Source organism: Vigna umbellata, chromosome 9 (genome assembly GCF_029865625.1).
Source record: "Vigna umbellata cultivar VRB3 chromosome 9, Vumbellata_1.0, whole genome shotgun sequence".
NCBI classification, from domain to species: domain Eukaryota; kingdom Viridiplantae; phylum Streptophyta; class Magnoliopsida; order Fabales; family Fabaceae; genus Vigna; species Vigna umbellata.
The window spans coordinates 49301487-49373575 of NC_142173.1; the positions used below are offsets into that span (position 1 = coordinate 49301487).

General features: G+C 35.4%; 2 protein-coding genes, 2 long non-coding RNA genes and 3 pseudogenes across 10 annotated transcripts; 1 reads left to right on the plus strand and 6 right to left on the minus strand.

Moving 5' to 3' along the window:
* Positions 1-760: 760 nt before the first annotated feature.
* On the minus strand, positions 761-2872 carry LOC148193755 (putative protein phosphatase 2C 74). Its single transcript, XM_088099078.1, has 5 exons — positions 2687-2872; positions 2124-2462; positions 1914-2031; positions 1467-1690; positions 761-1337 (listed from the first exon to the last, which is right to left on the minus strand). The coding sequence occupies exons 1-5, from the start codon at positions 2870-2872 to the stop codon at positions 1149-1151; spliced, it is 1056 nt and encodes a 351-aa protein (XP_087955204.1). The 3' UTR covers positions 761-1148.
* A 13250-nt stretch (positions 2873-16122) lies between these two features.
* On the minus strand, positions 16123-17816 carry LOC148193756 (L-type lectin-domain containing receptor kinase VIII.1 pseudogene; annotated as a pseudogene).
* A 7829-nt stretch (positions 17817-25645) lies between these two features.
* LOC124842509 (putative disease resistance RPP13-like protein 1) lies at positions 25646-30610 on the minus strand. 2 transcript variants are annotated; one of them, XM_088099628.1, is made up of 3 exons: positions 30174-30610; positions 26704-30053; positions 25646-26230 (listed from the first exon to the last, which is right to left on the minus strand). In XM_088099628.1, the coding sequence occupies exons 1-2, from the start codon at positions 30462-30464 to the stop codon at positions 26724-26726; spliced, it is 3621 nt and encodes a 1206-aa protein (XP_087955754.1). In that variant the 5' UTR covers positions 30465-30610; the 3' UTR covers positions 25646-26230; positions 26704-26723. The 2 variants fall into 2 exon arrangements, with proteins under 2 accessions (XP_087955754.1, XP_087955753.1); XM_088099627.1 differs by having other exon boundaries at positions 26704-30610.
* A 766-nt stretch (positions 30611-31376) lies between these two features.
* Positions 31377-35570, minus strand: LOC124826996 (uncharacterized). Of its 2 annotated transcripts, none has more exons than XR_015781884.1 (5): positions 35236-35570; positions 34635-35052; positions 33573-33627; positions 32765-32866; positions 31377-31534 (listed from the first exon to the last, which is right to left on the minus strand). It is a non-coding gene; the product is annotated as an uncharacterized LOC124826996 (long non-coding RNA). The 2 variants fall into 2 exon arrangements; XR_015781883.1 differs by having other exon boundaries at positions 34635-34813; positions 35203-35550.
* Positions 35571-43652: 8082 nt separating this feature from the next.
* Positions 43653-44232, minus strand: LOC148193757 (putative WRKY transcription factor 33; annotated as a pseudogene).
* Positions 44233-47564: 3332 nt separating this feature from the next.
* On the minus strand, positions 47565-49673 carry LOC148193758 (putative protein phosphatase 2C 74; annotated as a pseudogene).
* Positions 49674-52041: 2368 nt separating this feature from the next.
* LOC148193759 (uncharacterized) lies at positions 52042-57938 on the plus strand. Of its 5 annotated transcripts, XR_015781859.1 has the most exons (8): positions 52044-52835; positions 52938-53029; positions 54114-54181; positions 55525-55605; positions 55838-55949; positions 56491-56557; positions 56765-56957; positions 57458-57938. It is a non-coding gene; the product is annotated as an uncharacterized LOC148193759 (long non-coding RNA). The 5 variants fall into 5 exon arrangements; XR_015781860.1 differs by lacking the exon at positions 56491-56557 and having other exon boundaries at positions 52042-52835; XR_015781858.1 differs by lacking the exons at positions 56765-56957; positions 57458-57938 and having other exon boundaries at positions 52053-52835; positions 56491-56611.
* Positions 57939-72089: the final 14151 nt, after the last annotated feature.

The following is a 72089-nucleotide window of genomic DNA, read 5'->3' on the forward strand; positions in this document are numbered from 1 at the left end:
AAAATATTTTTTAATTTGAGTTTTTTTCCTTTTATATTTTTTCTAAAAACATTTTTAAATTTTATCAACTTGATTTAATTAATGTTTGTAATTTTAATAAATGTTTGCTTCTCATGAAATTTTATTTGCTATTCTAATTTGAAATATATTCAATTATAATTTCTTTCTAAATATTTCATACTAAAGAGTTGAATTTTTTTTTATATTAAATATTTGATAATATTATGTTTTATTTTCCATATTCTTTTTTATTAATTAATTAATATTAAAATAGTAAGTAAGCACGTATGGATATGAATATATACTCGATATTTGGTAAAAATGAAAATAAGACAAATTTGATACTAGTTGAATGAGGATATAAGGATGGAGATAATTTTTTTCTCTTGAGATGTTAACGAAATTATCCACTCCATTGTCATCCCTATCCAAGCATATGCATAATTTATGAAGATATAACATTTCATGATCATTGTTCAATAATAACTTTTGTCGGTGTTTAACCTTAACCTTCGATTCTGCTCAATAACCCGTTGAATCATTAGAAAACTATTATCAGTATAATTTGATTGGTATGTGTAGAATCCCAAAATTATTTTATTCTCTTGTCAGATATGTGGAAGAGTTAACACATCACACTGAGAAACAATTGAACATGAATAGAAAAGGAGGTATGCATAGTTCTTCATTGAACTTTGTAGTATCCAAGCCAGAAAAAAGTGTTACAATTTATTAAAAGTTCATCGCACTAGGCTGATAAAAGAAAATTCTTGTAGATGAAATCAAACCAGAATAGAAGGCTAAAATAATTGCTTTCTTCTGCTTTTATGTCCAAACAAAACCTTCTGGCTATACTATTTGTACATTGTAAGTTGCTCTAGTCCCCCCACCTCCCAATAACATTATACATTTTGATTTGTACAGTTCTTATTGAGTTAGGATCAGCTTCAACTCCCCTTAAGCTACTGAGATCATTGCTATTATGATTCAAAATTGAATCCAGATAACCTACAAGAGCTTCAAATTCTTCCTTTTGATTCTAAAACTACTCGTGCCATTTACACTTCGTTACATTCAGTATTTACATCTCTAGATTATGACCGATGCAGGTGCTTCAGAGGGATGTTGTTGCTCACACTCACATTGTGTCAGGATTGGGTTAAAACAGTTTGATCCTTCAGGAACAAGCATATGGCTGTACAATCATCAACCATGGAAACATACTTACGTTTCCATGCTTTAACTGCATGGTCCACTAACAATTTAGCTGCCATGGACCTTTTTGGTGCTGAAGCAACAATGTCTATTACTTCACTGTTTGTTAGCACATCCCATACCTGTAAAAGAAAGAAATTTTAGACCTTTTTTGATTGAGATATAATTTGGGGAATGATAATTGGTTGTTGTTTATTGTTTGAAAGCTCTATTTGATCAAATGTTTGAGATCTTGATACGAAAATGCTTACCCCATCAGAAGCCAGAACCACAAACTCATCCTGCTCTGTAAGTTTTCTGTATGATACATCAGGGACTGAGATGAGACCATAATCTTTTAGGCAAAAATTTCCGAAGGCTCTTGCCATAGCCAGTCCAGGGCGACTCCCATTTGGCCTCCATATTCTATTTACTCTTGGTTCTTCATTTACAGAAAATATTTTACCTCCGCAATTAATGATTCTTAAAGCTTCACCTGAGTGACATTGAAGAAGAAAAGCAAGTTAGACACAGGGACATTTCAAAGAGTGTCTTATCTAAATAAGTTCTTTTAGCTTATTTCAATAAGGTTTAGAATCAACTTATCAATAACCTCTCCTTTGATTTGATAAGTTCTTAATGAATAAGGGCTTAACTAATCTATTTAACCAAATTTTAAGATCAGAAAACTTAGATTAACAGTTAATACCAAGACCTACTTGGAATATCTGGGGTCAAGTCAACAGTAAGTTGAACAGGAATAAGATGGTTGTCATCTGCTCTTCTGCAAAGAACTGCACGTGAATCCCCCAAATTTCCAATTATTAATTGGTCACCCTGAAATTTAAAAAGGGGAAAGAATGTGGTTAATTATAACATTCTTGCAACATTGACAATGAGATAATGAAATTGAGAATGTCTAATTGTACCTGTTTGATAACAGTTACAGCAGTGCTACCTCCAGAAAACCCTTTAGAGTCTATGTTCTTAGCAAGGTATTCATCCATTTCAGTGAAGCACTTCATAAAGCTTCCCTCCCATGAAGAAAAGGACATATTTTGGTTATCCTCAAAATGCACTTTACTATGACTACTTCCATCTGTAGCATTAGTATCATTGTGTTTGATGACCTTTTGTTGTGACTGTTTGATTGATGCAGAGAGTTTTGAGGGTAGTTTGTCACGTATAGACTGTGAAAACTTGTGCCCCAGAGGACCATGACCATCAAACACCCCACAAAAGATCATGTCCTTCTTTGCAGTGAAGTCCTGATAACGTATCATATTAACCATTAATCCAAGCCATGAATTTATTCACTACGAGTCATTATGTTTTAAGGATGGAAACCCCTTATAGTTAATTTTATATCTGCAATTTCACCTTCTAAAATGTAATTTTCAACCTTCTTTAAGGAAAACAATTCCAGGCAGATTGATTGAAAGGGAAATATAAAATGAAGCCAAATTGCGAACATATACATCAAGAATCTTACCTTCCACACAGTCAATGCATCTTGATTAACTCCTTTTGAACCCTTTTTGCTGTACATTGATACAAATTCAGAGGACCCTCTTGACATGATACGGTCCCCACCGTGTTCACATGCACCATCATCATGGTTATGGTTGCATGAACATTCCACATCATGTACTGAAACACGACTGCAACACCCTCCCATGATGATATCTCAAATGCAGAAGATCAATTGCCAAAGATTTCCGGAGAAAACAAGTGAAGGAAAATTGCATTCAAGGAGGTTGTTTTTGTTTTCTTTAGAACAAAGGATGATTAGACCTTGAATTCGAATGAGAAAAAAATGTTGGTGTTTTGCCTTTTATCCGCACTGGTTTAGTCTGTTAATTTTTGTATTAAGTTGTCGCAATGAACTTAATTTGGATTATGAGTTGATTACTTGAACTGGTTCAATTCTAATTTAGATCAATATCATCCTAATCTATCCATTGTATTTTCTTTATTTGAGGATAATATGGATTTGAAAGCTAATTTGACAACTATATTTCAGTTGTTTTGTGAGTAAGCTTACAAATATCCGAATTGACAAGTAACCAAAAAGAAAAAAGAAAATGTTTTCTTTTTTACAAGTTAAAACTAGTAAGTTAACCCGTAATACATAATTAGTTTTTTTATAAAATAGAAAATAGTTTTTAAATTTTTTTGTGCTGTATGAAATAATTTTTATGCCCAGTTTAATAATATTTACCATATGAATCATGCTTACCTTTTTTATAAAAATAAATATTTTTTATCATTAATTCAACTCGAACTGTTCTCAAAAGTTTAAAAAATTCTGATATTTTTTAAAATGTATTATTTATAGTAGTTGGTTATAATAACTTTTAAATAATTAAAATTAGAATAACTGAATTTAACTATTTATTTCTGATTACTTTAACCCAAAAATCCTTTTAATTTTTTTTTTCCAAGTTTTACGAAGAGAGTTTACTAAAGTATTTATTCTTTTCTGCCACAAACAGAGTATAGATGATATTGCACTGAAAAGTATATATATTGTATTTTAATAAATAATTAATATTATTTTAATAAATAAGGTCATTTGATTTTGAAATAAAATATTAATAGCATAATAAATGTAAAATATAAACGTATGAGATATTTACTGTTATTTTAAAAGGTTAACGCACAAGTATAAATTTGAATACTAAAATAATAAATTATTAAGTAAATAAATAATATTATTTTGCATTTTTAACTGTACCAATGATGACATTAACGTTTAATATTAAGTTTGAAATTATATTCCTTTGAAAAAAGAGTTTGAAATTACAGTTTAAAAAAATAAACTAATTGTTGTATTTATATAAATATAATAAAAAGTTTAAGTTTCAAAAATAAAACTCATTCGATATTAACCTACATAACAGTTTGCCGATATATTAATTATAGAATAATTAATTTATAATTAACTAAAAAGCTAGATACATAATAATCTGATTTGAGATATTATTGATTATAATTTTTCCTCTAAATTAATTTGTTATTCACATAATTTGAACCATCAATATGCTTAGTTATAACATCCTAACTCGTTGTTAGCTATTACTTTAAATTTATTTGTTTAGAATAACTAATTAATAAAAAATAGAAATAGTAGTTATATTACAATATGAATAGCATTTATAACAAGAAAGAACAACAACAATCTCATTAAGTATTCAGAGGAAACAACATTTCCATCACGTACGCTGGTTAAAAGAAGCTCCATAAGATATATTAACATCACTGGATATTATGGAAAACTGTGATTTAGTTAAATTTTTGTTTCTACATTGAGTCGTCGTAACCATTTCCTGATAAAAGACTATGAGGGTGAATTTAATGCACACATACACAACTAAATAAACTAATGAATCAATTTACACAACATTTTATATTTAAATACGATTATTTTCAAGTAATAACAAAAAACAATTATTAACTTCAATATATTTCACATATTTAGCTTACAATTATCACAAACAGAACTTCGAACTCAATCCAAAATCTCATAATTCTCATCAATCTGATCATAAAGTATATGTTATATAATAAAGAATATGTTATATAATTATTGTATGGTATATGGTCTAGACCGAGCTATTGTAGTAACCCAAATATATACCGAATCATTTTAACGCCCACCGTGGGTCCGAGAGAATTGAAGTAACCTAATGGTGACCACGGGAAATATGGAGGAGCAACATAGCATCAGAGAGCTGATCATAGATATACAAGCCCATATGCAGGCACAAGCGCAGACCATACAGACATAGGTGCAAGCACAACAGGAGATGCAACAGAAGCACACATAAGAGATTGCAACAAAAGGGCGGAACGAGTTCCTCCCGAACTGTTCGCCTCAAACCGGGAAGGTGCAAACAATGGCTGTCGTAATAGACAACCATCTGTTCATACCAACCCAAACGGTCAGGGAAGAAGGGAACCAACGCCCTTGCAAACTATTCGACCTACCAGCTTACTTCCGTTCACGACGACCATCATGCAAACTCCTATGCCGGAAAAAACTCCTCCTGCATTAGAGAAGTACGATGGATCGACAGACCCTGATAATCATCTCAGGATCTTCACCAATGCAATGACATTCTACACGGACAATGATCTGTCATATGCAGAGCCTTCTCCTTGTCACTAAGGGACAAGGTGTTGGAATGGTACAACACTCTTCTCCTAAACACAGTAGATTGCTTCGCCACCATGGAAACTCTCTTTAGAAGAGAGTACGCCTCCAATCGAAAACAGGAGATGACACCGGTGGAATTAGTAAACACCAAACAAGAGAAGGATGCAACCTTGAAGGCATTCATACAAAGGTACAATGAAGCCGCCCGACGAGTTAAAGATGTGAATCACACTTTTATCATCAATAATTTGCCTTCGTCATTACGACCGAGATATTTTGCTGAAAAGTTGTATGCTAGACCACCAAAGACTATGAATGAGCTTCAGAAAAGGATCACTGAGTTTATTCGTATTGAGGATATGTGAAACTCAAGAAAAAAACAACAAGGAGGAGGATAACATTCAAGATGGGCAACCACATTCCCAAAATCTGCACAATACAGGCTACGTGTTACGCGAGGAACTCTTTTGTCAAGACAAACGCTTCAAACAAAGTACGAAGTGCACACTCAGGCATCAACAATCACATGACAATCAAACCACCTACTGAATAGTTCCAAGGTAATCAATACTAAATCAAAAAACGAAATCCTTTAAGATTTGCAGGTATCAAGGATAAAAATGAAGGCGTTTCATTACAAGAGATAAAGCAGAAAGCATCACAACACAAATGGTAAAAGCGTTCAAAGTGTTCAAAGTGTTCAAAGTGATAATACATAAAAATCTACACTATGTAATAATTACAGGGGTAGCGTCATCCTTCGATGTGACTGCTGGATCTTCCTTTTCAAGACTCTCAACATTGACTGCTTCTGCAATGAGCTCCCCTTCAACCCTTGCTCCAACCACTAAGGGTGGCGTAGCTTCCAAGTCTCCTCCTCAGGAATGTCTCTTAGGGGCACAAGTTCCCCTTGATAAACATCTTTCTTCACATCAAAACCAACACCTTCAATAGACACGTTCAAGAGGTAGGGAACTTGCCTCAACGCCTTCTCAAAGCCTTGGGTGTGATTGTAAACAATCGCCTTTCCCATCTCCTCCATTAACTCCTTATCCTCTTCAACCTTTTTGCGAAGGATTTTTTTTCATCCTTAGCTTCTCGTTCAATTATGCCAAAGTTTTTCTTGAGCTTCATGAGAGTGTTGTTGTCAACCATTAACGACACATTAGTCGCTTTATGTTCCTGGTTCTCTTTCCTCGGCGATTCTGTTTCGACAACAAGGTCGTCGTATTTTCTCTTCAGTGCAACACTGGATTTTTGAACATTCTCTATTATGCGTCGAGCTTCTGTCAGTAGTTCCTCAAAATCCTTTTGTTTTTGTTCACACTGAGAATGAGCAGCGATGGATTCTTTCAGTTGCGCCTGAGTGTTTTGTAGCTCAGTTTTCAGGGTACCTCTATCTGAGGCGTAAACCAGGTGCCAAACTGCTAGTGTCGTTCGACAAGCTAATTCTATAGTACTATCGGCCAATTGTTGCTCTAACATGTTCTCAATCACACCCCTCTCGACGTCATCCATGTTGAAGTCTATTTGGTGACCTAGACAAAAGGTCGAGCTCCAAAGATCGTTTGGGAGTAAGCGGGAGGGGGGGTTCATCAGTACTCTTGCTCTTTTTCACGACATCCCCTTTCTCAACGTGTAGTCCATTACAGTCACAAAACATAAAAGTAAGTCTGAAAAAAGTAGCATACTGAACACCCAGAGATGAAGTCATCATGCTCAAGGCAGTTTATTATCTTATGGGAAGAAAAGGGGCGAGGCAACTCGTTTAGAACATTCGATGCTTCCAATTCTTCAGGCGTCATGTCGGTTTGAGGCCAGAAGGTTAACCTAGTCAGATCTTGGGTCTAGTAGAGGGGAAATTTGGGTTTGTCATCCTCGTCAAAGAAATACGAACGACCTACGTCGGTTATTTTCACTTTAAAGAATTTATCCTTAAATCCTTTAAAGGATTGAGAAAACAGTTCAAGTAGAGCATTCCCCGGCTCAGAAATCAAAGAAACCCACCCCTTCCTAACGTTCGGTCGAGTACGGAAATAGTATAGAAATATAGCTGGGTTGGTTTAATGGCTAGCGCTTGGCACATTAGGGCAAAGGCCTGAATGTATCCCCAATTGTTAGGATGCAGTTGTGAGGAGGCAACATTTAACACCTTCAATACACCTATCTGGAACTCAGTAAAGGGAAGCCTTATATACATATCCTAAAACATGCAGGAATAAGCAAAAAAGAAATCAACGGAAGAATTACCCTTGTTGTGGAAAACCCTCTCATTTCCTCTACAGGTACACAACCTAATGAAGGAGCTACATTTTAGGGTTCTAAGTATGCAGTTGTTTTCTACTCAATCTCGCAGTGTTAATTTATTACAAAATAGGCTACGAAAATCACTTACATCGTGAGAGACCCACTCGTATCCGCTGACGCTGGGCAAAGATGAAGATAAATCTTCTTCTTCCTCAAGGCCTTCAGCCACGACATTGTCGTAAACAAAGGAACTCTCATCACTAAGAATGATGGTGGTGTCGCAATGAACTCCGACTGATGCTACTTCAACGGTGCCTGGTGCCTCAATGACGTCACCCTGCCCCTTTCCTCCCATAGATTCAGACAAACAGTTTAAAATTACAGAAGGATTCATTATTACCTAAAGAGTGCAAATGAAGTGAGAGTTGAATGGAGAGAAAATGGCCGACGATTTGAGAAAGAAGGAAGTTTTCCAAAGAAGTGACGGTTGAGTAACCAAATGATTTCAAATATCTTTTCGCATTTATGAGGGGTAACTGACATGCCTAAAAGCAATATGCGTCGTAGGTAGGATTAAGTTTGATCTTGCGGTCTTGCTTACGAGACTCTACAATTGCCTCGAAGGCGGGAATTCCAAATGATTATCTGAAAAAGTGTCACATCCTCATCCAACAGTGCACAGTAAGAGGTCCTAACACCAGATGCTTATCATAAGTCCTATAGTTAACCCTTCCATACAACCAAACGGTTAACTCGAACTTGGGGGGCATATGTATGGTACATGGTCTAGACCGAGCGGTTGGAGTATTGAGCCGATCGGTCTAGTTAAACGTTATGTCTACATTGGGCCGTAATTGGGCCAAAGGTTGAGTGGCTCGTATTAGGCCGTAACAGAACTAGGGCAGGAATGGGCTAATAAGTTTAATTGGGCTAAATCCAGTAAGATAGGGCCAATGAGCCAATGATATGATTCGGCAGGTAATAAAATAATACTTTAATGATGTTAACACTATCTAGTTAAAGATATTGATAAGCTGTTTATGAACAACTGACTGAACAAAAGATAAGTTTGTTTTTATTTGATCTATGAAACACTTATAAATACAGTGACAAGGCCAAAAGCTAGGTACGTTGAACTAGATCATCCAAAACAATCCATTGTGATAAACAAATCACTAAGCCCACGCCTAACTTGAGCGTCGGAGTACATTTTTTAGGTACCTCCCCCGATCAAGAGTCGAAGAGTGCGTGGTAGGAGATTTAGAGGTTGGAAGAAGGAAGCACACGTATGGAAGGTTAGTCTCTCAGCCATACACAAATATATACCGAAACAATTATCAAATTGATGTAGCTTAACCTTTTCAAAATATGTATATATAATAATTTTATAGCAAATCTATACAGCGTTTTTATTCCAAAAAAAGAAATTTTGTTAGATTTATATCTTAACAAACTATTACAAGTTTTGGTACCCAAATTCACTTTTGGATTCTAAATTTCAAATAGCCATCACAATATTAAAAAAATTAGGGTAGATTCAAAATTTACAAAATAAAATCACAAAGATGAAGTTTACAATATGATGTCAAGCGTCCTTATTTTTAGAAGAATTTGGTAGTAATATACTAAAAAAATAATTCTAAAATTATTTTTCTCCTAATAAGAACACATAAAATCTTGAGATTTAAAAATAAATAGTGGAAAGAAAATTACCTTAAATTAGAAGAAGAGGTAGTATGAAACAAAAATACGAGGAAGAAGAAAGAAAAACTTGGTTTACTTTCTATGTGTTGAGAATGAAAAATGAGAGAGGTCGAGAATGACTTGTTGTTTTCAAAGCACTTTCCTTAAAACTTAAGCTTTTAGCAAAATGAAAAAAAAAAGTAATTTTCCTCCTTTTGTTTCAAGTGGTCGTAGAGTTGTATTGTATATAGTTGATTATTTTTCGGCCACATCAATATTGATCTCGTCCTAGGATGATATGACACATAACAAAACCAAATATGTCTTAAGTACCTGCACCTAAACATGTTCAATTTGTATAGTGACTATCATTAAGCGGTCTAATCAATTACTTGTTGGTCCACCAGAGCTAATAGGTACTTATTACTATATAACTTAGTAAAATATAATCAAACACTGACTTAAACAAGATGAATGAATGTAAGACCTGAGAAAATGTAGTAATTAGAGAATTAAGTGATTGGAGTTTTGAATGTTATTGTTTGGTAATTAGTGTGAAGTTTAGGTGTATTTTAGAATTGCAATTACTATGTTAATTATTTTATTATTTTATTATTAAAGTACAACACATGATTGATACATGATAATTGGGTGATCTGTGTGTGAGATATTATCAATGTGATATGTTGGCTTTTTAATGGAAGGGTGGTTTAGAAGTGAATGAGTGTGGGTTCAATCTTAGGGATTTACAAGGTTAAGGGAAACCTTTGTTTTATTTTTTTAGAAGGGCAAAATAGTCTTTTTATCTTGATTTAATTGGTGTAGAAATTAAATAAGGGGGTGTAGAAAGTAAAAGAGCTGGAAATAAATAAATAAAATAAAAGGTTAGATAGATCTGTTTTTTAAAAAAAGTATATATATATATATATAATAATAATAATAATAATAATAATAATAATAATAAGAGATAAAATATTAAAGATAGAGTGATTTTATTTATAAATATTACGATATAGAAAAAATGGTTGATTATGTTTAGAAACCCTAGAAATTTAAGATCAAATAGAAAGAGAAACAGAAAACTTTTAGTGTAAAGAGAGATTAAAGCCTTAGGATTGACCAAGGTATTGGGAAACTCCTTTTTTTTAATGTTTTATTATATGATGAATGTGGATATATATTTGATTTTCTTTATAGGTATGATGTATGTTTTATTACATTTACTTATTTGTTATAGTAGATTTTATAAATTATATTTTGTTTAGACCAATAAACATTGGCGTATTATTATGCTGATACAAATATGGTTTTCGCCTAATTGAACTAGAATAGATTGAAATTAGGATTTTTATTTATTTATTAATATGAATGATATATTAAAAATTAGGATTTTGATTTAATTATAATTAGAATTAAATTAAGGATTTAGGTTTCTCATGAATTATAATAAGAAAGTGTTATGCGTTAAGGTTGTTTTTATTAAATGTTATTTTCTAAACCCTAATTAAAATCCTAATCAGTTTTTTCATTGATTAATTTTCCCTAAATTTGAAATTTCAATCATAGAATCCTAATTAAACTTTCAATTCGTGTTGTTTGAATGGGGTTTTTGTTTCTTACTTGCAAGTTTTGATCTCGTGATGGGGGCTAGGGGTTGAAATGGGGATTTGGGGTTTTTCGGTTGGAAGATTTTGTGCTCTTGATCATTCAGCGTTTGCGATTGAAGTTGATGGCTATGTTTTGGGATTGTATCTAGGATTGAGAGTTCTGTTCTGTTTTTGGTTTTTTTCTGGTTGCGTGAGTGATGGCAAGGGAGGTGCAGATGGAGGTGGTTGTGGGTGTCACAATGGCCAGCGTTGGCAGCTCCGTTTTTGGCAAATTTAGAGTGGACCTTTTCGGTCTAGTAGGCCCAATGTTGTGTTTCTGGTGAGAGAGCTTCTCCCTACACCACCACACCCTTCTCCCTCCACCTCTCCATTCCCTATTTACCCTTGGCAAATATTTTAACTAAACGGTGGTGGTTAAAAAAACTGTTATTCACCAAAACTCAACCACCTCATTTAAACTCATTTAAAGCGGTCCCTACTATATATATGAACCCCCACATCCACATAAATCACATTTCCTCTTATTTCTCCTTCTTTGTTGTTAAAAAAGAATGACTCAATTTCTCACACCAAGAGGGATGGGTGAATTGGTGAAATATAAAATTTAAAACTTTCAAAATCTTTTTCACCAAAAGTGTTGCCTTTATAACTTTCTTGAAATGCAAGGTAAAAGACTTGTTTATGCAGTGAAAATTAAATCGATTGAGTAAAGTAAGAAGTCGACTGAATAAAAGAGTGTAGGGATAGAAAGATCAAACACTGGATTTTTATACTAGTTCGGCCAAGCCTACATCCAGTGTCCTTTCAACCACAGGAAGCCAATGCACTATAATAATCAAGGTTTTTACAACAAGGCTTTTATAGCGACCTCACGTCAAAAATATAAAACACATTTCTAACCCTCTAATCAAAATATAGGTAGTATACAAACAGACTAGCATCAAGAATCCCCTCTCCTGTAGTTCAAACCCTTTGAGCCACCCTCAAAGTCAAGAACGCAACACGCTCTTCTTCCTGTAATCACAACAGGGAACCTTAATCCAATCTTCACAAGATTATAGCCTCTGATCTCTTAATTACACCCAATGTGCAGATATGATCAACCTTTGTACGTGCAGTTAATTTGCTCTTCAAGAATCCACAAGTAGATGATCACCACGGTCACTTCTTGTTTTTTGGAGCTCTTTCTCTCTTTCTGTAAGAATGCACTTTCTGCAAAAAAGATCACAAACCGTTAGATTCACAAAATTTCTTACAGAAATCAAATTCGCCTCAATTTATAGTTAAACACAACTCTGACGCATTTTAATCGACTAAGCTACTAATGCAGTCGAATATAGCAATTCTGTTATTGCAGTTAGCAGCAATCAATACAGTTAATTGAATGTACAATTAATGCAGTCGAATTTCATTTAATGCTTGGTCAACATATTTAAAAATATAGTCGTTGTGACAGTTATATCAAGCATTAACAATTATTCAAAACATAACAAACTTAGTCGAATGTAACATGCATGTAATCGACTTAATAATAGAGTAAAACAGTTTTGAAAACTTTTCTCTTTGAAAAACTCTCACAGCATACTGAAAAAGTTTGTGCATGATAATGCTAATTCTTACCATTATCTAAGCATCATTTTAGTAGCAAAATCAACTCCTTTCTAACTTGTAACTTGTTTAATCCTCTTCTTTTGTCTTGTTTTCTAAATAAATGTGTTTTAGGCTACATTGATGTATTATCATCACTAATCCCCGTATTTTGTAGCTAATATTATGCTTAGAAGAACCTCCACCAATATATAGAGCTTAACCAGTCACAAAAGCAAGTAAAACAAAAAGAGAGAATTTTGGAATGTTGTGGCTGAGCGGCACCGTTTCTGTGCAGCTGAGCGCCACCCGACCAGACTTGCTGTAGCGGAGCGGTACAGTTTTTGTGCAGCTGAGCGCTAGCTCTCTGGAATGCTGTCGCTGGGGTGCAGCTAGCGTGCAGCTGAGCGCCAGCTCTCTGGAATGCTGCCGCTGGGGTGCAGCTGGGGTGCAGCTGAGCGGTGACACTGCTGATGTGTCAAAATGCCTATTTATTCAAGTTGTCTCGAAGCATTTGGGGTCTTTGGTTCTTTGGAGGTGCATCTCACTCAGAGGAGATCTTGGAGGGCTGCTAGGGCTCGTGGGAACACTCCCTTCTTCCTCTTGGGTTCTTCATCTTCTTCCATGGCCATTTTGTAAGCTTAAAGGCTCTCCATGGAAATGGAGAGCCAAACCCATCTTGTTGGGGATAGATGTAGCCTTTGAATTCTTGTGTATTTGTTGAATGATTTGATTATATATATGCCTTTTCTTTCAATTCCTAGTATTCTTGTTTCCGATCTTAAAGCTTGTGTGTAATGGGGACGTTCATGACTTGATTTTGGGGTTTTATGGATTATCGGGACGTAAGATGAAACCTTTAACTGAAACAAGAGTCCTTGTGGTCATTGATTCTAGGGATGGAAGATGATTCACATGTTGTCTTAAGATCCTAGCTCTTTAATGCGGGTTTGCTTGTTAGATTGTCCAAGGGATTGGAGTTTGATAAGGAAAACCTAGGCTCTTTCACCTAAGGGATTAGGGCTAGAGTGTTTTAGTGGATTGACTTTAGTAAATTGATAGAGAGGAGATGAAATTGATTTTACACAAGAGTGCATTGGTGAAAACTAACCTTAACAATGTCATTTCATACCATTTCTAATCTTTTCCATTTCGAAGTGTCTTTAATACCAAAGTCCAACCTTGTAATTACTTGTCAATTTATCTTTTTGCACATATTCTTAAATGTTGAGTTGTTCTTGAGTCTAGATGAGTTGTTAATCGCACAATTTTCTAGTATTACGAGTCTCTTGAAAAAACGATACCTGGTCTTACCACGGTTTATTACTTGAACGATTCGGTACGCTTGCCGAAATCGCCTAACAGTACAAAGACACGAGTTTTAATCGACTCACCCATAATGAAAACGACTTAAAAATGTTGTTTTGCCACACAATTTAAGTTCTACAAAAGTGCTTGTGGTTTTTCTTTTCTAAAAACATGTGTCATGCTTTCATGTATAAAATCACATATATAACATAGTGAAATGCAATGAACAACATAAACAACACAATCATGTTCTCAAAAACGCATATAACATGTAACACCAAATACATGTGTGTTATTAATTATGTGTTGTCATCATCAAAAACTCATATATCACTAAGATTGTGGATTCAACTAAACCAGTGCTCTCCCTATCAACAGTCTCAACATTTTTGTAATTGTGCTTCTTTTGGTGGTGGACTTCTTTGTGGTGATGTGTTACTATGTTGTGGTTGTTTGGAGGTGACAGAGCTTCCTAGAAGAGTTGTGAGTGCAACAAGGTGGCCCAGAGGTGGTGTTGCTGGTGCAAGAAGGTGGTCCGGTAGCCGTGGTGGTGGTAGGAGGAGGAGTAGGTCGTCTCAGGTGCGAAAGCAATAAAAAACGAACGTGGAACCCTTCAACGGATATGAACATTCGTCAACGGATATCAACGTCCGTTGAATCAGTTTCGAAAACATAATGTAATGTTTTCTGAGCATTAGTTTATAATATTAATATATTAGTTTAATGTTATTAATTTTAGATTATTTATTATGTTAGTTTAATAATTTAATTATTATGTAGATATATATTTTTGTTTTTCTATTTTTTATTTGTTTAATAATTTTATAATTATATAAGAAAATATGAATTAGTTTAATTATACCCTTTAACGGATATGCAAATCTATCCACAGATATTAGTGTCCGTTGAAGGGAAAACGAATGGGAAAACATATATGAACATTCGTTTTCCCTTCAACGGATGTTGATATCTGTTGACGGATTTACATATCCTTTGAAGGGTTCCACATCAGTTTCGAACACTATTAAATTATTAATGTGTTGTTAATTATTTATTATATATGAATAATTTATTAATTTAATGTTTTTTGGTTGTTAGTTTATAATGTTAGTATATTAGTTTAATGTTATTAATTTTAGATTATCTATCATGTTAGTTTAATAATTTAATTATTATGTAGATATATATTTTTGTTTTTTATTTTTTATGTTTAATAATTTTATAATTACACAAAAATATACTAATTAGTTTAATTATATGAATTATATAGTTTAATTATATTAATATTTTTATATTTGTTTAATTAATTATGACTTATGTTAGTGAGAGTGATTATAATTTTATAGGTGATTATTGTTTAAAATAGATGAATATCGTCATATGGATTCTCAAATTCATTCTAGTTTTATTTAGGACTTCTCTTCTTTCATCAATGAGGTTGTAGAGGGAGATTTGACAAATAATTTTACCACAAATGAAATCTTTCGTTCTCGTGAGCACTTAATTGAATGGGTAAGAGGGATCACTTCTGATATAGGATTTGTCGTGATTATAATAAGATATGACATATCTACTAGTGTACGTGAAGAAAAACATTTATCTTACTTGGATGTGAAAGAGGTGAAAATATCGGAAATCATGCCTTGACATGAAAAATGGGTAAAATTTTCTTCCTTTTTGAATATGGGTCTGACTAATCTACTAGGCCTAAGCTCAAGCCCAATTAAAGTTTTTTAAAAGAATTTTTGTCATTTAATCTTTTCAAGTAATATGATTGTTAAGTTTTTTTAGTTATCTTGTTTACTTGTTTCCACATGTTAAAAAATATAAGATTTTGTGATTAATATAAATAATATTGCATTTTAATATAAGAATGAAAAAAAAATTGTACTAACCGATGTGAACATATAAAATTTACAAAAGATACTAAATGGATATTCTGAATGGATATATGCAAGTAATATATATTTACAAGTAATGAATACTATATTTAATTATTCGCTTGCTGATGAGACAAGGACAAGTATCATGATATCCGACATGTAGATCAACAATAATTATTAGTGAATCTTATATGAGTATTTGTTTTAAAAGAAATATTAATCATGAAAGAATTATTTAAAATTTGACTTTATATAAAAGGGTTAAATATGTTTTTAGTCCCTCAACTATCAAGCGATTTTGTTTTTCGTCCATATTTCAAATTTTGTATGATTTAATCCCTCTCCTTAAGGAAACCATAATTTTTTGTCCTCTAAAACAAACGGAGTTAAAAATCGGGTGAGGTGGCTAACGTCTAGCCACGTGTCGTTTGCCACGTTGGTATTTTTTTGTTTCCTAAGAGGTCGTCCGCTGTTTCTTCTGGATCTCCACCGCTGTTCTCTCATCCACAATCGACGAGGATGACACCTCGAACAAAGCCTTGTCCAAACTCCCATTGGGCATCAAGTCATACACCAGCAGAATCTCCCCTTTTCATGGCACCACCCTTGAAGCCGAACCAGATTCCGATGCCTCAGGCTCCCAATGATAGACAACTCAGACAAAAATTCATTCTTCCCCTGACTACTATGGCTGCATCTCTTCACCGCAACAGTGTCCCCATTTTCAGGCAAAACCCTCTTATACACAGTCCCAAACGTGCCATGACCAATGATCCTATTAGCATTGAAACACTTGGTAGAAGACTTCAGCTCCTTGTAGGTAAATCGCCGCTCCTAAATTCTGCTTACACAACCCATTGTGGCAAGACGATTTGCTTTTGCTATCTTTCTCTTTACTGTTAGAAGGAGCCGGAGAAGGAGGCGCCGACTTCACCACATTCGCCGTCGGGTTCATCAGACTCGTCGGCGGCGGAGGCGATGGGGCCGCCCCTGCCGCAACATCAAAAGAAGAGCCAAAACTCCACCAATCTATTCTGTGAATCTCTGTGCTTAATCTCTTTCGGTTTCAAATTGGAATATGAAACCCACATGCTTAATCCTTTACTCGATCCATCGAACTCACTCCACGCGTTAATTAGGTCATCGCTCTTTAGATCGATCCCAACGCTCTCCAAATCACCAACCTCGCTCGAAACAACGCTATTTAAGTCCACCCCAACGTGGTTCCCATTAATGTCCTTAAACTCTACGTCCATAAGAGTATCAAACTCCACGGCAATAAACCCGCCGCCGCCACCATCCGCGGCGGCGGCGGCTGCGCTAAGTCCAAGAAATCCACCGGCATCGCCGATCGTTTCATGGTCCGGCGCAAGAACGAAGGCGAGGCCGCCGTCGATGGAGGATGGGTTGAGGTTGGCGATGGAGAAGGAAAAGAAGGTGGTGAAGCTGGCCGGATCTTCAATGGGGTACCTGCCACTCGTGGATCTCCAAGTGGTTTTCTTCCCCGGCTCTACCTTTCCTCTGTCCTGGTAAATCTGCCTTCTCAAAAACAGATTTTGCTCCTGCGCCAGAAAGAGCAATACACCGTGAAAGAGAGAGAAAAGGTGAGAAAGATTCAGTGAGTGTCAGAAAAAAAAATACTTTGGCATACACCGTTAGCCACCTCACTTAATTTTTAATGCCGTTTGTTTTGGAGGACCAAAAATTATGATTTCTTTAAGGAGAGAGATCAAATCGTACAAAGTTTGAAATAGGGACAAAAAACAAAATCGCTTGATAGTTGAGGGACTAAAAACATATTTAACCCTATATAAAACGACAAACAGTTTTTTATTGCTTTAATTGAAAATATGTTGAATAACAAAATTACCATGTTTCTCAATGACTTCTATATAATGGCTTTTGCTATCCACACTAGTACAATTTTTGCTTTTAAACTCGCATAATATACCTCATTTTACATTAAACCGCTGTCTATCATAAGGCGGTGGCAGTTTCGTAATAAACTGGATCTTATAGGCCTCGGTTGGATGTAAAACCGGTGCAAAACAGATGAAAATATGATACTACCTCGGTTTCCAACATAACCGAGGCATAAAGCCCGAGCTGCCACCTCGGTGAACTTAGACCCGGTGCCAAAACATTCATGGGCTTCGATTCCTTTTTGACCGAAGCATATAGGCTTCATATTTTTCATTTTAAGCATCGTTTCGTCATAACCGGTGCCGTAGAGCTTCAAAATTTTCAGAGTTTGTTCATTTCTTCGCTCTGCTGCTTCTTCATTGCTTCTTCTTCGCGAATCCACTGTTCCACTTCTCCCTCTCACGGTTAAACATCCTCTCTTCTCACCTTCACTGCCTCCAGCGTCGTCGTCCAACGCCGCGGTCGTCTCCGCCGTTTATCGACATCGCTGCCACCGACTATTCTCACTGCCACCGTCTCCCTCTTCATCAATCATAAACGAAAGCCCTAATCCCCAATTTTCTTTCACTCTTTTTCTCTCTCAGCGATTCAAAGGATTCAAAGTGTGTTTTAACTTATTTTTGCTTTTCAGCTCTGTCGAAGCTGAAGACGAAGCACTTGGAATGGTACTTCTTCAGCGTGATGGACCGCACCGCAAGTATGGACCGCACTGCGAGAAGGGCGCGTTGTCGAAGGGAGGGGAAGCTAGAAGGAGTCGATGGAGGGAGGTGGCGGAGGCCAGATCTGGGCGCATGGAGGGACGAAGGCCAGATCTGGGTGCATGGAGGGGGAAGTGGAGAAGAGGAGGCCGTGGATGGCGGAGGCCAGATCTGGGTGCGCGTGGCCGAAGAGGAGGCCATGGATGGCGGAGGGGAAAGTGGAGAAGCGCTGGATGAGGGAGGCAAGTGTGTCGCCGGAAGCGCTGGATGACGACGGGTGGGCTTTAAAGGAGGCGGTGGGTTGATTTCAAGAAGGGGTCGAGGAGGGTGAGGCGTTCATCCCGCAACATGTCCGCCATTATCGTGTTCGTGTGAGGGGCAGGTCTCCATCCTTTAATGCTCTGGCAGCTACTTTCAAGAATCCTACTGCTAGAAAGCTCTATCCAAAATCTGGCACCAATTTATCGTGTTTGTGACACCAGACTCTACAATTCTGGCACCAAAATCTGCAACCATTAGTTCTTCTTTTGAGATAATTGAAAGTCCCTCTCCCTCTCCTGCTTTGAGTAATGCTTTTAGTGCTATAATTTACTTAATAATATGCTTTCTGTTTATTTGGTTGTTGCAATGTGAAGTGAGTCCAGTAATGCCTAAATTGAAACAAAACAAACTCAGAATGGTTGTTCAGATACTCTGATTCTTGAAAGTCCGAAAGCAGCAAGACCCAACCACAAACGCTTCTGATTCTGTTGGTGTAAAATTAAAAAAAATAAAATAAAACCCTTCTATTGCCTCGGTTAAACTCCAAACCGAGGCATAAGACCCAATCACAAACGCTTCGGTTCTGAACCGAGGCGTAAAGCAGTAGACTTTTTACCTTGTCTGTATATGCCTCGGGTGCGGAACCGGTGCCTATAAGCAAAAATGACCAGTTTCGTTTCTCTTGATTGTACTAGTGCCAACATGTTTTCAATTTGTTTGTCGCTTAGCATTAAAACCTCATATTTCTTAATACATGAAGATGAAAAGTAAATATAAAAATCACATAAATTAATAGAAAAAATTAATCGATAGTGACACAATTAAAAAATATAAATTTTTTTAGTAATACAACAAACAAATTTAGGGTTAAATAAGTTTTTAGTCCATAAATTTTGAAATTAAAATTTATTAATTATTATCCTAAAATTTGATATAATTTGGTTCTCAAACTTTAAAAGTAAATAGATATAGTCTGTTTATCCAACTACATTAATTTCTTTTTATGTATCAAATATGTTTTAAGACGACGTTTAAGTTGTTTATGCTGTTTTGACATGTTCCTACTCAAATGTGAGTTTGGAATACTGTTTAACAAGTCTCAAAAAATAAACGTTGTTAAGTTAAAATAACTATATTCATTCATTTCAAGTTTGGAGGTCAAAATATATATACCAAAATTTGGAAGAAGAACTTATTTCAATTTCACATTTTTTAGGAATTAAAAATATATTCAATCCAAAAATTTAATAAGTACTTGAAAATATTCAAATTTGTGAGAAAATCAAGCTTATATTTCATTTAGTTAACAATATTTTTTGTTGCTATCAAATCAATAAGAAAACAGTAACTTGTATATTTCTAAATATATAACAAAATTTGTTATTTTATTTAAAAGTGTTTCTGTTTCGAAGGGTAGAAATTATATTTAAGTGCTCTTTAATTTTTCTATCTTATGCATATAAACGTTTTGATTGAAATACCATATTTGCTGTACTAATATATAGTTTATTGGCAATAAAAATGAAAATGTTGTTAGCATATAACAAATCTCAATGAAAATCTTCTGTTTATATTAGTTACATAAAGGGCTAGCTAAAGATATAATAACATTCAATTTAAAATTAATTCTTTAGATTTATCAAATTAAATGATCTAATTTATTCATCAAATATTAATAATTTAACAAGTATTAGATCTTGTTTGTGTATGACATTGTCCAGTTTAGCCTAATGGACATTATTTGTGTGGTTGATCAAAAGCATTTGATATGTACTTCATCTCATAGACGTAAGCATTATTTGTTGTGTGTTTCAAGTGATAGACGCAAACGCTATTTGTTATGTGACTTATCTGATGGATGCAAGCGCTTTACTTATGCTCTTCGTTTGATAAACTTTTGTTTGAACAAACACAAATGTGCATACTTCATATGATAAGATTTTTGTTTGAACAAACAATAAATGTACTTTGTTGGACAAATACATGTCTTGAGGATTTTATGGTATACACTCAAAACTTATAAATGTAGGACATTTCAACATTTTGTCTTCATCAAAGATCCTTTAAAGAACATCCACAAAAACAACTTTTGTGGAAAAGGCAGAATATCAATGTCGAACTTTGCATTTTCACATATAACATCGAATTCAGTTTCAATAAGAACATAAAATCTGCAAATAATTCTTCGGGACAGAAAATGGGTAAGAGGTGAATAAAAGAATGTGAGAAGGATTAGTCCACCTATGTAGCAAGTCATTCAAATTACAATGACTTCCTTTAATAGAACCTATATGATATAAGGATTCTTAGTGAAGTTTAATTTTTGCTTGTCAATGAACTTCATGAACTCTGATGAAACCACCCCTCCACTTTGATGTTAAGCGTCAAAAGCTGTGCGTCTAATGTAAAGGAAAATAAGAAACAATGAAGCAGATCGAAGGACGATAAGAAATAACCATACAGAAGAATAAAGACAAATTCCCAAAATCAGGATAGGAAATAAACTGCATTCTTAGTAAAGATTGAAATCAGGACTTTCCATATATGTTACAAAATTGATGTTAGGCATATGAGGAAAAATAAAATATAAAAGTAATATAAGACTGTCCAATTTTTTGTCTTTTCTTTATTTCCCTGTTAATTCTTTGTTTGAAAATTCTCCTAAAGCTATAATATACAGAAACTGTAATTTATTTATCCTTTCAAATCACCTGAGGTGCAATCGATGAGTTGGTTCACGGGTCTTTGGCCAGGAAGATAAAAGCGCAATTGACAAGTTGGTTCACGGACCTTTAGCTTGGAAGATAAAAGCTTATCAAACTTATCCGAAATGTTTTTGATTTTTAATTAGGTAGAATATTCTTGATTTTTTTTTATTTTAAATATTTTACAATATTCTAGAATTAGAATTTATATTATATTTTCTATCTTTACCACTTTCTATATTCTTCTAAAATTTACATTACTTTAATATTCCATAAATATGTCATCTGAATTGGCGTTAAAAATAAAATTTACTTGTCAGCATTCGATAGGTATTGAAGCTTCTCTTATGCATATTTGATCATTGAGGATCCAGTGGAACCATTTACCACTGATGAAACCACACCTATAGTATGATATTTTGCATCAAAAGCTTTGAATGGAAGATATTCTTTCTTCCACACTAGTGCAAAACACGGAAAAGAAGGCGGCCAATACGTCGCGGTTTTCAAAGAACTGAGATATATGTAAAGGCAGTGGTATTTTTGCAATTTAAGTGAATTTATAGGCCTCGGTTCCCCTTAAACCGAGGCATAAATGCTAAATTACCTCGGTTAATGGTTAAAACGAGGCGTAATCCTTTTTCAAATTGACCTACAACATCGGTTGAATTGGACCGAGACAGTAAAATGAGTATAGACATCGGGTTTGGTAAATAACCGAGTCAGTATTAGTTTTTTATCTTCAAAAGTGCAGAATCCTAATCTCCAGTTCGTCTTCCTCTTCTCCGCACAGTTCTTCTTCCTCTTCTCCCATGCAGTTCTCTCTCCGTCTCTGCTCCCAAAGCCCATGGTCGCATCGTCGTTGACCCACCCCCAAACTTGTCACGCCTCCCACCCCCGCAACCCTAACCCCACCACCAATCAGAACCGCCACCGGACGCGATCTCGCTCTGCCACGGGAAGCGATATGGACGCATTTTCGCTCCGCCACCGGACGCGATCTCGCTCCGCCACCGGACGAGATCTGGACGCGATCTCGCAACGCCACCGGACGCAATCTGGACACGATCTGGCTCCGCCACCAGACGCAATCTGGACGCGATCTGGCTCCGCCACGGACGCGATCTCTCTCCTCCACCGAACTCGATCTGGCTCCGCCACGGATGCGATCTCTCTCCTCCACCGAACGCGATCTGGCTCCGCCACGGACGCGATCTCTCTCCTCCACCGGACGCGATCTGGCTCCGCCACGGACGCGATCTCTCTCCTCCACCGGACGCGATCTGGCTCCACCACGGACGCGATCTCTCTCCTCCACCGGATGCGATCTCGCTCTGCCCCCTCGTCGAACTGGCACCGCTTCCTTGCTCTCGTCTCCGCCCCCCAAGCTCGACAAGTTTGTTCCGCCGCACCTCTAGCCTGGGTTCGTGCCCCAGGAGGAGACCCACCTGGGCCGGGTTCTTTCTTTATCAATTGTTTTGGGTTTGATAGTTGTCGTTTTGTGGTTGTAGGCATCACCAATACCATTGAAAATATTGTTCAATTTTTTTTCAGAGTTTTGCTACTGGTCCATGGAGTGCGGTTGTCCAATTGGCTAATACAGGATGGCAGCCCATCACTATATGGAGTGGTTCATGAAAGACTCCTTGCTATGTACATTTGTGCTGGTCATGGAATTGAGGCAGAGAAACAGTTGAGGGAGATGAAGCTTTGGAGATGAAGCTTATGGGTAAGGAAGCTGATGGACATCTTTGTGACATTGTTCTTGCCATTTTTTACTTCACAGAAATAGGGCAATGCCATTTCGTGATGAGTCGTGATAGTCTAGGAGGATATCTTTTGCATCTTGTTAATTTGTGAAAAGATTATCCCTTGTTTCTTATGGTTGAAGATGTTGGCAACATTTGATATTGATGATTATTGTACTACTCAGTGGAACACTGAAAGAAGGACTCTGTCACAATAGCATTTTTTTTATTGAATTTCCCAATATATTACCTCGGTTCAAAAGAGAACCGAGGCAAAATCTTATTATTTTTGTTTCGGTCTACAACCGAGGCAAAAAGAGTAGACTTTTTACCTCGCTCGTATATGCTTCGGTTCCAGAACCGCTACTTATAGGCAAAAACAACCGATTTCGTATCTCTTGACTGTACTAGTGCCAGTTCTTTCCCATTCAGTGCACTAAAGTGCAGAGCAGTAGTTATTTCCCTTCTCATGGTAAACTCCCTCAGCATGCTCGCTTGGAAGTTGGTGAAGGAAACCCAAACGTACATTTGGCCGAAGGGGAAAATATACATGAAGAAAAAATCTTTAACATTGTTTCCCTTATCGTGGTAAACCTGTTCATTCTCTTTACATACCAACAGTTTTGTTGGAAGTCCCACATCGACTAGAGATAAGGCCAATTCATAATTTATAAATGGATGCAAACCACCTGCTCGACTCAGTCCTCTAGGTTCCTTCCCATGTGAAAATAAATAACATACTCGCCCACTTCATGGGGAGCCCACCCATAACCCATAATCACCAACAGGGCTCCTTGACATTCCACCCCTTTCTTTCTGGCATCAATCTCTACCCATCATAGTACAAACTAGCACAAACCTCCTTCTACCCCTTCCCGATGATTCTTTAGACGAAGATAGCTGAACAATTGACATCTTTATTACTTAAAATGAAGAAAGATAGTTTGGTATGCAGAGAAAATAGAGAAAAATGGTGAAATTGACGAGGAGGGACCACTCCTATTTATAGGAAAATAATTCTTAACCATGGGCCACCCATCGTTAGATCTGGTTGCATTTGACAATTCAGATTGTGAGCCTCTACAACTTTCTCTAGATGCAAAATGCCAAGTGATGCACATCTTTCCAGCCAACAGTCACTTTTATGCACTTTTGAAGAGTAATTGATCTGTTAGGAACGACTGACTCACCTATGCTAACTCCTAAGCCATGTAAGACAGGGAATCCTTTCACAACCCCAACGCTAGATATAGGCTCGAGCTTTGGGGCATGTGTATCGTATGGTCAACACTTATCCAAACGATCAAATGGTGTGTTACAGTTGGAAGATGTCAAAATGTACCTTAACCGTACTACTCCAACAACTGTTCATTCAAGAGACTAGCTGACCGGTCATCCGAATGCTTAAATATCTCTAATAATCAAGTTTATAGGTAAAGTGTGCTTGTCGGTTATTGGGCCATGATTAAGCCTATGTTAATTATAATCTCGTCTTAAAACCTATAAATATGAGTTTCAGATAAGAAGATAGATGATTGCATTTATTGTGAATTTAATATTTTATTGTGCTAACTGAATTATCATATTACTGACTTGAGCATCAGAATACTTTTAGCAACTACCCACGTACAACTTGGAAAAGAAGCATTAAGGACTTAGGAGAATCTTGCACCAAAGACGGTGAAAGCGACATTGTGAGTTTTGGAGAAAAGTGTGATGTGGAGTGTTTTGATTGTGACCCTAGACCTCACATACAAAACATAAATATATAACAAGTATTAGATCATTTGTTTGTGTACTATGTTCAAACATAAGTTGATAATGTATTAATCCAACTAGTAGTTAGATCAAAATTCAAAAGATTTTGTTTGATATTGATTTAATGCTTAAACAACAAACTGTAAAACCAAATTTTATTAATGGACACCTTGTGTGGCTGATCAAAGGCATTCATTGGTGCTTCATCTCATAGACGTAAGCGCTATGTTAAGGGCTTCATATGACAGATGCAAGCGTTATTTGTTATATGGCTTATGTGATGGATGCAAGGGCTTTACTTATGCTCTTCGTCTAATAAACTTTTGCCTGAACAAACACAAATGTGTATACTTTTTCTTATAAGATTTTGCTTAAACAGACAATAAATATACTTTCTTTAACAAATACAGATCTTGAACATTTTGTTATATACATCAAACTTATAAATGTTTATTTTATGCTTTTGTTTCTTCATTTCTCAAGAAGGCCTTGTAACATTTTGCCCTCAAAGATCCTTAAAAAACATATTTAAAGTTGATTCACACAAACAACTTTTTTGAATGTCAATGTTGCGGACTTTGCATTTTCATATATAACATTGAATTCAGATTCAATTAGAAAATATAAAATTTGCGAATAATTCTTCGGGACAGGAAAAGGGTGAGAGGGGGAATAAAAGAATGTGAGAAGTTTTAGTCCACCTTCGTAGCAAGGCATTCAATATACAATGACTTCCTTTAATAGAACCCATATATATACATAAGAATTTTGAGCGAAGTTGAATTTTTGCTTGTCAATGAACTTCATGAGCTCTGATGAAACCACCCTAGACTAGGGAAAATAAGAAACAATGAAGCAGATCGAAGGAGGATAAGAAATAACAATACGGAAGAATTAAGACAAATTGCATTCTACGTAAAGATTGAAATCGGGACTTCCCATATACGTTACAAAATTGACGTTAACTATAGGAGGGAGAATAAAATATAAAAGTAATATGAAAAGAAGACTGTCCAAGTTTTTGTCTTTTCTTTATTTCCCTGTTAATTACAATTTTTTTTTGGAAATTCTCCTAGAGCTAATAGACAGCAACTGTAATTTCAAATCACCTGAGGTGCAATTGATAAGTTGGTTCACGGGCCTTTGGCGAGGAAGATAAAAGCTTATCAGTTTTAGATGAACAGAGGTAGAATAGGAACACAACCAACAAGTGTGGGCATAAGGCCTATATGCTCATGGAGTTTCCCACGCTAACTCCAGACAGTTTAATGGATCAATCTTATTTTCCTTAGTTATTCCCTTTTCAAATGCATAATAAGCACAATGAGAAATTCAACCTCTGCATGCTGGGATATAGCTTTCAGATGCATTCAACCCAAATCTATAAATCAAACACAAAAGTGATGACCTCGTAGAGGGCAGTACATTACAATGGACAGCTGCAGTTTCACCAAGCCAATCCAGCATGTCTGAAAAACAAATACCACCCTTCAGTCATGAATTTAATTTTTACCTCAACCAGCTGTTTTATTAACTATTATATAAAACAATTATAAACTTGTGTTTAGAAAACAATAATGGATAACATTAATTCAATTTACCCCTCTAAATGAAATTTCAGTGGAATTATCTGTCTCCCATATTCATCACAATACTAAGCAGAATCTTGACACTGACCACACAGAAAAAGTGTCAAAAAAATTGGAAGACCATTACTCACTTCTGCTGTGACTACGTTTAATCGAAAATGATAGGAATGCTCACGGAAAATAACATACATACAAAATGTTAGGTTTCCTGTACACTTGCAATTCCAGTCAAGTATGAAACCGAACAATTAACTAATTTAAGACTGGTAATATGACAAGAAAGGAGATAACACAGACAAAAATAGTTTTTAAGAAGTTAGAGGTTGATGATGTAAGGAAAGAAGGAGAATTACCTTCTCATTATCCATGCTCGTTAAATCCATCTACCGTCAATGTTTATCCCACGGATATGGCAGATTTTAGGCCAAATTTGACGATCCTTTTTGTGGCATCGTTGTTTCAGCAAGGGACATTGATATATCGTTAATTTTATTAGCGAGAGAGGCAGCTTTTCTCCCGCAATATTCTCCAGCTTTTGACAGCTTTTAATGTTTAATTGTTGGAGTGATGTGAGATGGAGAAGGCCCTTGCAATCCAAAGTTTCCAGACTAGACAAATCAAATATTTCCAGAGACACAAGGGAGGGAGGCAGCAATCTCTCCTTTGGAAAGGATTTGATGCCATCACATGGACCCCACACTTCGAGAGAGGTAACCATGGCCATCGATTTCCATCCTAGGCCCCTCAATAGTTTCTTACAATTGCTGATAACAACTGTTCTCAAGTTAGGTGGCATACCTCCTCCAGGGAATGACTCAATTTGTTGACAGTTATAAATTGAAAGATATTCCATCTTTGGAACAAGAGTTCCCATCTGATCTGGCAACGACTTCAACTTGTCACAATCATAAACACTGAGACGAGTCAAATTGGGCATACACAATCCTTCTCCCGGGAATGATACAAAGTTGGGACAGTGGTCAATCGTAAAAGTGTTCAGTCTCTTCGAAATCTCTGACCCTGAGACCAAAAGTGATTCCATATTTTCACAGTTTCTGATATAAAGACTAGTGAGATTTGGGAAGATAGCCAATGGAAGGGACGTGAGCGAATCACAACTATTAATTATTGAAAGTGATTCCAGTAATTCGTGTTTGTGTTGCAACGGGAATTTCAGTTTGTTTATATCTATGATAGCAAGAGTTTTCAAAGACGCAGGAAGACCACCTCTAAAAGATATGTCTGACGAACAATTTTGTAATTCCAAAAATTGAAGGCAAGTAGGTTGGATGTTAGATATGGCCTCCATCATGGACTCCACCATTGGGCCTCCTTCCACTTTTATACTTTTCATCAAAAGAGGAAACTCACGAAACGCTACTTTCTTGCATTTATGTATCTCTAGTGTTCGAAGGGTGAGAGGCCCTGGGACAGAAGAGACAAGAAGCTCGCAATTTCTAATCCCGAGTGTTTGCAGAGCAGGAAGGTGATTTGGCAGATCTCCCTTTAGTTTGGGGCAGTTTTCTATACACAGATTCTTGAGCACAGGAAAAGCTTCTGAATCAAAAGAATTCCACACCTCCCAACAAGGCATATCATAAATGAGTAGAGATTCAAGGGATGGAAAGGGCGTCACAGATGAACAATCATCCTTCTTATAAAAGCCTGCATCAATAGTCTTCACCGAGTTCATGTTTGAAATACGAAGGTTACTGAGAGACGGTAGTTGCCCAAGTGAAGGAAGCATGCAACAGTTGTTACAATTATGTAAACGTATACTTGTCATGTAGAGGTAGGAAAAATTCCCCACCCATTCCGGAAATCTGGTTCCTTTATAACCGATTATGGACAACGCTTCCAGATCTTGGTGAGGTTTTAACTTGCTGAGTACATCTAACTCAACTTGGAAGTCGATGCTATTGTCGTTAGCTATAGACCATGCCAAGGATAGATTGCTAATATGATTCTTATCCATTATCCTGGCCTCTAATGCTTCTTCGCCTTTGGTAACATTCTCTAATTTCTGAATATAAAACCAACCATGGAGATTTGGAAGTCCTCCCAGTTCTTTGATGCTATTCTCTGTATGCTTGCCCACAACATAACAATCCAAGGTGCGTAATTGATTTAGTTTCCCCATTCTTTTAGGCATCTCTGTTATGAGAGTACCAAGAATTTCAAGATGACGCAAGTTTACAAGATTTTGCATGGCACTAGGCAACTTAGTCAGCTCAGAGCAATAAGACAACTTCAAAGTTTGTAGATTGCACAAATTACACAGTGACTCCGGCAGAGTTTCTATACTTGTATAAGAGAGATTTAAATAACGCAAATGTATCAATTCACCAACTGAATCAGGCAGAGCAAGTTGACTTCGGAAGTTCCAAAGCGATAAAACTCTCAAGTACTTAAGCCTTGACACTATAATACTCGGTGCCTTATCGTTGTTGAATGGGGAATCTTTGTAATCGATTAGCAAGAAAGTTCTTGGAAATTTTACTGTGTCAAAAGCTTTAATATCCGAGACTGGATCACTGAATCTTGTAAAAGACAAATGACGAGTCTTTCTGTCGATATTGGTTTCTTTCTCAAGTTCATCTGTTCTGAAATAGAAGTCCCCACCAAGAAATGTTGCTAGATCATGAATAAGGTCGTGCATTACAAAGTAATCACCCCCACGCCGACTTGAAGATTGAAAAAAGCATCTCGAAACCAAATCATCAAAATACTCTTGACCAACTTCTTCTAAAGTCTTTCCTTTTTTCACTGCTTTTATAAGATCTTCAGCCATCCACAGCTGGATCAGTCCATCTTTTTTAAATTCAAAATCTTTGGGGTACAATGAGCAATAAACGAAACACCGTTTTAAATGTGGAGGGAGATAATTATAACTGATTCTGAGTGCTGGAATAATTTTACACTGATTTTCAGGAAGTTCCCAAATGTCATTTTGAAGTACATTATTCCAATCCCTAATAGTCTGCTTTCTTCTCAACATTCCTCCAAGTGACTGTGCGGCTAACGGCAACCCGTTGCACTTTTTAACAATCTCCTTTCCAATCTTTTCTAGAGTTCCTCTAGTCTCACTGGCTTCTGAGAGAGGAAATGCATGGTTTGCAAACACCAACCAACAATCTTCATTTGACAATTTGTTTAGATTATATACTTCAACAGTATGAAAAGGCACTGCAGCCGCTACATTTTCATTGCGGGTTGTGATCAGAACTTTACTGCCCTTATTCCCGCTTAGAAATGGTTTTGTAAGACTACTCCAATTGTCACAATCCTCGATCCAAACATCATCCAACACAATCAATAATCTTTTACCTTTCAGTTTGTCCATCAACTCAAGTTGAAGAGCATTTAGATCACTCAATTTGCAAGGCATTCGGGTAATTTCCTCCATCATGGTTCTTGTGGCCCTCACAATATCAAATATATCAGAAACACAAACCCATGCCTTTAAATCAAATATATGCTGCTGCAATTTGCAATCGTTGAACACAGATCTTGCCAAAGTGGTTTTTCCGACCCCACCCATGCCTACAATAGGGATCACAGACACTGTTTCACCATTGGTGCTATCCTCTAACACCATCTTCATTATGGCCTCCTTATCTTTCTTTCTACCATACATAGCATATCCATCTTCCAAAGATGTTGGCTGAGCTTTCCATGGCTGGTAGCTCTCCACTGGAATCTCCTTCAAATCAAGACTCTCTTTTTGTTTTAAAATGTTATCTAATCTTTCAACAATGTCTTCCAACTTACTAATACTAACAATCTTCTTCGTTTTGAAAAGGCGAGAAAATGAATTGCTTACCTCCTTTTGAGTAGCAGCTTTAGTAGAAACTTCATCAAGTAAGTCATCAACCTCATAGACAACATCTCTGAGAAGATCGAGCCACTCTTTGACATTGGAGTCTGTGATTTGTCTCTTCTCAGCATCAGCAAGCACAACTCTAACAACTATGAGCTGTGTTTTCACCTTTTGAAGCAACTTGTCAGGCTTTTTTCCTCGGATAAAGTTGAGAACCTCAGGGGAGGCCAGCCTGTCGAAAAGAACGTCAAAGAAAGCAGAAAGGAGCGCACCACCTACCACAGCTAATGCCATGATCTCAACACAAAACAAGTGATGATCAGAGTAGCAAACAAAAATGCAAAGGAAAGGAATTGGTTGTAAGAAATGAGTTGAACTGATGGGAGGAGACTTCACTTGACTCTCTTCATTTCAACTTTCTACGCTTCGTCCGTGCCTACAAGCACAATAAACCGTTGGATATATATATTAAAAGATTTAACGGTTGAAATTGAAGATGCTTAGTTGAAAAGTCTACTGGTTTGTCGTTTTCAAAGATAAGGTTCATGGTCGGATGCCTCTTGAAAATTCACCGTAGATATATTAATTTAAAATTCAACTGTTGAGAATCAAGACATGTTAAATGACACAGGTTTTCATTTTGCAAAAGTATTTCTAATCTAAATTGATTTTACCCATCTTTTTTCTTATTTGCTTTCCTACAAGTATAAAGGAAATATAATTATAGAATTTAGTCAGTTGAATATTTAATTTTTTTTACATATATAGTCACTACAAAAATATATATTTTCTTCAGGGATTATTTTCAGCATTATCGGACTTTTAACTTATGAAAAATATGCTTCCCGTGATTGTAAAATTACTAAAAAAAACAACGTCACAAAGTTACCGACGAAACTAACCGAGATTTAGTTGATCTGCCTCTATTTTTAGAGGTTTTCTTAGGAACCGCTGAAACTAATCGGAGTTCTACCAAACCGTTAGAAGTAACTGCATTCAAAATAAATGCCCCTATTTCCAAAGGTTTTATCCAAAACCGCCCGAAATGCATCAGATCATTTTTTTATTGTGTTGAAAATGAATTATGATAAATCTGGTTTTAATATCAATACATACCATCAAATAATATAATCTAAAATTAAATATTATTATATAAAATAAATCAACATATATTATTAAAGACAAAGATGTTCAATACTATAAAAATTAAAAACAACAATGTTCAATACTAAAAATTAAAGACAAAGATGTTCAATATTATAAAAATTAAAAACAACGATATTCAATACTAAAAATTAAAGACAAAGATGTCTAAGATTGTTCTTCTTCGTTACATCCATCAACACACTTCCTTGATCAAATACCTACAATATAACATAACAGTTAGTTGGTTATATATTTAAAAATAAGATCATACAAATAAATTTAGCAATTATTACCGATGATGTTGAAATGTAGCAAGTTGGGAGGCAATTTCACTATCAGTAGATATACAATTATCAATGCACAAACAATTTCATTTTAGCATCCATATTATCCGGTAAATGCATTTACATGTGCATCAAATCAGAATTGTTATTACGCAAAATATGCAACTAGATTTACTTCTTTTAAATGTAAATGCACATGTAAACGTGCATTTACATGTGCATCAAATGTGCATCAAATCAGAACTGAGCTAGGATATGGTATAGGGTATAGAAACAACAGTCATGACATGGACAAGCTTCACTTACAAAATTAAACATACAAGTTCTGGACAATTTACTTCTTTTAACAATGATTATTTCAAAAACTAGATTACTGCACAAAAAATTGATACTAAACACAAGCTTTCAATCCTGTTCAGTTGAAGTGCTCACAAATTCTTTTCACATTTCCAGCCACCATACTCAATAGTTTATGCATTATAAATACCAAAGAATAACTCAATTCTTCCAAACAATTAAAACAGTCTTAACCAGAGCTATCTTTTAATACTAGCCACGATATTCATCTTAATTCACGTCACTCAATCCTGATTCTATTTGTTGGCAAACACTAGTTTAATATACAATTACTTTCTAAACCAATTTTACTTCCAGACAATTTAGTCCACTAAAACCTTCCTTTCAATTACAATTCATAACAATCAAATTATTATCTTCCATTCACTACCATATTTATCGTTTCACATATTAACATGCTTCTACAAAAAATTTCCAGAATATTAACCTATCAAATCACAAACAACAACTTCCTACCAAAACTTATCTCATATACTTTTGAATTATAATGAGTGACCATTCAATCTCATGCACATTCCAGAAATCTACTATTTCTATTACATGCAGTTAGAGGAAGCAGAATACAATCAACGAGCAAATACACAAGGTAAAATTCTTACCGGCCAACATTACTCCAACATAATCTCAATGAACACACAAATATCTAATACAACTTATTCAAGGTAACATACACCAAGAAATTTATGCATGTAAAACAGGGCGCAACATGTAATACACTAGCACAACCAGACAATAAGATTCACATATCAGAATAAAGAGGACTTCATACTAAACTATTTATTCATCTATGACAGGAATAAAACTTACTCCAATTTCTCTTGCCTCATCACTGACAAAAGCTCCATTGGTCTTCTTATGTGTAGCTATCCAGACTTTTCCTCTGCTAACTTTGTGCCCACACTCTCTTTCCTATGAAAATGGACTATCATAAATATAATAAGAAATAAAAAACTCAAGTATAAGTAGTGCATCTACTTAAAAGTAAACTAATTTTGTTTCTGAGTAGAGATTAGTCAAATATATATATATATATATATATATATATATATATATATATATATTATATATATATATTATATATATATATATATATGAAAGAAATGAAAACTAAAGCTAATAATTTTTTACTTGGGTCGTCAAAGTAAAACTCTTTGATTCACCGTCCAAAAGTCTTAGGTGTAATGTAATTATTACAATATCTGTAACAAATCCAAAAAATGTATATAATTATTAACTAAAATGCACAAGGGGAAAATTGTGACTGTGAATTTTGACAGTAAACAAGATCTTTAAATATAAGCATATCTAACAACTGACTAAAAACATAATATAAAAGCTATTGATGCATAAATAGATCGTGTTGGGAAAAGAATGGAAGGAAAGTAGAGTAATATGAAGTTTTTGGGTGGTTGAAGACTCATGTTCTAGATTCAAAACTAGAAACGAGTATTGAACATCAGGAGCTTGTGAGTGAAATACTCAAATCAGCATATTTTTTTTAAAATCCTTTCAATATTTACTATTTAACTGTCTACTCAACATAGAGACAGTTATATTTAATTATTATAATATGGAGACAAAATGGTAGACAAATATGAGAAATGAAAATCCTCACCTCGGGAAAGCAGTCCTGACGTATAATTCTCTGCTTGTTTATATCCTCACTTTATCTGCTTGAAGACAGGTTTAAATAATAATAAATTAAGGCCCAGACTACAAGAGTTTGTGAGGGGAAAATTGATAGAAAATTAAACTGAAACACATTCAATTAAAAGTATATATAAAATCATATAGACTCTTTTGAAAAGGAATAACTAAACAACGTAAAAGCTACTCAAATCAGAACAACTACTATTTCAAACTGGTGCATTTTTTTAAATGGGGGAACTCCAAATGGCCTATTTGGACTTGGAATGGATAATAGATCCATTCATAGCATCCTAGCCAAAGAAGGGCTCATCTCAAATTCCTTTTCTATGTGTTTTGGATCTGATGGTGTTGGAAGAATCACGTTTGGTGATACTGGCAAGCCAGACCAAAGAAAAACTCCATTAAACCTTGACAAATTGCAGTAAGTGGATGTTTGGACTCTTTACAACAGAAGCAACAAAAATTCTCGTGTCTAACTGTGTACTGGTGCTTAATTAATCCCTGCAGTCCAACTTATAACATCAGCATAACCCAAATTTTTGTGGAAGATCTTGTTGCTGATGTTGAGTTTCATGTAATATTTGATTCTGGTACCTCGTTTACATACATAAGTGATCCAGCTTATACACGACTTGGTGAGATGGTAAGTAATCTACTATGCAACAGTTTCTTAAGGATTAATGAGTTTCAAGCCTTTCCTCGCCCACTCCGTTGCTTAGCTTTATGCAAGAGATTGTATACAATTAAATTACGATTAACGGATAAAAATTCCTTTTCTAAGTAAAAACACTTGTTTCTTGTAAATTTCTAAACGACCTTTTGAATGTCTAGAACTGGAATAGGACCAAAGATACCTATGGTAAGCATTCAATGAATAAAAAATAAATCTCAATTTGCTGAACTTCTATTTAATGAAATTGAGTTAAGCTTAAATTTATTTCTTTAATGTAAAATATTTAAATTTTACTACTTATAAGAAAATAAAATTACTAACACATAAAAAGATGTACTAATTTAGTAACCATACCTTAGCTACAATATTAGGAGACTCTCCGATATAAACTGTACAAGAGCTTTTAATAACACAAATGATCACTCTAAAGTCACTTTTCTTTTTGTCTTGGTTGCTTGCGAGGAAAATAGCAATTGAGATGAATCAGTGCTTTCACCCTTGAAAACTTTGCATCGCTCATGCAATGTCACAGCCTGCATAATGGAAATTAATTAAGAATACGAATAAAATAGATAGTGTGGCGATACGCATAATACTAAATTTACACAAAATTTCTGAAGTGTAACAAGATCTGTGAGGAACATCTTCCTCTGCTTCAACAGTGCAAACATGGTTCCAAAAGGCTCCCTCGCTGTCTGTGTTGGAACAGAACTCAAGAGATTCATCATTCTCACCCCTTTGCCTTGCCTCGCCTCGCCTCATCTCCTCATACCTTCTCATACATTAATATTTTTAGAAAATGCAAGACTAATCAGAACCCTAAAACGTGCTTTTCTACCGTTTCAATTCCGAGAGTAATCATAAGTTCAAAAGGGTAGAGCGAAAATGAACGGAAAGAAAAACGAATTAATGAACGAAATACGCAGATGTGAGGAATTCCGAGAGCGAACACCACCTACACAGCCATAACGCCTCGACGACGAATACAACGTAGGAGAAGACCAACAAGAAGATGGTGCGAGAAGGGGCTTGGAGGTAAATGATTGGGGTGAACTTTTGGAGGAAAATGTACGAAGGAAGAAATGAACTGAGAGAGAATTAGGGTTTAGAGAAAATTAGGAGCATGAATGAAGGTGCGGGCAGGGAAGGTTGGATAGATATTTAAGGATTACAGGCGACTCATTAAAAACCGCCGGACAATTATTTCAAAAAAAAAAATGAAGGTGCAGTGAGCAGTTTCACAACACTGATCATAACAAAAAATGAAAGTTTTCAATTTATTCATTAAGCTTTTTGTCTTATTTGACTGTGGCAGACTGAAGTTTAACCTAACAAGTATGATTTAGAGTGTGGATTGAAAACTTGATACTTCTATTTGGCCTTATCCTTTTGGGAAGGAATAAAATTCTAAACTTATTTTTCTTCGACCAACCAATGATAACTTCATATGCTTCTAATATAATAATAGGTTTACTACTTTTTTTCCCACGAAAGGGGTAAATGTTCAATTGCGTTCTACGTTTTTTTCGAAGTTCAATGTGTTCTCGACTTATGAAAAAATGTGTAATTAAGTTCTTTTTGGTAAAAGCGTTAATCGGTGCAGCTGTCACTCTAGACAAAAGTTAATGACGTGTACAGTTTCTCTGACTGTGTGACAACCCTAGCTTCCTTGTGCCGCCAGCACCATGGGCAACCGTAGGCCGCCGTCAGCCACCCGGCCGTCTTGCCGGAACCTCGCCATCACCCAACACCAGCGTCGCCGTGCCGGTAGCCACCACCCTCACCAATACAGAACGCGAACGCCAAAGTCGTGAGTCCTCCATCATCATCTTCAGCATCTTCCTCGACTTCCATCTCCACCATGAGACACTTTTCAGGTCGTCGTAGAGCTGCAAGGACCGCCATCCACCATGACCATTGCAAGAGCACTCTCTCGCACACATATGTAGAAACCCAAACAGAGAAATCCCCAATTCCAAAAATCTTTCGAAACCTAAATCACCGCCACAACTCTTCAATTCATCTGCTCGTGAGTTTCGCCCAACCTTGAGCTAGCCATCAACGCCTCCACCAGACCTAAATCGCGCCATCTCCCCCTACGATAGAAACCCACCATGGCCAATGTTCATCATCTTCTTCGCACGGTAGAACCATCACGTTGCACCTCCAGATCGCAACCTGCACACCATGCAAAGCACGAGCACCTGCAAGAAAAGAAATCTAGATAGAGATTCCAGATCCAAATTGTAATTCTGATCGCTCAACCATGGTTTCTAAATCACAGCTTTAGGGAGCCTGAAACGTGAGGTGAGGTTGCGGCAAGATGAGAGGGTAGCTGACGGTGGCCTACGGTTGCCAATGGTGCTGGCGGCACAAGGAAGCTAGGGTTTGGGAATTAGGGTTGCCACATATTAACCTTCCCCAGACACGTTGCAAACTTCAGTCCACCCTGTTAGCTGGCCCGTTAAAAAATTAACGCCGTTACCAAAAATGACTTAATTGCATATTTTTTTCATAAGTCGCGAACACATTGAACTTCGAAAAAAACATTGGACGCAATTGAACATTTGCCCCCTTTCAAGGGACCAAAAGAGGTATTAAACCTATAATAATACTATGATTTTGTTTTGCAATTAAAAATAAGTTTCTCAGTGGTATTTTGCTTCATTATGAAATGTTAGAAAACTTTTTGGTTTCAGGTTGTAGCATATCTCTTGTTGTCATCAACATCAGCTGTTCCAATAACAAATAGAATGAGGAAAACTGCTGACAGCATATTTACACTGCAGCCATTGCCTTCTCCTATTTTGCCTTCTGATGTCTATCACTATCAGCTATTATTTTAGGATACAAACTGTCAACAAAAACTTATACATAAGTACCCTTAATAGTTAAAATTTTCTTCTATCACTGAATATAAGTAAAAAACTTTCTATTGAGTATAAAATTTAGAATCCGTTTTCCTTTTAAAGTCTTTGCGTTTGTTGCAATGGTATGGTTCGTAATTCAAGTGTTGCAAAGGTTAGTAATTCAAGTGTAAGGGTAAATCCTACGTTGAATAGAAATGAGAAACCTAAATGGAAAAAGATGAATAAATATATTGCTTTAAGGTTAAAGCAGTGAGTTTTCTTGTATAGATTTGCTCCTAATGTTTTTTATGTTTATATTCTCTCTTTCTTTTTAAGTCTTTGCAAATGTTGTAATAATATGAGATTGTAATACAAATTGCTTTTTTCCCAGTATACAGTGTGGTGATGATGTTGATAGTTTTCAATTTATTGTTCTTTCTCAAATTTTCTTCATCCTTAGACTCCAATAGCCTATTCCTGAATAGATCAGAAGCAGCTGAATTCTTCGTAATTTGAACAAAAACATAACTTTGATCGAAAAGTTATAGAAACACAAAAATTACTGGGACGTAATAGCAGTAGACATTTGCATACCAGAGTAGAAATTGCCAAGACTAGCATAAACTTTAGAAAGTAAATGAACGTAGTGAACAAAAAAATAATGGAATTGAAAGTCAACAAGTTTTCTGTGTCTCCTATTACTAAATTGAAAGTTAAATAAGGCTTAACTTTTGTCAAGCTTTACTGCAGTTCCAGTCTCTAATCTCAGTACACTAAATTAGTAGATTCCCGTGATTTTCTTATTCTATTTCTATATGCTATACACAAACACTATATCAGCAATATTATCACGTGTAAGGTTCAAGTGTTCCACTTCCAAATTTAGAAGTTCTTTGAAAAGAGACTGAAGGAATGAATCATTAGACGAAAATCCTAGGCTTCCAGGGCTGAGCAACGTGTCCATTAGAACAGCTTCTTGACTTGTAGATGCGGAGAGCTTTGTGTCAGGGAATGAATTGATGAAGCTTGCTGAGTTAGAATAATATTGGGGCAGGTGCTGTTACATTGCTGGTGTTGTTGTTTAGAGAAGCTCTATAATAGCTTGCATTTCCTCGTCCTAAAGGAATATCATGGTTATGTTTTCCTTCATAGGTTGTTAGCACAACATTCATGTCATTTGCAACTCTCTCAACTTGTTTTCTCACTGGACAACCTGGGGCAACGCATTTGTAGTAACTCCTGCAGAAAGAATGTTTTGAGTAAGTCATGGCCTTATGGGGTGGTAATAATGAAATTGCGACACTAAAAAAGGCATACAGGAAAAGGGTGTCGTTTGTTTTCTTCAGTTCTACTTCAAATTCACTTGGCAGAATAATCATTTAAACACAAATATTATAGTTTTCATAAAGGAAGATCAATTCTATGAAGGGTTTGATTGAAATGCCCCAGAGAGTATGATTGATCATCAGATATGATATGTTTGTTGGCCTTTATGATAATTACTTCAAATTTGTACATGGATAATTTATGATTGATTGACAATTTAAAAATGTTTCCAATAACATTGTATGCCAGTTAAATTTTCTAGTACAATCTCAAAAATGGAAATACCTTGGGTTTGGGTTTCCTTTGAGATGGTGCAGGATGAAAAAGTTTGATCCATTAATTGAGAGCCATTTTTTCTATTATGTGGCTTAGGATGATTGTGACTTCCCCTGTATACTATTTCAGTAACACGTTCCTCCAAAGACCTTGCAACTTTCTTCTTTGTTGGACAATTTGGATAATTGAACTTGTAATAACTGTGTGGATTGTGACTTCCTTTCACTTGTTTCTCTGCATACTTCCTCCAACTGTACCCATCTCAGTCCTATAAAATTAGCTTGTAAGGTGAGGTTTGCATTCACTTATATACTTTAAATTAGCCTTATCTCTAGCCGACGTGGGACTTCCAACACACCCCCTCACGCCGAGGTATATGCATATCGAGCGTGGGACTGGACATTATTGGATGGTCTAATAGTGGCCCGATAATGGGTGGAACAATATGTCCAACAAACAACAAATATCATTAGGATAGGCTCTAACCATAGCTTTGATATCAATTGTTGGTGTTTATAAAAAAACAGAATTTTAACCGGGAACAAAAATGAACATAAAGGAAAGGGAAAATTTGAAGGAATATATGGAAGGAGAACAATGAAAACTTATTTTATTGAATCAGGAAATATTACAATTTATAAAATTTAAAAATAACTACCCATTAACAATGTGTTCCTAGAATTAAACCATTAAATAAAATGCAGGAATAAAAAATAACAAACCTAAACTGATTCCTTAAAACTATGAAAAAAAATATAAAAAAATAAAAAAAAATTAAAAGGTGGACATAGTTCAGTGCTGAAGCAATTTTTAATACTCTCCTTGCTTTAGGAGCTGCAAACACCAACTTTTTTCCTTAGAAGCTCGAACTTGCTATCTAAAAGTGGTTTTCAGACTTGAAATAAATCAAAGTCACAAATTCATTTTTCTGCACTTCTCTTAAAAAAAACAACTTGATGTTGAAATTCTTAGTTTTCCCATGAAATACATGATCATGGGAAATAGCGATAACAGTTGTGAACAAAAATCTTGGTACTTTCTTTTTGCTCCAGACTTAAATCCATTAAAATCTTTCTTAACCATAAAGCTTGATTGACTGTAGCTGTAGTTGCAATAAACTCAGCTTCTACAATGGATTCAGCCACAATTTCTTGCTTCTTTGAGCTCCAAGAGAAAACAGTTGATCCAAGAGTAAAACAATAGCCTGAAGTACTTTTCATATAATCCATAAAACCTCCACAGTCACTATCAGAGAAACCTGCCAACTTAAATTCTTTGCTCCATGTGAACTTAACACCAAAATCACTTGTACCCTTCACATACCGAATCACTCTTTTGGCAGCCTTGAGATGCAATTCACTTGCACAATGCATGAATCGAGACAGAATACTTCCAACATTTAAAGTATCAGGCCTTGTGGTCGTGAGGTACATTAAGCAACCAATAAAGCTTCTGAAATATCCTTCATCAACTTTGTTAGCACCAACTTCTTTGTGCAGCTTCTCCTTTTGATTCATTGGAGTGCTTATTGCCTTGCATTCTTCCAGTTGAAATTTCTTTAGTATTTCCTTTGCATACTTTTTCTCACATATGAAAATTGTACCTTGCCCTTGCTTGATCTCCATGCCAAGGAAGTAGGATATAACTCCAAGATCTGTCATTTCAAACACCTTCATCATCTCCTGTTTGAAGTTTTGAATATGCTCTATATTGTTTCCTGTAACTAGTAGGTCATCAATATACAATGAAACAATCAGTGTCATTGTGCTTGACATACAAGGTTGTTTCTGATAGACTTTCCTCAAATTCAAAATTAAGCAAATATTCATTAATTTTGTTATACCAAGCTCTTGGAGCTTGTTTTAGACCATAAAGGGCTTTCTTGAGAAGATATACTTTATCTCCCTCACTTTCCTTCACAAATCCTTAGGGCTGCTCAACATAAATTTCTTCCTGTAGGATACCATTTAGGAAGGCTGATTTTACATCCAACTGAAACACTTTCCAGCTCTTTTGTGTAGCTATTGCAAGGAGTAACCTGATTGTGTCCAATCTAGCAACATGAGCAAAAGTGTCAGAATAATCAACACCAAAGATTTGGGCATCCCTTTAACCACCAGTCTAGCTTGGTGTTTGTTGATTGAGCCATCAACATTAAGTTTCATTTTAAACACCCACTTGACTCCAATTACCTTCCTGTCATGAGGCCTATCCACTAGGATCTAAGTTTTGTTTTTCTCTATCATTGACAAATCCTCCTCCATTTCATTTATCCACCTTTGATCCTTTTTTGTTTTTTTTATAGTTAGCAGGTTCACATAAGGCAATATTGCACCTTTCATAAACATTTGAGAGCAACCTTGTTCCTCTCACATAAGCATCATCCATTGTTTGATTTTGTCAGTCATCTTCTTCTTCTTCAATGCTTGAACTAGAAAACTTGAGTTTCAGTTCTGCCATGTTCTGACCCTTCTTTTCTGCATCATCCAGGTTCAACTCTTCATTCTCCATGAAGTAAACATCCATGGTGACAATAATATTTCTAGTTTGTGGCTTGAAAATTTTATAGGCTTTACTGACCGAACTGTAGCCTATAAAAATGCCTGGTGAAGCTCTCTTATCAAGCTTGTCACGCTTACTCTGTTGAACATGAGTGAAATACAAACAACCAAATACTTTAAGAAATTTTAGAATGGTTTATAACCATATCATGCCTCAAATAGTGTCATTTCTCTCATTGCCTTTGTTGGAAGCCTATTTTGAAGAAACACAATTGTATTTGCTACCTTTGCCCAAAACGTTTTTGGCAAATTCTTCTCATGCAACATGCATCTTGACATCCCCATGATGTATCTATTTCTCCTTTGACTAACTCCATTTTATCGAGGTGTGTAAGGGGATGTAAGTTGATGCTTTATGCCTGAATCTTCATAAAACCTATCAAATTCTGTTGAAGTATACTCCTTCTCATTATCAGATCTTACAATCTAAATTTTACAGTTGCTTTCATTCTCAACTCTTGTCTTAAACTTCCAAAAAACTTGAGCTACTTCTGATTTAAACTTCAAGAAAAAAAATCCAACTCATTATGGTGAAGTCATCAATAAAGGTATTAAAATAAAGACTACCTTTTAAGGAAGGCATTTTGTGAGGGCCTGAAACATCCGTGTGGATGAGCTGCAATTTGTGAGTGGCTCTCCATGTTGGCTTTAGGAATGAATTTCTTTTTTGATTTCCAAATTGAAATGTCTTGCATGTTGGTATTTGATCATCAAGTTCTTGAAAATCAATTGTCATTTTCTTAGACTACATTTTCAGCAACCCTTGGTGATGATAATGCCCACACCTCTTGTGCCAAACTTCTGTGATGTTCTCCTTGACAGGAAAGGCAGCTTGCTCTTCCTCCAATGGATTTAGAGCAAAACGTTTTCCTTTCATTTTGATTTTGAACATTTCTTGACTGGGTGCGTCTTTAATCTAATAAAAATTGTCTTCAAAAGCGACTTTGAAGCCTCTTTCAATCAATCGGCCAACACTCATTAGGTTTTGTTGAATTTCTGGTACAAAAATGACATCGAAAATTAACTTTATACCTGAGCAACTTGTTATTGTACCATTTCCCTTTCCTTTGACTGAAATATAATCATAATTGCCTATTTTGACTTTGGTGATGTTGGTTGGCTTTAAATCTTTCAAAAAGCTCCTTGTCATAGGTCATATGGTTTGTGCAACCACTATCAATCACCCAACTTTCATTTTCTTTACTTCTATCAAAACAGGTGGCCACAAATAATTGATCTTCCTCCTCCTCCTATTCAACAACTTTAGCTTCTTGCTCTTGTGATTGATTTTTGCTCATGCATATGACAACTTCATGTCCCATTTGAATGCACTTTATGCATTTGGCATCTGGGCTCCTCCAACATATGAATGGAGACCCATTTTGGCATAGTGTTGACAAGGAGGGTAACTTTTCTTTTCACCCTTTCCTTTGTTGTAATTATTTGCACTGCTTTGATTGTTGACTGGATGATTCTTCTTATAGTTTTTTGCTTGTTGGCTTTTGGCTAGAAGAGCGAGCACCTTCAGTAGCACAATCTTCCTTCATCAATCTATGTTGCTCTTGGGCTTGGAAGACATGTATCACTTCAACAAGAGTGATTTTAGAAATATCCTTTGTATTTTCCAAAGAAGATGCTTCATACCTTTCTGGTACGGTCACCAAAATTTTATCAACAATTCTGGAATCTGCGAAATTACTTCCTTATAATTTTATCTTGTTGGCAATACCCAAAAATTTATTTGAATACTCCTTGATTGTGTCAGACTCTTTCATCCTTTGAAGTTGAAATTCTCTCATCAAGTTAAGCACTTGCATGCTTCGAATTTTTTCATCTCTAGTATATTCTCTCTTCAGATAATCGCAAATTTCTTTTGCTGATTTAAGAGTCATGATCCTAGTAAAGATGGTTGTAGAGATGCCAACATAAAGACATGAGTTTGTTTTTTTTGTTCGGGTTTTCTTCTCCTTATGATTTTTCATCTGGGCCACAGTGGGATTGTCAGGCAGCGGAAGGATTTCATAATCTTCTTCTACTGCTTCCCAAAGATCTAAAGCTTCTAGGTAAGCCTCCATTTTAATAGCCCAAAGATCATAGTTTTCCCTATTGAAAATTTGAAGAGTTGCTTGGGAAAAACTTGTTTCAGAATCCATTCTAAGGTCCCGTAAGAAAAAAAGCTCTAGATACCAAGTTAAGGAGTGAACTTTAAGCTTAACTCAACTCCACAAAACTGGCTTGTAAGGTAAGGTTTGCGCCCACTTATATACTTTAAATTCGCCTTATCTCTAGTCGATGTGAGACTTCCAACAAGTCACACTAAAATCAAACTCATCATGTAATTTCTTTCCAATAATAAAGGTTTATTTCAGTGATGTATGTGTCATTTGCTTATCTTGCCATCTTTTGGCCTAAGGACCAAAGTCATCATCATCAACACCTCCAAAGAAACTACTTTGTGATGTTTGCTCAAAGTCTTCCTCTACCATAGACTAATATGAAATCCCAGAGATGGTGCAGGATGAAAAAAGTTTGATCCATTAATTGAGAGCCATTTTTTCTATTATGTGGCTTAGGATGAGTATGACTTCCCCTGTATACTATTTCAGTAACACGTTCCTCCAAAGACCTTTCAACTTTCTTCTTTGTTGGACAATTTGGATAAGTGCCCTTGTAATAATTGTGTGGATTCTCACTTCCTTTCACTTGTTTCTCTCCATACTTCCTCCAATTGTACCCGTCTTCTGATTTTCCTTGTTTTCTAATGGACTTAAAAGCATTGTTGGAGTTAAATTGAACAGACCCAGAAGTATAATTGTTTTGTATTTCAGGTTTTATTGAGACAATTTCTATGGAGAAGCCCTAAGTTGTTGCATATTCATATTTTGTTTCTTTCATCTCGGATGAGAAATTTGTTTTCTTTGCAGGTTCATTGAATATCATTGTGTCCTATTTCTTTAGTGGCTCCTGTTGTTCAAGCTGAAAAATATTAGAAAACGTAATTAAGTAAATCCAAGAGGAACATATTCCATTCCAAAGAATCAACAACTTGGAAACTTGTTGACAAGTTCTTATGTGGTAAGTAAGTCCAATGACATTTAATTTTATCCAAGTGATCTTGAGAGTTTTATCATGCAGACATAAATGAACTATGTTGAATATAATGAAAAGCTAATAATAATCTCCTTCTAATATACACATATGTACTCTATTATAATAAAACAAATATAGGTTAAGGTCAACTAACTAAAGATAAAACATAGAAATAAGATAAAAATAATATTAAAATACCTAATCTCACTATTCAAATATAATAAATATCAATGGGTACCAACTATCCGTCGATTTTATCTACGGATATTTCAAGTAGATGTATTTTTGCTATCCTTATTTCCTGTTACTATAATTTTTTTGTAATTATATTCAAATGATATATGTTAATTAAATATTTTTATGTTTCATATTTGAATATTTCTATTTTTGTTTAATATTTTATTTATTGTATTTTTTTTTCACATGAAAATGTTTAACTTTCAATTTAAGTGTTCAAACCTTTCATTTATTAGGTAATATAAAAATCTTATCTTCTTTATTCTCTTATTAATAATTTTTATTTCATTTGAAAAATTAATTTTTCAATATTCGTTATCTCTTCTAGTTCAACTAGGTTGATATTTAAAAAATCTTCTAACATTTCTAAGATATTTTATCAAACCCCTACTTATATATTTATTTTCCTTTGTGCGGTTTTACTTCATTTTTATCCAATTATTTCTGAGACATATATTTGAACATTTTTCTAATATTTTTATTTGTTGATTACTTTTATAATGTAAAATACTGCTTTGATATTTTATATATATTTATTTTTTAATAAGTTATTATCATAAGTGTAATTTCATCACTATAATTGTATAAATAAATTTTATTTATTATAATATAATAATTTATTATCATTGTTATGAATATTTTTTTATCACCATCCAACATATATTGAAGTTGAAAAGATGAAAGTGATAATGCTAATTCTTACCATTACCTAAGCATTATTTTAGTAGCAAAATCAACTCTTTTCTAGCTTGAAATTTGCTTAATCCTCTCTTTTATCTTGCTTTTATAAATAAGTGTGTTTTGGGCTACATTGATATAATATCATCACTAATCCCCTTATTTTGTAGGTAATTTTATGCTTAGAAGAACATTCACCAATGTATAGAGCTTAACCAGCCACAAAAGCAAGCAAAACAAAAAGAGAGAATTTTGGAATATTGTAGTTGGGCTGTAGTTGGGCTACGACTGAGCTATATCTATCTCTAGAATGTTGTAGTTGAGGTGCAGCTGGGGTGCAGCTGAGTGCTCTATCATTGGAATTCTGCGGCTGAGTTGCAGTTGGGCAGCAGTTGAGCGCCACCCCTCTAGAATGTCACAGGTGGGCTGTAGGTGGGGTGCAACTGAGCGGTGACGATGCTCATGTGGAAAATTTGATCTATTTAGACCTAAAACGTGAAGGGAAAGGGGTCTTTGGTTCTTTAGAGGTGCATCTCACTCAGAGGAGAGCTTGAAGGGATGCTAAGGCTCATGGGAACACTCCCTTCTTCCTCCTGGGTTCTCCATCTTCTTCCATGGCCATTTTGTAAGCTTAAAGGCTCTCCATGGAAATGGAGAGCCAAATCCATCTTGTTGGGGATAGATGTAGCCTCTGAATTCTTGTGTATTTGTTGAATAATTTGATTATATATATGCCTTTTCTATCAATTGCTAGTATTCTTGTTTCTGATCTTAAAGCTTGCATGTAATAGGAATGTTCATGACTTGATTTTGGGGTTTCATGGATTATGGGTATGTAAGATGGAACCTTGAACTGAAACAAGAGTCCTTGTGGTCATTGATTCTAAGGATGGAAGATGATTCACATGTTGTCTTTAAGATCCTAGCTCTTTAATGCAGGTTTGCTTGTTAGAATTTCCAAGGGATTGGAGTTGAATGGAGAAAACCTAGGCTCTTTCACCTAAGAGATTAGGACTAGAGTGTTTTTATGGATTGACATTAGTAAATTGATGGAGAAGAGATGAGATTGTGTATGCACAAGAGTGAAATAGGTGAAACCTAACCTTAACAATGTCATTTCATATCATTTCTAGTCTATTCCATTTCTAAGTGCCTTTAAACACCAAATTTCAACCATGTAATTTTGTGTAAATTTATCTTTCTTGCACATGCTTGTAAATGGATGTTACGTTCTTGAGTCTAAATAAGTTGTTAATCGCACAATTCTTTAGTATTACGAGTTTCTTGGGAAAATGATACCTAGTCTTACCATGATTTATTACTTGAAGCGATTCGGTGCACTTGCCGAACCATCTATCAGAAAACTCTATATTAAATTTTAATAAATTATTATTAATTCAATCTTTATTTTTTGTGTAATTTTGATTAAGTGATTATTATAATTTTTAGTAGTGTATAAAAATAGATATTTCATTAGAATTTAAAAACTTGAAGTAAAAAGACATTCAAAATATTTTTTAATTTGAGTTTTTTTCCTTTTATATTTTTTCTAAAAATATTTTTAAATTTTATCAACTTGATTTAATTAATGTTTGTAATTTTAATAAATGTTTGCTTCTCATGAAATTTTATTTGCTATTCTAATTTGAAATATATTCAATTATAATTTCTTTCTAAATATTTCATACTAAAGAGTTGAATTTTTTTTTATATTAAATATTTGATAATATTATGTTTTATTTTCCATATTCTTTTTTATTAATTAATTAATATTAAAATAGTAAGTAAGCACGTATGGATATGAATATATACTCGATATTTGGTAAAAATGAAAATAAGACAAATTTGATACTAGTTGAATGAGGATATAAGGATGGAGATAATTTTTTTCTCTTGAGATGTTAACGAAATTATCCACTCCATTGTCATCCCTATCCAAGCATATGCATAATTTATGAAGATATAACATTTCATGATCATTGTTCAATAATAACTTTTGTCGGTGTTTAACCTTAACCTTCGATTCTGCTCAATAACCCGTTGAATCATTAGAAAACTATTATCAGTATAATTTGATTGGTATGTGTAGAATCCCAAAATTATTTTATTCTCTTGTCAGATATGTGGAAGAGTTAACACATCACACTGAGAAACAATTGAACATGAATAGAAAAGGAGGTATGCATAGTTCTTCATTGAACTTTGTAGTATCCAAGCCAGAAAAAAGTGTTACAATTTATTAAAAGTTCATCGCACTAGGCTGATAAAAGAAAATTCTTGTAGATGAAATCAAACCAGAATAGAAGGCTAAAATAATTGCTTTCTTCTGCTTTTATGTCCAAACAAAACCTTCTGGCTATACTATTTGTACATTGTAAGTTGCTCTAGTCCCCCCACCTCCCAATAACATTATACATTTTGATTTGTACAGTTCTTATTGAGTTAGGATCAGCTTCAACTCCCCTTAAGCTACTGAGATCATTGCTATTATGATTCAAAATTGAATCCAGATAACCTACAAGAGCTTCAAATTCTTCCTTTTGATTCTAAAACTACTCGTGCCATTTACACTTCGTTACATTCAGTATTTACATCTCTAGATTATGACCGATGCAGGTGCTTCAGAGGGATGTTGTTGCTCACACTCACATTGTGTCAGGATTGGGTTAAAACAGTTTGATCCTTCAGGAACAAGCATATGGCTGTACAATCATCAACCATGGAAACATACTTACGTTTCCATGCTTTAACTGCATGGTCCACTAACAATTTAGCTGCCATGGACCTTTTTGGTGCTGAAGCAACAATGTCTATTACTTCACTGTTTGTTAGCACATCCCATACCTGTAAAAGAAAGAAATTTTAGACCTTTTTTGATTGAGATATAATTTGGGGAATGATAATTGGTTGTTGTTTATTGTTTGAAAGCTCTATTTGATCAAATGTTTGAGATCTTGATACGAAAATGCTTACCCCATCAGAAGCCAGAACCACAAACTCATCCTGCTCTGTAAGTTTTCTGTATGATACATCAGGGACTGAGATGAGACCATAATCTTTTAGGCAAAAATTTCCGAAGGCTCTTGCCATAGCCAGTCCAGGGCGACTCCCATTTGGCCTCCATATTCTATTTACTCTTGGTTCTTCATTTACAGAAAATATTTTACCTCCGCAATTAATGATTCTTAAAGCTTCACCTGAGTGACATTGAAGAAGAAAAGCAAGTTAGACACAGGGACATTTCAAAGAGTGTCTTATCTAAATAAGTTCTTTTAGCTTATTTCAATAAGGTTTAGAATCAACTTATCAATAACCTCTCCTTTGATTTGATAAGTTCTTAATGAATAAGGGCTTAACTAATCTATTTAACCAAATTTTAAGATCAGAAAACTTAGATTAACAGTTAATACCAAGACCTACTTGGAATATCTGGGGTCAAGTCAACAGTAAGTTGAACAGGAATAAGATGGTTGTCATCTGCTCTTCTGCAAAGAACTGCACGTGAATCCCCCAAATTTCCAATTATTAATTGGTCACCCTGAAATTTAAAAAGGGGAAAGAATGTGGTTAATTATAACATTCTTGCAACATTGACAATGAGATAATGAAATTGAGAATGTCTAATTGTACCTGTTTGATAACAGTTACAGCAGTGCTACCTCCAGAAAACCCTTTAGAGTCTATGTTCTTAGCAAGGTATTCATCCATTTCAGTGAAGCACTTCATAAAGCTTCCCTCCCATGAAGAAAAGGACGTATTTTGGTTATCCTCAACATGCACTTTACTATGACTACTTCCATTTGTAGCATTAGTATCATTGTGTTTGATGACCTTTTGTTGTGACTGTTTGATTGATGCAGAGAGTTTTGAGGGTAGTTTGTCACGTATAGACTGTGAAAACTTGTGCCCCAGAGGACCATGACCATCAAACACCCCACAAAAGATCATGTCCTTTTGCAGTGAAGTCCTGATAACGTATCATATAACCATTAATCCAAGCCATGAATTTATTCACTACGAGTCATTATGTTTTAAGGATGGAAACCCCTTATAGTTAATTTTATATCTGCAATTTCACCTTCTAAAATGTAATTTTCAACCTTCTTTAAGGAAAACAATTCCAGGCAGATTGATTGAAAGGGAAATATAAAATGAAGCCAAATTGCGAACATATACATCAAGAATCTTACCTTCCACACAGTCAATGCATCTTGATTAACTCCTTTTGAACCCTTTTTGCTGTACATTGATACAAACTCAGAGGACCCTCTTGACATGATACGGTCCCCACCGTGTTCACATGCACCATCATCATGGTTATGGTTGCATGAACATTCCACATCATGTACTGAAACACGACTGCAACACCCTCCCATGATGATATCTCAAATGCAGAAGAACAATTGCCAAAGATTTCCGGAGAAAACAAGTGAGGGAAAATTGCATTCAAGGAGGTTGTTTTTGTTTTCTTTAGAACAAAGGATGATTAGACCTTGAATTCGAATGAGAAAAAAATGTTGGTGTTTTGCCTTTTATCCGCACTGGTTTAGTTTGTTAATTTTCGTATTAAGTTGTCGCAATGAACTTAATTTGGATTATGAGTTGATTACTTGAACTGGTTCAATTCTAATTTAGATCAATATCATCCTAATCTATCCACTGTATTTTCTTTATTTGAGGATAATATGGATTTGAAAGCTAATTTGACAACTATATTTCAGTTGTTTTGTGAGTAAGCTTACAAATAATCCGAATTGACAAGTAACCAAAAAAAAAAAGAAAATGTTTTCTTTTTTACAAGTTAAGTTAACCCGTAATACATAATTAGTTTTTTTTATAAAATAGAAAATAGTTTTTAAATTTTTGTGCTGTATGAAATAATTTTTATGCCCAGTTTAATAATATTTACCGTATGAATCATGCTTACTTTTTTTAAAAAATAAATATTTTTTATCATTAATTCAACTCGAACTGTTCTCAAAAGTTTAAAAAATTCTGATATTTTTTAAAATGTATTATTTATAGTAGTTGGTTATAATAACTTTTAAATAATTAAAATTAGAATAACTGAATTTAACTATTTATTTCTGATTACTTTAACCCAAAAATCCTTTTAATTTTTTTTTCTAAGTTTTACGAAGAGAGTTTACTAAAGTATTTATTCCTTTCTGCCACAAACAGAGTATAGATGATATTGCGCTGAAAAGTATATATATTGTATTTTAATAAATAATTAATATTATTTTAATAAAGAAGGTCATTTGATTTTGAAATAAAATATTAATAGCATAATAAATGTAAATATAAACGTATGAGATATGTAATGTTATTTTAAAAAGTTAACGCACAAGTATAAATTTGGATACTAAAATAATAAATTATTAAGTAAATAAATAATATTATTTTGCATTTTTAACTGTACCAATGATGACATTAACGTTTAATATTAAGTTTGAAATTATATTCCTTTGACAAAAGAGTTTGAAATTACAGTTTAAAAAATAAACTAATTGTTGTATTTATATAAATATAATAAAAAGTTTAAGTTTCAAAAATAAAATTCATTCGATATTAACCTACGATAACAGTTTGCCGATATATTAATTATAGAATAATTAATTTATAATTAACTAAAAAGCCAGATACATAATAATCTGATTTGAGATATTATTGATTATATTTTTTCCTCTAAATTAATTTGTTATTCACGTAATTTGAACCATCAATATGCTTAGTTATAACATCCTAACTCGTTGTTAGCTATTACTTCAAATTTATTTGTTTAGAATAACTAATTAATAAAAAATAGAAATAGTAGTTATATTACAATATGAATAGCATTTATAACAAGAAAGAACAACAACAATCTCATTAAGTATTCAGAGGAAACAACATTTCCATCACGTACGCTGGTTAAAAGAAGCTCCATATCCATAAGATATGTTTCAGTAGGGGTTTAGAGACCAAGATCCGAACCTAACAACTCTGCACTGCTTCTTCTCTATGCTGCCTTTACTGCGTTGTGTTTCTCTCTCTCTTCTCTGATTCTCTGAGCAAGATGGGCTGGGTACCTGCAAAGGCACTCCGACGCTCAAGTCAATAGGGGTGTTGTTCGAATAAGAAAATCTCTCTTAATTTTCTCTTAGGGGAAAAACGTACCTTTTTTCTGGTATTCATTGTGTATTTAAAATAGTGTAATAAACCGTTTACCTGAAAATCCGGTCAGTTACTGTAGTTGACTGTTTAGAAATCGTAACCGTCAAATCGTGTGCTGATACTGAGTCAATTACTTCCCTGATATATAGCCGTGATTCACGGCGCTGGTTAGTCAAGATGCATAACTGCTTATTCGTAACCGCTAGATCACAATGTCGCGTTCTGTATGTCGATCATCCTCCGTGCCGACATAAGAGAACGACGTGTCGCACGCCCGCCTCATGTCGTGACATCACTTATTCGGTTGTCGAGTATCAAGTGGTCGACAACGCCATGTGGTATCATGTCATTATGGTCGGTTACAAGAAAAATGATGATTATCTACCGATAATTATATACGGATTTTGATTCGTATGTAACATAAAAATTACATACAGATATTATATACGGATCCTGAAAAAAGAATTATATACAGATTTTTCATATATAAAATCCGTATGTACTTTGAGTACTTGGTGGCGGGAGAGTTTCCTGGGGCGGGAGAGTTTTCTGGAGATAACATCCGTATGTAAGTGCTATAATGCGTACGTAAGTAAAAGTAAGTGTTGTTTTACTCGAAATTAATTATTTTAAAAAAAGTTGAAATTATATTTCATTAATTTGAAGCTGGTTTGGTAGAACACTCACTCGAGGTGTGTTCACTCAAATCTCTCTCAAGCCCTAACTCTACACTCTTAGATTTCTCTGCAACCCTAACTTTAACTCTCCACTCTCCTTCTCTATTTTCACTTTCATATACAGAACCACTTCCGAATCTTATGGTTTCATCATCCTCTTCACTTTCCCTTCATTTTTAACCGATTAAAACCACTTTTCTACTGATTAAAACCCTTTCTGCCATTTGTTCTTCGATTTCCACCGATTAAACCTCCATTTGCGCCGGTTAAACACTTTTGTACCGATCAATCTTGTGTTTGAACCGATTAATCGGTTCATTTTATGTTTCTCCCCATTTTTAGGGTTCCTTCGGTCCAGATTAGGGTTCTTTCTCCATTTTGGAGCTTTCCCGCAATCGTTCTGGCTTCTATTCATTCGTTTAGGGTTTTTTAACATTTTCTTCCAATCATTCTCCGTCTCGCTCTTGATCTCGAGTCGAGTCCGCATCGTTCTTTTGGTCATCTCCTTGGAGGCTCTTTCGTCAAGTGGCCGCAAAATCAATCACACCCGACGACGTTTCAGCGCTCCTTCGAGCCTGCTACTCTTTTGAAACCCAAAGAAGAGGTTGGATTGAAGATTGAAGGTGCTGTAGGGATTGTTTTGAACCAAAAGCAGGAAGTGGTGACAAAATCTGCTGTGGAGATTCTAAACGATCAACATAGAAAGTGAGCAGTATTCTTGTGTTCTTGTTTCATTTCAAACCGTTATGAGATTTAATGGTTTTTCATTTTGATTTCTTTTAAAAAAATTTCCCTCTTTTATTTTAGTTCGGCTCCTGTTGCACGCTTGGCAATGACGCGTAGGGTGCGTCCTCTCGTTTCATGAAAGTGGGGTTGATCAATTAGTAGAGATAATCAAGGTACATTTTCTTTTGCTCTTTAATATCTGGTCCTCATGTTTCGCCTCATGAGCTTACTTTTCAAAGTTGCAGTCTGTTTGTTTCTTTCTTCAATCTCAGCTTTTATTTTATACCTCAATGTTTCCTAGAAAGTATCAAATTTTTGTGGTTCACTTTGTGTATCATAGTCTAAATCTGAAGCCATTTGCATTATGATTCACTCTGTTTTACTATTCGATATAGGAGTAGATTAATCCATTATACTTTAAAATAGTTGTTCATTATGATGTTCACTTTAAATATTCATTAAAGTATTACTAAGATTTGATATTAAAGAGCATGTTTTCGAATACATGTCTAATCAAAGAAAAGTATTATTTGGATTTATGTATTCCGTGATTTGGTTTATACATTCTTTTGCCATAGGAGTTTATAGCTTCCATATATTAAGGCCATGGCTTAGCTAATGCTGTGTTTGACCCTTACAATCTATTATAATGTCAGGCTCCATATCAGTGGAGCATTAGATCTCACGGAGAAGATAGCTACTGTTGGCTTGGAGAAAGCCATTATGATAGTTCTATCTCTTGCCATCTATATGTTACAAAGAATTTGACAGTTTTCATTTCTTTAAATACTACCTACATCAGAATATATGAATGGTGTGAAATTTTCTCCTGATATACCTGAAAAAGTGAAAATATACTGTGCCAATGAGACAATTTATGCCCCTAAATGTATGATATTTTGGTTGTGTTTAAAGCTGTAGATCATGAGTGCCTAAGTTAGGAGATCATGTTTTTGGGCAAAGAAGTAACTATCATGATTTTTCGAATATTAAATCTAAATTTGTATGTATGGTCATTGCTTCATCATCCATGCCAGTTCCTTTGCTTAGCAACTGGACATGTTTTGAAGAGCTTTAGCGGGGTTCGCTTTATTGTTTTATGGTAACAATCCCAGTAATAGTAGTCTATGGATGTTATAATTTACCCACTCTTTCAGGACAATCCTCTGTTTCAGTTTCAAGATAAATCCTAACCCAGATATATCTATTATATTGGCTTGATTTTATAATAGAAAACATTTCTACATCATTATGCAGACTGCTAAGGAGGCCATGACACCAATTGAATCTACATTTTCCTTGGATGTGGCTTCCAAATTGGACTGGTGCGTTTTTTTCTATTGGCTTTTCTGGTCAGATCGATGTAGCAATCTCAGAGGGCATAGTTATTTGTAACCAAATTATTATGGAATGTGGACTACTTGATATAAAGCAATTAGTTATGAAAGGAAATTAAATATTTTTTCTAAGATATAAAGTAAAGGTTTCTAAGATATATACGTTAATAAAAAATGTTTTTATATTTTAGAGGATATTATCTTTTACAACAGTATGTGTATGGCTCCTTTCTTCTAATCACTAATGCTAATGTTGTGTTGGATTGTATTTTTAAAACTGCTATTGAATCACCATTTCAATCGTCATGTTTCTATTTTTCTTTTCATTTTAGCTGCATGTTCTTTTATTTTATAGCTTTTCTTTCTTGATCTGTTTTCTTTTTCTTGTATTGAATGGCCCCATCATCTTGTGTTTTGGTTGTGTCAATTAAAATCGATATTGTGTAGTTCATTTTTCATTCTACTGGAGTATTTTTGGTCACTTGATATTTGAAGCAAAACTATTGTCCCAAAAAAGATGTAATCCTTAAATTTCAACAATTGTTTCCACGTTTCAAACCAAGCTACACAGAAGGCACAAAGTTTTTTTCTGTGTAACATATTCTATAGTTTTCAATGGAATTGGTTAGCTTCAAAATTCTTATTTCATAGTCATTACTCATTAGTCTACAAATATAGTGCCAAACTTGTCTCATGAGTTAAATACAAAACTACTCAGTGCTTGTCTATTTACATTAGACTCATTGTCTTGGCATGTAGTGCACACTATGCTCATTTCATCACATTATCAATGGTGATAATTTACATGTATAAATAATTTGGTTGTTGCCTGATGGTGATAATTTACATGTATAAAAAGACTATCCCTAGATGGCATGTATACTCTATAAAAGGGAAAGCCATTGGTTTGTTCATGGCATTTTTATTGACTCTGGGATTAGTGTGGAACCTGTGGAAAATAGCTACTACTTTTTTTTCCATATATATATATATATATATATATATATATATATATATATAGATGTAATAAAGCCTCTACTTGATGTAACAGAAACAACTCTGCTTCACTACTGTATGTAGTCTCTTAAGTCTCTTATCATCAACCTGGTAAAATATAATTTATTTGACCTGTCGTAGAAGTTTTTGTATTTGTAGTAATTATTATTTTGACAATGTCTGATATAGAATTTCTTACCCTGTCCTGTATTGGGGGATTGAATGATTAATGATTTGAAATTGAGGCAAGAATACTGAATTTATATATGGAAGCATATTATGTTGTTTATTTTAGCATTCAACCACATCTAAGTCTGAACTATGACAATGTTTAGGTGTGGAGGCTATAGTAAACAGGAACCTGGTGAAGTACAGACACTTCAGAAGCGAGTGTTAGCAGTGCTAAATGAGGCAAGGTATAATGTTTGGATCTTAACTTTTAAAATATAAGAGTTGTTTTCAGTGGATTTGATTTTCCATTCAGTAAGATGTGTTGGCCAGGCCCACTGAATATGTCTGAAATTATTTTTTTCTTTTTTATCTCTAACAGTAATAGATGCAAAAATTCAGAACGTTCTTTCTTTTTGAGGCCATCTAACTATTTGGACCATTTTTTATTCTTTGTCAACTGTTTGACTACTGTCCCAGGAATAATTTGGATGGTAAGATTGTTAAGAGAGGGGATTATGCGATAGCAGCAACGAGGGCGGTTTATTATGTTACCCCTGTCAATCACAGTAGTGCCTCAAAGTGAAACAAGGTTAATATGATTGTATATCTGGTATAATTGGACATGGTATTTCTTATTGTATTTATTTTTGGTCTAATAGAAGAATACACGAATGGGGTTCTGGTGTTAATAAACTCTTGCAATTTTTATTTTAATGAATATTAAAATGGCAATTTGCTCCTCCGATTAATACTAATTTGATTCTGATGTTAATAATTTTAACTACTTTATAAATTTTTGCTATTTTTGTTATTATATCACGCATTACTATATTATAAAATTGTGACTTTATAAATACTTAATTTGAAAATTTATTTTCTCTTATGATGTGACAAGATATAATTCTTTACTAGCAAACAAGTTTAGTAAAATTTTGCTGCAAAATACTACTTGTAAATATTCAATTGTCTCTATTATAATTGAAATGACTTAGACATGATCTTCGTTATTTTCTTCAATGATTGTCCTGGTGGCAACCAACCTTATATATCCTCGCCAATGATACTCTCTTTTTGTTGTAGGCCAGTGTTTATCTTAAAACAAGTAATTCATGTTTAACTTTTTTTTTCAGGGGCCAAGCTGAGAAATAATTTAAAGTAGAAGTAGAAGCTATTGGTCGAGTGCGACACAAAAATCTTGTACAATGAGTCATTCAAACCTTGATAATTAAAATGTCTTTTTCTTGAGCTACAGATGTAATAATTTTTCACTTTCTAGCATTATTAGTAAGAAGAAATAATTGTTCGATAACTTATTACTCTTTATATTGATAATCAGTGGAATATATAGCTTTGTTTTTTTTTTCACTTACATTGTCTTGAAAATGAGTTTTTGTTCAATGTTAGGTGCTTGCATTAAAGTATTTGCATTCCCTGCATGGGTTGAAATAGACACGTGGAAAGCTTGGTCTTGGTGCAAAGATGGTATTGATTGAGGAGATATAGGTCCAGGGACTAAATAGGAAGTTGACGTACGGGCTTGCTTTGTACATGTGGTGGAGAAAATGCAAGAGCTAATAAGTAAAAGTCAGGAAGACAGGTTAGTCTTTTCTTACCAGAATATCTTCCCCTCATGGCCATTTTCCAATGCATGTAGAGTTGGATTTCTTCTAAGGTTATTTACCAGCCCATAAAAAATCTACCAAAACATATTTGATGGAATAATAGCATTAGTCTTGATTATAAATTATGGATTTATCTTTAATTTTGGATGGTTCGTTGTGCTTAAACATTTATTGGTTTGTGATATATAGATTTTAAGTTATTTATCTTGTATTTATAATGACCATCCCACTATTTACTATCATGGTGTTTTTGGATCAGTTGCTTTGCTACTATTTGAGACTTATTACTATAACACAAAATAGATTCAAATAAATTCTTTTGTTTGTGTGCAAGTGTACGTACTAAAACAAACCATAAATCTAAACTATTGGTTCCTGGCAATGTGTTACATGAAATCTTTTGAGATTGATCATGTATTGTTTATATGTAAGTTTTGAAAGACTTTTAATTTAATGCATGAATTTAAACATGTAGGTTATTAAGGAAACAATTGATTCCAATATTACAATAGAATACAAGTCAAACACAGCTGATGATTTACATATGAGGAAGCCAGATATTAGCAAAGCGAAGGAATTGCTGATTTGGGAACACAAAATCCCACTTAATGACGAAATTCGATTCTGAATAAAGATGATGAAGGTAAAGGGATGAAATTTTCCTTTAGGAAGGAGATTTATTCTAATCTTCCATTTCAGGCTACGAAGGAAGTTAATTAGCATTTAGAAATGTTACCTTTAGAAGTTTAATTGTATATTAATTTACAATATGAAAATCAAAGTTAATTAGCTTTTAAAAATGTTACCTTTAGCAGTTTAATTGTATATTGATTTACAATATGAAAATCAACTAAGATACACGTGATTGTTAATTTATTTAGATGTTCATACTTAACTTCATCCATGTTTGTACACAGCTTGATATTATTCAAACTAAAAAAATATTCAATTGTGTATGTTTATTATGTTGTATTTTTAAGTAATTTATGATTGATTTATGTATTGCATTAGTTGTAAAAGCAATTTGATGGTTGTATTTATCTCTAGTCAGATATATAAAACTCCTAAAAGCAATTTGGTGGTTGTATTTATCTTTAGTCAGATATATAAAACTCCTAAAAGCAATTTGGTGGTGTAAGGATTACCTAATTTTTTTTTATAAAACTATAAAGTTATATACGGATTTATCCGTATATAATTTACATACGGATATCCGTATGTAAATTACATACGGATTTATCCGTATGTAATTTAGCTACGACAATTTTATATACGGATTTTTATCCGTATGTAAGCCGTATGTAATTAAGTGTTATATACGGATTTTGGGTCTTATATACGGATTTTAGCTGTATGTAATTCAATTTTTTCTTGTAGTGAGTGGTCGACAACGTGGGTCACGAGAAGGTCTCGCAGTGGTTTAATTGTCGTCGGGCTATTGGTCGACAGCTGGAGGATTAGGTATCCTATGGTACAAGATATATTAACATCAATGGATATTATGGAAAACTGTGATTTAGTTAGACTTTTGTTTCTACATTGAGTCGTCGTACCCATTTCCTGATAAATGACTATGAGGGTGAATTTAATGCACACATACACAACTAAATAAACTAATGAATCAATTTACACAACATTTTATATTTAAATACGATTATTTTCAAGTAATAACAACAAAACAATTATTAACTTCAATATATTTCACATATTTAGCTTACAATTATCACAAACATAACTTCCAACTCAATCCAAAATCTCATAATTCTCATCAATCTAATCATAAAGTATATATTATATAATTGATCATAAAGGATATGTTATATAATTATTATATGGTATATGGTCTAGACCGAACTATTGTAGTAACCCAAATATATACCGAATCATTTTAGCGTCCACCATGGGGCCGAGAGAATTGAAGTAACCCAATGGTGACCACGAGAAATATGGAGGAGCAACAGAGCACTAGAGAGCTGATAAGAGATATGCAAGCCTATATGCAGGCACAAGCGCAGACCATACAGGCGCAGGCGCAAGCATAACAAGAGATGCAACAGAAGCACGCAGAAGAGATTGCAGCAATAAGGGCAAAACGAGTTCCTCCAGAACTGTCCGCCTCAAACCGGGAAGGTGAAAACAATGGCAGTCATAATAGACAACCATTCGTTCATACCAACCCGATCGGTCAGGGAAGAAGGGAACCAACGCCCCTACAAACTATTCGACCTACCAGCTTACTTCCATTCACGACGGCCATCATGCAAACTCCTAAGCCGGAAAAAAAATCCTCCTGCATTAGAGAAGTATGATGGCTCGATAGACCATGATAATCATTTTAGGATCTTCACCAACGCAATGACATTCTACACGGACAATGATCTGGTCATATGTAGAGCCTTCTCCTTGTCACTAAGGGACAAGGCGTTGGAATGGTACAACACTCTTCTCCCAAACACAGTATATTGCTTCGCCACCGTGGAAACTCTCTTTAGAAGACAGTACGCCTCCAATCGAAAACAGGAGATGACACCGACGGAATTGGTAAACACCAAACAAGAGAAGGATGAAACCTTGAAGGCATTCATACAAAGGTACAATGAAGCTGCACGACGAGTTAAAGATGTGAATCACACTTATATCATCAGTAATTTGCCTTCGTGCTTATGACCGAGATATTTTGCTGAAAAGTTGTATGCTAGATCACCAAAGACTATGGATGAGCTTCAGGAAAGGATCACTGAGTTTATTCGTATTGAGTACATGAGAAACTCAAGAAAAAAACAACAACAAGGAGGAGGATAACGTTCAAGATGGGCATTTACATTCCCAAAATCTGCACAAGACAGGCTACATGTTACGTGAGGAACTCTTTTGTCAAGACAAACGGTTCAAAAAAACTACGAAGTGCTCACTCAGGCATTAACAATCACATGACAATCAAACCATCTACTGAATAGTTCCAAGGTAATCAATACTAAATCAAAAACGGAATCCTTTAAGATTTGCAAGTATCAAGGATAAAAACAAAGGCATTTCGTTACAAGAGATAAAACAGAAAGCATCACAACACGAACGGTAAAAGCGTTCAAAGTGACAATACATAAAAATCTACACTATGTAATAATTACAGGGGTAGTGTCATCCTTCGATGGGACCGCTGGATCTTCCTTCCAGTACTCTCAGCATTGGCTGCTTCTGCAACGACCTCCCCTTCAACCCTTGCTCCAACCTCTGAGGGTGGCATAGCTTCCAAGTCTGCTCCTCGGGAATGTCTCTTAGGGGCACAAGTTCCCCCTGATAAACATCCTTCTTCACATCAAAACCAACACCTTCAATAGACACGTACAAGAGCTAGGGAACTTGCCTCAGCGCCTTCTCAAAGCCTTGGGTGTGTTCGTAAACAATCGCCTTTCCCATCTCTTCCATTAACCCCTTATCCTCTTTAACCTTTTTGCGGAGGATGTTTTTTTCCTCCTTAGCTTCTCGTTCAGTTGTGCCAAATTTTTTGTTGAGCTTCATCAGAGTGTTGTTGTCAACCTTTAACGACACAATAGTTGCTTTATGTTCCTGGCTCTCTTTCCTCAGCGATTCTGTCTCGACAACAAGGTCGTCGTATTTTCTCTTCAGTGCAGTGTTGGATTTTTGAACATTCTCCATTATGCATCGAGCTTTTGCCAGTAGTTCCTCAAAATCCTTTTGTTTTTGTTCACACTGAGAATGAGCAACGATGGATTCTTTCAGTTGCGCCTGAGCGTTTTGTAGCTTAGTTTTCAGGGTACCTTTATCTGAGGCGTAAACCAGGTGCCAAGCCGCTAGTGCCGTTCAGCAAGCTAATTCCATAGTATTATTGGCAAGTTGTTGCTCTCACATGTTCTTAATCACACCCCTCTCGACGTCATCCATGTTGAAGTCTATTTTGTCACCTAGACAAAAGGCCGAGCTCCAAAGACCATCCGGGAGCGAGCGGGGACGGAGGGGAGGAGGGGGGGGGGGGTTCATCAGTACTCTTGCACTTTTTTTCGACATCCCCTTTCTCAATGTGCAGTCCACCTTTCTTTTTTTGTGTAAAAGGGCGGTCTCAATAACGATCATCTCCGACGAGGGGGCCCGAATGGTTTTTGAAGGAGTAGCAACGGTCTCTTTAGTACGGACTTGGGTGTTCTTGTTTGTTGGAGCTGCGCAGTTGAGGGTAGGTGCTTTACCCGTGACGTTCGGTATTGGAAGGGAGGACTCTCCTTGATCCTCCTTCTCGGTCATAATCCTAAACCAGTTTCTTTTAGGGTTTTTTCCTCCCATGATGCCTAGGGAAAGTCATACAAAATGTGGGTCAATTACAGTCACAAAACATAAAAATAAGTCAGAAAAAAGTAGCATGCCGAACACCCAGAGCTGAAGTCATCATGCTCAAGGTAGTTTATTATCTTGCGGGAGAAAAAAGGGCGAGGCAACTCATTTAGAACATTTGATGCTTCCAATTCTTTAGGCGTCATGTCGGTTTGAGGCTAGGAGGTTAACCTAGTCGAATCTTGGGTCCAGTAGAGGGGAAATTTGGGTTTGTCATCCTCGTCAAAGAAATACGGACGACCTACATCGGTTATTTTCACTTTAAAGAATTTATCCTTAAATCCTTTAAAGGATTGAGAAAACAGCTCAAGCAGAGCGTTCCCCAGCTCAGAAATCATAGAAACCCACCCCTTCCTAACGTTCGGTCAAGTACGGAAATAGTACAGAAGTATAGCTGGGGTTGGTTTAATGGCCAACGCTTGGCACATTAGGGCAAAGGCCTGAATGTATCCCCAATTGTTAGGATGCAGTTGTGAGGGGGCAACATTTAACGCCTTCAATACACCTATCTGGAACTCAGTAGAGGGAAGCCTTACATACATATCATAAAACATGCAGGAATAAGCAAAAAAAGAAATCAGCGGAAGAATTACCCTTGTCGTGGAAAACCCTCTCATTTCCTCTACAGGCACACAGTCTAATGAAGGAGCTACATTTTAGGGTTCTAAGGATGCAGTTGTTTTCTACTCAATCTCGTAGTGTTAATTTATTACAAAATAGGCTACGAAAATCACTTACATCGTGAGAGGCCCACTCGTATCCGCTGATGCTGGGCAAAGATGAAGATAAATCTTCTTCTTCCTCAAGGCCTTCAGCCACGACATTGTCGTAAACAAAGGCACTCTCACCACTAAGGATGATGGCGGTGTCGCAATGAACTCCAACTGATGCTACTTCAATGGTGCCCGGTGCCTCAATGACGTCACCCTGCCCCTTTCCTCCCTTGGATTCAGAAAAACAATTTAAAATTACAGAAGGATTCATTATTATGTGAAGAGTGCAAATGAAGTGAGAGTTGAATGGAGAGAAAATGGACGACGATTTGAGAAAGAAGGAAGTTTTCCAAAGAAATGACGGTTGGGTAACCAAATGATTTCAAATATCTTTTCGCATTTATGAGGGGTAACTGACACGCCTAAAAGCAATATGCACCGTAGGATTATGTTTGATCTTGCGGTCTTGCTTACGAGACTCTACAATTGCCTCGAAGGCGGGAATTCCAAATGATTATCTGAAAAAGTGTCAGATCCTCATCCAACAGGGCACAGTAAGAGGTCTTAACCCCGAGCGCTTATCATAAGTCCTATAGTTAACCATTCCATACAACTAAATGATTAACTCGAACTTGGGGGACATATGTATGGTATATGGTCTAGACCGAGCGGTTGAAGTATTGAGTCAATCAGTCTAGTTAAACGTTATGTCTACATTGGGCCTTAATTGGGCCAAAGGTTGAGTGGCTCGTATTAGGCCATAACAGAACTAGGGCAAGAATGGGCTAATAAGTTTAATTGGGCTAAATCCAGCAGGATAGGGCCAATGAGCCAATGATATTATTCGGCAGGTAATAAAATAATACTTTAATGATGTTAACAATATCTGGTTAAGCATATCGATAAGCTGTTTATGAACAACCGACTAGAAAAAAGATAAGTTTGTTTTTATTTTAACTATGAAACACTTATAAATACAATGACAAGGCCAAAAGCTAGGTACGTTGAACTAGATCCAAAACAATCCATTGTGATAAAAAAAATCACTAAGCCCACGCCTAACTTGAGCGTCGGAGTACATTTTGCAGGTACCTCCCCCCGATCAAGAGTGGAAGAGTGCGTGGCAGGAGATTCAGAGGTTGGAAGAAGGAATGCGCACGTATGGAAGGTTAGGCTCTCAGCCCTACACAAATATATACCGAAACAATTATCAAATTGATGTAGCTTAACCTTTTCAAAATATGTATATATAATAATTTTATAGCAAATATGTCCAACATTTTTAATCAAAAAAAGAAATTTTGTTAGATTTGTATCTTAACAAACTATTACAAGTTTTGGTACCCAAATTCACTTTTGGATTCTAAATTTCAAATAGCCATCACAATATTAAAAAAAAAAATTTGGATAGATTCAAAATTTACAAAATAAAATCACAAAGATGAAGTTTACAATATGATGTCAACCTTCCTTATTTTTAGAAGAATTTGGTAGTAATATACTAAAAAAATAATTCTAGAATTATTTTTCTCCTAATAAGAACACATAAAATCTTGAGATTAAAAAAATAAATAGTGGAAAGAAAATTACCTTAAATTAGAAGAAGAGGTAGTATGAAAAAAAACGTGAGGAAGAAGAAAGAAAAACTTGGTTTACTTTCTATGTGTTGAGAATGAAAAATGAGAGAGGTCGAGAATGACTTAAGTTTTATTGCATTTGCATATTTGTTTATTTAATTTGAATGTTTCATACCATGGTTGAATGTTTATGTGTTGATTTAGTTTTTGAATGTTTAGTAGATTTTATAAATTATATTTTTGGTAGATTTTATAAATTATATTTTTTTTAGACCAATAAAATTTGGCGTATTATTATGCTGATACAAATATGGTTTTCGCCTAATTGAACTAGAATAGATTGAAATTAGGATTTTTTTTTATTAATATGAATGATATATTAAAAGTTAGGATTTTGATTTAATTATAATTATAATTAAATTAAGGATTTAGGTTCTCATGAATTATAATAAGAAAGTGGTATGCGTTAAGGTATGTTATTTTCTAAACCCTAATTAAAATCCTAATCAGTTTTCTCATTGATTAATTTTCCCTAAATTGAAATTTCAATTCCAGAACCCTAATTAAACTTTCAATTGGGCAATTTCTTCCAAAGGCCAATCTTTTTTTTCAAATGTTTGGGCCTTTATCCTTCTGCAAACAAGCATAGTTTTGGGTTGTCATTGTGGAGGAGGTGTTGTTGCCTTCACCACCACCACCCCTTCTCCCTCCACCTCTCCAATTTATTTTATTCCTAAAATTATTCTTTTATTAAAACCATTTTACTTTTACCATTTAGGACTTTTTAATATATTTCAAAACTCTAATTTTACTTCACTTATTCACTTGTTATTCACTCGTGCAGTAGCTACACCCTTCACTACCACATTTCTCAGGGATTCTTTCTTCTCTTCCCATTTCTGTTTGAGTTTTTCTTCTTCCTTCTCTTTCTTTTTCGTTCATTCTTCTCTTCCCCATTTCTCTTTCCGGTTTCATTGCTTTCATTGGTGTTGATTCCAAGACTAGAGGAGCGTAGAGGAGGAACGTAGAAGAGGAACGTGAATCTGGTTTCGTTGTGTTGTTGCTTATGCACTATTGTTGTTGGTCGCCTAAACAGAATCTCACGTTTGCATGTAGAATATCCGTTTGGCCTTAAACGAATATCCACTTCCGTCGACCACACCATGAACCCATCTGCTTATGCACTTGAAAAAATACGTTATATTCTACCATCAGCTTTTCAAGTGCTTTATTAATTCTTTACTTATTCTCTCAATATGCCAATAATTGATACAATTTCCTTCATAAAATATTTGTCTTATATAAAAATAAAAAATTGAAAGAAAATTACTGATTTATTAGATTACTTTAAGATTAATGATAGACATTTTTCCTACACTTATTATATTTAATTTTCTTTTTATCTCTTTCTTTATTACATCAAATAATTTATAAATTTATAATTTTTTTCTCTTTTGAAAAGTTTATTAAGTGTTAATACAGTGTCCATGAATCCATATTTTAAACTGATGTTTCCTTTTATTCTGTTTCTAGTGACTCACTAACTCATACCGCAATTAACTGGAAAATGGGTATTTCACCTTCATGAACAAACAGACTAATTCCCCAGAGAGAAAAATGGAAGATTCACCATAACCATTTAAAATAGCTATCAATAACTCACTTTAATTGTATCAGTACGAGTAAAACTAACCTCTGCATATTGCATTTCAAGAATAGAAGAATCATATGACACAAAACTCACAAAAAATGGACTAACTTTCCTCCTAGAAACAGAGACCATAGTTCATAACACAACCTTACATTTACTCCCTTTGATTTAAATTAAGTACAAATGCTGATTTGAACTATGCTAGTAAATCTAAAAATCTGAAATAGATAGATCTCTATCCTTAAACAATGGGTAAGGGTGAAACTATGGAGAATAAATAAGCGGCGATAACAAATGGCCAAAACCACCACCTCCGAACAACTCCACCGCATCCACCCGTGTCTTCACCGGGCATTGATCCCATCGATGACGCGGATCCCGAGAGGCTTCCGTTGTTCACTATCGAAATGCATCACATTCAAAACAAGCCTTAAACTTTCAGAATCCAAAATTTTGAAAACAGAAAAGATAAAACTGAGCCCAATTGATCACTGCTTATGCTACCTACCTAGAAGGGAACTTGCAATTACCGAAACTTGAAAAATTAAAATAGAAAAAGTTGAGAAATTTTTTGGAGGGGATTTGAAATTGAAGTAGTGAAGGATAAAAAGGATTAAGGGGGTGGAGAGAAAACTGACTGGGGTTCAAGGAGGTGATGGCGGCATTGTTACCGAAGTTACAATTCTCTTCGGTGATCTCGTGTTTTCGGAAATAATCATTGAAAGCGTACGACGCCGTATTCTGCACGCTAGAAGGGTCTAAGCAAGGTCCTCCTCCCTGGATCGATCCGCAATCGCTCCCGCCGGCGCCGCAGGCCCACGCAACAGCCGACTGCAGCGCCGCATCCTCCGCGTTGTTCTTGGCCCCGCACCACACCTCCCGCGACGGTGTGTCGCCGCCGACAAAGCCACATAGAAGGAGAAAAGAAGAAAGAAGTGACATGGAGGAGAAGGTTCTGTCTTGCGCATATTATTGTCGTGATGAACAATGAATTCAATTCAACTGAATCGCTGAGTAATAACTTTTTCACATCGTTTTACTATGTCGGCGTTTATGGTAACTTTTTTTCTCTTTTAGAGTTTATTATACACTTGAACCTTCACCTTCACCACTTTCACCACTGCACCTTCAAGCACCATCACCATCAAGATCGCTGGATCAGTTGCTTGCACCACCAGCAACCTTTGTAATGTTCCACTAAGCACAATAGAATGAAACTCCACCACACTCTCACAGCAAAATGAAACAATGAAATAATGTAACAGTATAGGCAAAGGAAGAAGCTAAAGAGGAAAAAGAGCTTGTGTGCTTGCCACTGCATGCATTCATATACGGAAATGATACAAATAGGGCTTTCATATTAATTAAAAAAAAAATCCTAAATGGTAAAAGTAAGAAAGTTTTAACCTAAAGATAGAATTGAAATTAAAACAGTTTTGGGAGGTGAAGGAAGCATGGTGTGGTGGAGGGAGCAACACCCTCGTGGAGGTCACACACAGGAAGACACTTCTCCTTTCTCCTTCTTTGGGCCTAAGCTGTGGTTTAATTTTTGAACCAGGAAAACCCTGGTTCTCAAACAACCCAGCCAAGGGATTTCTTTATCTCACACGAGAGCCTGGCTAGGGAAGCCCCTCTCCTCTTCTCCTTTTGCTTGCAAACAAGGAGGCGTTCTTCCTTTCTCTTTTGTTGGGTTTGGCGATGTTTAACAGGAACAGGAGCGAACTCCTTTCTCGTAACGTGGCGAGGGTGCATCAAGGGCACGTCGGTGGCGACGTGGCGATGAGGCGATGATATTGCGATTCACAACGCTTCCTGCTCGACAACGAGTGCTCCAGGTGATGGTGTTGTTTGAATGGGGTTTTTGTTTCTTATTTGCAAGAATTTGATCTCGTGATGGGGCCTAGGGGTTGAAATAGGGTCTTGGGGTTTTTCGGTTGGGAGATTTTGTGCTCTTGATCATTCAACGTTTGCGATTCAAGTTGATGGCTATGTTTTGGGGTTGTATCTAGGATTGAGAGTTCTGTTTTGTTCTTGGTTTTTTTCTGGTTGCGTGAGTGATGGTAAGGGAGGAGCAAATGGAGGTGGTTGTGGGTGTCACAGTGGTCAGCGTTGGCAGCTCCGTTTTGGGCAAATTTAGATGGAAACCCAACAATCAACAAACTTGGATTGAGCTTCATCATCACTAATCCATTGATGGAAACCCATTTAGGGCATTCCATTCAAAGGAGTATCAACTTAAGCTAAGGCTGAGAAAGGGAAGTGAAGAAGGACTGTTAAAGACTCTTTCTTAATTTTCTTTCTCTAAGTCTTGGTAGGATTCTCATTAATATGTTTATATGTGTTTTGTAGGGTCTAATAAAGCTAGGAGATCATGGATCAACTAACCAAGAAACTTGATAAATCAAGAAGCAAGGAAACATCAAGAATGAAGAACCAAGCCAAATCTTCACTTGAAGGAATGTTGGAATCTTCACTTAGATGCATAGCAAGCTGCTTTGGAAGCCCACATGAGTCACATTCTAACTAGCAGCTTGGTTAACGTTGAAGAAAGCCTAGTGCTAAACGGATGAGGGTTTGAGCTTAGCGTCTGAAGATGCACCAGTTGCTCACGTTTCTTCACCATCAGCTACTAGCTTGATTGACCACGTGGCTCTTCACGTTTTTCCTCCTTGCATCGCTGGCATTTATTCAATGCATCCAACGCTGTAACTAGGACTTGGTTTTCCTTTAAATAGCTTGCTTCTATGATTGTATGGGCACCTTTGAATTAAATGAAGAATTAGAATCTGTTGAATTCATTCCAGATCATTCTTCCGTTTGAAGGTCACCGAGAGAGAGCTTGAGAGTTTCCTCTAGCCTCTCTCCCTAGCTAGGCTTCATTCCTAGCATTCCTCTACACCATTTGCATCACAGTACAACACTTAAACCTCTGCCTTCATTCCATTTTCTCCATCACTGTTTCAACCTTATCTTCATCACCGAATCATCCATTCTCCTCCAATTCAGCCACCGAACACTGTTTGAAGAGTGTGTTCCAAAGTTTATGTTTTCTCCGGTCATCATCATAATTCATCTTCTTCCGCTGCAACAAAATGGTGCTTGAGCTAAGTGTCTTTATATGCTTTCTCCGGTCATCATCATAATTCATCATAATTCCACCAGAATCAGCTGAATCCTTCTTCCATCATGTGGTATCAGGATCTGTGGTCGAATTCCACGCTTGAGCTAAGTGTCTTTATATGATTTATGTGTTGTCTTACAGTTACATCCATGGTCTTGTTCTGTTTTATCATTCTTGTTATTGTTTCATCAATTCTGCTTGGTCATTTCTTTTGTGCATCACTGTTTCATTGAATCTGATGTGTGTTCTTGTTTTTCTACACATTTTAATCAGTGAGTTACTTGTTTGAGTCATTTCCAGCTTTAGAATTCAATTCCAGTATGTTAAAGTCATGTGCTCAAAATTCTGATGCAGTGTTTTTAATTTGTCATTAAATCTTGTTTTCCTGCTTTAGTTTTTGGATGTGCTTGAGTTAAGATGAAAGTGAATTCATATATCAACCAAAAAAAGGCAATGAGAGCTTAATCTAGCCTTGGTGATATGAGCAGAATCACTAAAACTCTGGTTCAAGTTTTAAATCTGATTGAAAATTCATTTCTGGTTTAAGTTTTCTTTGAATCTGTTTCAAGTCTATTATGATGCATTGTCCACCACTGTTTGGTGTTGTCTAAGGTTGCAAATGGTATGAAAAACCCCTATAGCATAGCTTGGTTGCCTAATAAACCAGAAACACCTACTTTCACCGTGCTTAAAATCCTTGGTTGTCTAATCCGAATTTAATTCATTCTAGTTTATAATTTCCAGCTTGATCTACTGTATTAAGACTTCCTGGAGTCATTTTCATTGTTGCTATAGCTTTTGAATCAATCAAACTTGATTTTGCTGGATTGATGGGGTATTTTTCTGCATAAATTGGCCATAACAAGGTCTGATTTTGATTTCTGCTAATTCTGAGCTATTTGATAGCTTGAACAAGTTTAAAATGGTGTTTAAAAGTTGCTAGCAGATTTCAGTTAGTAATATCTTGGACTAAGTGCAGAGTTGTTTATTAAACAATCATATTTTGAGTTAAATTAGGATGTGGCAAAGTCAATTTGAGTAGCAATCTGTTTTTAACTCATTTCAGAGTTTGAACACGTTTCAAATCACTAATTAAAGTTGCTGAAGTGATTCATTTCGAGTTTAAGCCACTTCTGTGCAAAGTTGAGTTTCAAACCACCAAAATCAAGCCAAATTTTTCTGGTGTAGTGTTAGAAATTAAATCCGTTTTGATGATTTGATCTTCAAATTTCAATTTGGATTATAGCAAGAGTTGGTTCAGTGTTTAAGATTGAAAATAAATTATCAAAATAAGGCATATCAAGTGTTAAAAAGCGTGTAGAACTGTGCAATCTAGTTTCAAGCAGTTAAAACCCCAAAACACAATTTGATTCTCTTTGGGGCATTTCATCAAACAGTTTTGGGAAAATATCAAACAGTTTGGTTTCACCTTGATTCCAACCTGCATTTTGGTTTTTCTTGCTTTATTAATTTGTTCTAGAACCATTCATAAGTTCCTTTTGACGTGCCAACCTGTTTTGGTAGCTTTAATTCATTAATTTTTCATTCTTGGAATTCTGGTTTTGTCCATCAAATTAAATCTGGTTCAACTAAACATTCTGGTCATTTGGTTAGTTTCTTCTTGATCCAAGTGCCGTCACATCAAGGAAAAATAGCTTCCTAAAACACCATTCTATAGTGAGAAAAAGAGTGAAAATTTGGCAACTCCATTAGCCAAATTTTGAAACACAAGCCAAATAGCTGAGGGATTGTAAGATTGAGTGTCTATCCTCTAAAAGAAACTTTCTAGAGTACCCTAAAAGAGTGCAGAAATAGAGTTTGTGTGGCTGCACCTAAAGCAAAATAATCTTTGTTCAAAGGTGTTGTAGTTTCAAGTGTGAAATAAGTCCAGTTTTGAATCTGAAATGTGCTAACCAGTTAGAGTTGTACAATTTTTGTTTGGTTGACCTCTACAGGAATAAAAGTTGTTCCAAAAGGTGAAATACACATAGCTGCAGTAGTTTGGAAGTTGGCCAGTGAATCTGATGGGGATTGAGCAGAGTGGACTATGAGAGAGCATAACAGAACCTTATTGTGATGACTTGAGCACTTAAACAACTAAGTTTAATTTGTGCAGATTTCCATTCTGTTTAGGTTGAGTGATTAAGTTTAGTTGATGTGCTCTACATTACATCACATGACTCTTTGTCCATTGATTTGATTAACATGGTCCACTAATTTTGAATTAATTCAGGAGATTGTTTTGACTAGTTTGGTCCATTGTTTCTGTCCAGTTCAACTCATTGATTTGTTGTAAAGGTTGTTCTTGTCATAATCAATTGTGAATCAACTTGTTCTTCCTTTACCATAGCATTGCATCAGTTTTTGAAAATTTGTTTCTGCACTTAAATCTAAAGTTGTTGTGACTACCTTTTAATTTCCACCTGCCAATGCTATCATTTGGTGTATCTGTTGTTTTTGGTGTAGCTGTGTAGGTTTGATTTAATTGGTGTCATATAGATAGTGCATCAGTTTACCAGAATGCAGTGTAGGAAGTCTACAAGTGAAGAATGGATCTGTTGAGTCATTAAGCACGAGGACAACCTTGACTTGAAGGTGTAGAGGATGGGACTAACCAGGATACCCAAAGTTGTCAAGAAGCCATATCTGGGCACATGAATTTCTCCTACAGGATAAACCAGGACCGTGTGATGAGTCGATATTTTATTGACTTCACTTAGTTTATTGTGCTAGAATTAATCAGGGAATTGTGCTTAAATGTCCGATATTTTCCCGTTTTCACCAATTGTGCTTAATTTGATCGGAAATTCAAATTTTAATTAATTTGAATTATTTGAGCTAATTATTTGCATTATTAATTATAGGGAAATTATTGGATAATAATTTGAGACATTTGGAAAAACATTCACACAGTTTGCTTAGAAGAACTTGCACTGCATTTATTTATTCTGTGTGTTGATAAATATTTTTCTTGAATTTGTAATAGCTAAGGTCCATTGGAAAATTAATTTTGGACTTGAAGAGCCCACATTTCACGGCTTCACTCATTGCCTTTGTCCAACAATTATCCAAAATTTAATAATTGAAGAGGTTACACACGGTCCCATCACAGCCCCATGACAATTCATTTTGTCAAGCACATATTCACGGAGATAATTTGATGAGGTGCAGCCCATGTGCAAAAGGCAATTACTGCACACGCCACCAGCAGCTTACGGATTCCATTTAATTGGGGGTGTGTCCAGCACACAGCAGCACACGTCCACGCATCGGCCCACAAGAAAGCAGCCACGGTGGCAACTTGGAGAGGGGTGCGTCCAGCAAAGAAGGAGCCCACGGCTGGAAGCACAGGAAGCCCGCAAGGAAGTGTCCAACACCTTGAATCCAGTAGCATCCGGAAGCAGCTTGGGGTGTGCACGGGAGAGAAAGAAGAGAAGCAACACGGCCCATACCTTCTTCCATTCAGCAGCACACGGTCCATCAACAGAAGCACACGTCAGATCCAGTGGCTTTCATTTTTCCAGAGTGGTGTGTGCATGGAGAGAAAAGGCTCAGCTGCAGCCACGGAAAGGTGCCACGTCCAGGAGCTTCCTCGCGGTCCAGCAGCAACAAGCCTTCACGCACTTGAAGAAGAAGAAGCCCAACAGTATAACACGTCCAGGAAGGTACCATCCAGCGAGACATGGAGGTGCACAAAGCAG

What these genes read in the sequence shown, in the direction of transcription:
- LOC124842509 (XM_088099627.1), bottom strand. Translation starts at nt 30,464, where the DNA reads ATGGCATTAGCTGTGGTAGGTGGTGCGCTCCTTTCTGCTTTCTTTGAC.
- LOC148193755 (XM_088099078.1), bottom strand. Translation starts at nt 2,872, where the DNA reads ATGGGAGGGTGTTGCAGTCGTGTTTCAGTACATGATGTGGAATGTTCA. An exon ending in CTGTAACTGTTATCAAACAG is followed by an intron (nt 2,032 to 2,123) that starts GTACAATTAGAC and finishes TTTAAATTTCAG; the next exon opens with GGTGACCAATTAATAATTGG. An exon ending in TGGTTCTGGCTTCTGATGGG is followed by an intron (nt 1,338 to 1,466) that starts GTAAGCATTTTC and finishes TTTCTTTTACAG; the next exon opens with GTATGGGATGTGCTAACAAA.